At 39.3% G+C, this 72,089-nt stretch overlaps 1 protein-coding gene and 1 long non-coding RNA gene across 2 annotated transcripts; one reads left to right on the forward strand and one right to left on the reverse strand.

The window, feature by feature from the left end:
- Positions 1-19,752: 19,752 nt before the first annotated feature.
- On the reverse strand, positions 19,753-57,224 carry LOC118993986 (uncharacterized). Its single transcript, XR_005067976.1, has 3 exons — positions 57,051-57,224; positions 20,868-21,856; positions 19,753-20,638 (listed from the first exon to the last, which is right to left on the reverse strand). It is a non-coding gene; the product is annotated as an uncharacterized LOC118993986 (long non-coding RNA).
- On the forward strand, positions 25,765-28,866 carry TMEM229A (transmembrane protein 229A). The gene has a single exon (XM_037056488.1). It carries the CDS (start codon positions 25,948-25,950, stop codon positions 27,499-27,501), a length of 1,554 nt encoding a protein of 517 aa, XP_036912383.1. The 5' UTR covers positions 25,765-25,947; the 3' UTR covers positions 27,502-28,866.
- Positions 57,225-72,089: the final 14,865 nt, after the last annotated feature.

Below are 72,089 nucleotides of genomic sequence, written 5' to 3' on the forward strand. Positions count from 1 at the left end.
ACTTTTCCATTTCATCTGAAAAAATCTGAATTAATTTCAATGGTCAAAATGTGTGTTCTTATGATTTAGACCATATTTACCTACTTTATTAAGCAAAAAAAAATCTGAGACAGTGGCTTTGATTTTAACCAACAAAATATAAGTATCTGAGGATGTTTGAGAAGATGAATACAGCTTTGTAATCTTTCATCCAGGAATTATATCACTAGCCATGAAGTCAGGCAGCCCTAGAGACACAAATTACTTATCATTACCAACATACTGAGAATTTCAGCACCAGGAATTTTATACCAGAAATGTGTAGAAGGCAGCCCCGTGGCAGCTGAGTAACAGATGTTTATTGTGTGGGAGGACGGAGTCTCCCTGAATACCTGAAATTATACATACCCCATATATGCACAGCTCTGCCTTGCCGGGTACTTCCCATTCTGTAAACATGAGTAGAGACAAAACTGGGCCTTCAGTGACAGGCCCTCTATTCGTGGACAGCCCAGAGAGGGCTTGGGCTTTAACACTTCATTTAACCATCTAAGAAGATACACCTGCTCTTTCATCTTGCTCATTATCTTAGTAATGCTCTTTTGGGTGTAAATTAGTCTAAAACACACACACACACACACACACACACACACAACAGAGAGAGCAACAAAGTCACCCAATGATTCCAATAGTAGGGAAACAAAGGAAGGACAGAATGTCAAGAGACATTGAAAAGTTTCACTTGGCACACGTGCAAAAAGTTACTGTTCCAGTCAGGCCACCATATGCCTATAATGTGGCACAGCCATTCTTTGGGCATGAGTCCAGGACTCTGGTCTGCCACTCTCTAATTTGGATTAATAATTCATTGTGTTGTTTGAAAAGGTTGCATAATGTGGTTCACCTAGTCAGCTGAATCATAAAGACTAGCTCATCCCAAGTTACATACACAGTTTTCAATGTTACCCAGCAAAATAACTTCCCAATTTAATCTTCTAAAGGTAATATCAATTCACTCAAAGAGAGTGCAAAAAGAAGCATCTACTAAAGGTGATTTGGCAATGTATGTATCAAGGGAAGAGAGAAAATGAGGGAGGTAAAAGAAATCAATATGTGTTAGATGTCTGCCATGTGCTAAGCATTCTGGGAACATATAATCCTCATAACAGTTCTGTCAAGAAGGTAATAGTATTCCCATCAGAGATATGAGGAGATTAAGGTTTAGAAAAGGTGAGCAAATGCTCAGATTCATTCATCTATTTGGAAAGACTCCAAATTCTTTATAAAAATGATGAGCTGAGTGGGCAAAAAAAAGTACTTGAAAAAAGAAAACACACTAAAATATGTGGTACACGTGAAATACAGAAGTGCTGAAGACATTTCAAATATTATTAATCGAATAGTGATATAGCTGGTCAGAACACATCATGGAGATGAGGTTTGACATGGCTCCAAAGCTTCTCAACTTTTTAAACAATGGGTTGCTCTATGTTAAAATGCTGACCTAATTTCCAAAGCTGAGAAACATTAGATGAATGTCAAAGTTAAAAGCTCTTGAGTTTGAACAGGCAGAGATCCAGGCTGGCCCAAGTAAAAGGTTAAAGATAGCATCTTTTTCATGAGGAGAGAGGAAGAAAGCAGAGAAGACAGCTTCTTCCTCTTCTAGCAGAAACCTGTCTAGCTGGCTGATGGGTCACATCTGCAGCAACAGGCATCTTTTATGTCTGTACTAAATTCTCTCATGCACACGTACCATCATTGCCCATTGAAGAAAGTCGCTGGTACCAGAAAAGGGATTTTACTCCTGTCAAACCTTTCTCAGCTCTTTACTATATATTCTTCTTCATAAAATAAATAATTTTATTTATTTATTTACTTACTTATTTTTTACAAGCAAAAGTTTATTTAGAAAGTCACAGAGGTAGATGTGAGCTGTGGAAGAAGTGAGCCAGCTGGGCTGCATGGGCTCAGGAAATAAGTTACAGGCAAAACAAGGGCCCTTGGAGCATAGGAAAAAGAAAGGCAGAGAAAGCACACCTGGTGGAAGGAGAGGGGGAAAGGCACAGGCAGGAATGCACCTAGGAGGGAGACTACACCTTAAAATTCTAGAATTACTGACACACTGTTTAAAAAAAAAAAACTGGCTACCATGAAGTTCATGAATGAGACTCATTAGACACGTAAAACACAAGTCATTTTTACCCTGGCTGCCTTTTGAAAGCATTTCACTTTCAGTTATCATGAATTATCATTTATGGTAGAGAGATGGTAAGATGAACCACAGAAAATCCTTTGGCAACATGACATATTACACTGCTAAGCGTGACTGGGAAAGAGAACGCTTCCACTCTCTGCTCTCCAGTTTTCACATTCATAATTTGAGAGTTAGAGCTGATGATGGAGTTTGTTCGGTTGTTTGTTTTTCCCAGATGTAACACTCTATGGTTCTATAGAACAAGAAAGGGAAGAGCTGAGAAATATCCTTTGGATTGATTGAGTAGGCAGCTGATGGTTACTTAGTAGAAAGCCATCTGTGAAGGAATTTGGGGTAAGAGGTCAAAGTTAAGTGAGTAAGGGAGGGCCAAGCTGAGATGAAGTGCATTAAGGACTGAGGGTGACATGAGCAAGTGGAGACAGAGCAATTAGACATTTATCTTTGAGATAGCTTGGCCCTGAGGACAAGGAGACAGTGAAGAAGGACACAGAGAAGGATAGAAGGGAATAGCTATTTGGTGGCACAGAGGAAGCTCAGTGCTTGCTTGCATTTAATAATAGGAGAAATATAAGTACATTTAAATGTTTGTGGCAAAGACTTTCTATAAAGACAGAAGTAGAAAGTCTTTAACAAATGAGACTTTTGAAAATGTACCTAAGGGTTTCAAAGCAAAAGTGCGAAGCCTCACCTTGGAGAGAAGAAAGTGATAAAACTGTCCAGGAGAATGGTTAACTCCCCTGAGGAGAAATGAAAAAGAAAGAGATTGAAATACCGATTACGCTGGAAAATGCAGCTTTCTAGAACTTCAGAAATTCTGTCCCATGGATTTTTACTGTCCATGCATTCAGGCACTAAGTCAGGATCTGGGCATCTGTGTCACAGCTAAATGAATGTACAGGGTTAGGTTGAATCAAATTATGTTTAAATCTGAATTTAATGCCACATACCTTTGTTTAAGCTTTCCCTTCCCTATGTCACAATAATGCCTTCATGAACAACAATGTCAGAAAGAGATTCTAAAATTGGTCATTTACCCTCTTCTGTTTTATAATCACTTCCTTTGCATTTTTTAAATTAAAAATACACAGAGAATATTCTCTCAGGGAACTAATTAGTGTACATTTACTATACTATATTATTAGCGAACACATACTCACTTTAAACTGCCACTTCTGGCCTAGGTAACTTGGAACAAATCAGTAATAGATAGAATCCAGGCCTCGCTCTCCTCCTATGTAAGATGAGTAAGGGAGGGCCGAGTTGAGATAAAATGAATTAAGGACTGAACAGGACACAAGCAAGTGGAGATAGAGATTAGAGAATTGTGTAAGAATTGTATAAGAGTGTTCTCAGGTCTAAAACTTTTCTGACTCTAGAAGGACATTTTCCAAATAGTGAACAACCAGAAAAATAAATAAAATAAATGTTTCTCTTGGATTTTCACTTTGAAATTAGTGCTTAAACTTGAAAAAAGGGTTGATTGGTTTTCTTCTCCTTTTATTAAAATAACAACTAATAGTCAATTTATTTAAAAGGTTGATTTAAGCATCCTGGCTCAGTATCAGTGGAAGTAATTTGTTTAACAATCTCAGGACTGTGTGAATCAGTGAGTCACTGGTGAGTCTTCATGTGAAAAACAATCCCAAGTCTCAGAACTTCCTACGGGGAGCTTTTCTTATAGTGATTCTCCGTGTTGGTGAGCAGCCCAACCGGTCCTTTCACTGTGAGTCTCTGATCAAGTCGGCACAAACCTTTACCAAAGACTTTAGGTTGCAGCTGGTTTGATTCTAACGGGGTGAATTACACCTCTGGTTTGCTGTCTTTCCCGTATTTTTAGAAGCCCTGGCTGCTGTGTGGCTTCCTGGTAGAACAGTGGTGAGTCAGGACCCAGAGTGCAGGAAGGGAGCTCTAGCTCATCTGCCACCACCTCTTCCACAGAGAGAGAGATTTCTTTTTCAAAGACTATTAATATCATATGTGAAGTTCTTTTCTACTAATGTTTGTTTTTCTAGCTGAAGTACTAGTCAAATACCATTAATGTCACTTTGGTCCTTAACAAACAATACATCATACTGTGTTTTATTAAAATGATGTAATCAAATTAAAATTGTAAATTTTTGTGCATGTTGCACTCCTATATTATACTCAAAATCAATCTAAATATCCAGAGAAACAGTAAGTACTACAGATATTGATAAACTTAGCAGGATCACTGGTCTCTTTCAAAAGTCCTGATTTGAAAAAATGCTCAGGATATATAAAAGAAGAATTTGGTAAATACTGGTTTACATAATTTTTAATTCAAAAATAGAATTTAGTTTTCATCTACATGGGAAATGGTATGTACTTTTATCAAAATGTTGGCTAGAAAAAGCAGAAGCAAATTTTGTCTTTGTATGAATCTGTTATTTATTTTATCTGTTCTTGTTCTCCTTTCACTCCTCCTCCTCCTTGCCTCTATGTCTGTTTTGTATGCTTCCTGTATCCCTCTTTTTATTCCCAGAGGTTTATTTTTAAGAAGTTGGTAATGGTAATAGCAAGTCAGCAAATTAAATTTAAAAATTATGGAGAAATTAATTCAGTCTAGGCCATGACTATAAGAAGAAAATGTTTTGACTATAAGAATATAATCAGCAATTTTGCTGAAAGAAAGCAAGTGTTAATTTTATGAAATATGTATTATTTATTGCTTTTACTTGTATTTACTTTATTAGTTATTCAAATATCTCCCTATCAACAGTACATCTAGATATGTACAATAATAAATTCATTTATTTGAGATATTTTGCTAACTTTCAGTCACAATAAACTACAGGTTTACATTTTTAAAGATATTGTTATCAAGTTTGTCAGGTAGGACAGAGGATATTCCATTTAATAATTTGGTATCTTATCACTTTTACACATTTGGTCGTGCAGTAGGTATGTAAGTCGCCACTATACACTTGTGCCGTGTGCTGCTACAGATGATAGCAGGGGTGACCCTGCTTTGGGGACTGGCTTTTCCTTTGAGGTTTCTGTTGTCTTTTCAACACTACCCCTTTTTGGGGGCTTGGCATGATTTGAGTGGGTTTCAGTTGTCAGCACTAAAGAGTTTAAGGTAATTATAGTACCTTAAAAATTATTGATTCTATTTATCTCGTTAATGTCACAACAGGTCACACCTTTCACCTGAAACCTCTATGTAGTTTATGCTGAAAAGTTTCATTCACAGTATCCATGATTTCAGTGTCCACAACTAGACGACTTATACTAAAATCTGAGAAATATTTGATCAGAAAATAAATTCAGAAATATGTATTACCCAATCCATCCACCCACAGAAAAAACAATGTTTGAACTGAGTAAAAAATGCAGATTAAGCAAGTAGTAAAGACAACAATTGCCTGTTTGGGTTTTTTGGTTTTTGGGTTTTTTTGCTTTGTCTGTTGGTTGGTTTTTATTTCAGAAATAACTTGGTATAATTAATGTTAATTAGCTGTGCAATTAGTGTTAATATTGGCCTGGGCACCCTTTCTGTTTCTGACACTAACATCTGTTGGGCATTACTAAGCACTAGAGCTAGTCTGCAAGGCTCTGGTGCTATTAAAGTAAGACAAACAGAGCTCCTGCCTTGGAAGGACTCATCCTCTAATATGAGAACACATATATTTGCATATAACTAACTGGAAAATGCAACAAGCATCATACTGGCAGCATCATGTGCTATAAAGGGCTGAGAAGTGAGACCAAGTTTCTCCTGTTAGTGGAGAGGTGACATTTGACCTCTGCTTTCAAGGCTAAGCAGATTTCTTTTCCCAGACAGGGAAAGAGTGAAGGACCTCTCAGGCAGAGTTATGTAACAATAAGTCACTCAAGGGTTCACACATGGGTTCACGCATGGATAAGACAAGAAAATTTGAAATTCCAGCATAATAACTGTTACTATATTCCTTTCTTCTCCACTCAAGAAATTATAATACAATGAAAGCAAATGAGAAGGAGGTTATTATCAGCAATAATGTCATCACCCCTACCCCTAAAATAAGTAAATCACCTAGAAGGCAGTATGTTATCATTTGAAGGACATGAGGTGTGACTCTCGTATTTGAAAACACTTCCACCAACCAACCTATAAGATTTCTCCATCCTGTAATATTGAGATTCAGATAGAGAAAAATGTGCTGTTTGCATTATTACATAGTTCCCACTCCCAGTCACTCTCCCACACTCCTCTCTTTTTATGTGTCATGAAGATGTAACACAAACGATGGCAAGAAGCTCACCCGCAAAACAGGAAGGTCACAAGCCTACACTGTGACCCTTGTGACCTAAGACCTGAGAGCTTTGGTACATCAATGAACCACCATGATCTCTGCACCAAAAACTGAATTGTGTTACAATTCTCCAGGGTCTGCACCACGCCTGACAAAAGGAAAAACAAATTTTCTATTGTATGTGTGATGAATGGTATTTATTAACCACAAACTTGGCACCTGGCTAAGTGGACCCACTATTAAAATCTCAATACCAGTAAAGCCAACAAGTGATCCTAAAACAAGACACTTAGTTTCACCAGAGAGAAAGGACTCTCTGGCCACAGAGGCCCACCCAGCCTGATCTAGCTCGTACAAACCTTCGAAAGAAATGGAGGGAGAAAATACAAACAACTCCAAACTGCATGGTTCCACACCAGCAAGATGACTCAGAGGTTACACCAACAACCCAATGATTCATTCATGGTTTGAGTGAGAGAAGAAGTTAGCCAACTGTGGGGGTCCGCCAGGCCTTAAGGGGGCCAAGGACAGAGTTCTCCACTGTGAAAATGGTGGACGAACTTGGTTTCTGGTCCCTGGAGCCGGCGGGTACCTTGACACTTTCCTAACCTTTTAGTTCCCAGCCTTGAAGGACACAACAAGGCTCTGGCGCAGGTGTCATGTTCCCAGATGGTTATGAGAACTTCTTGCCCTTTTGATAGCTTAAGGGAGTGCACGAACTTTGAAAAACAACATTGTTTCTAGTTCCCTGTAGTCTTGCTTTAGGCATTAACAGTTTGTATATAAGGCAGCTGTTCCTTGAATAAAGTTGCCATATGCCAGCAGAGCTATGGTCCTCTCCATTTTTTTTTTAGTCCCTCGCCTCACCTCGTGATCACATCTGCTGCAGCGGGCTGCGGCAGCCAACCAGAATGTGTTTTGCATGGAGTAGGGAATCCTGGCAGCATTACCCCGAAGCTGGAGTGATTTCACAATTGCCATGTTCTCTTCCTGATCCCAAAGATAAAAGATTTTAAAAACTCAGTTTTTATAACATATTCATTAGTGGGGGAGTATGGAAAATAGTATAGTAATATGTTATTTCTTACAAAGCAGCTTTCTTATTTTCTTTTTTTCTAGAGAATATATTATTTATTTTCCTAATAACTGAAGATGAGATGAATCAGCAGTCTTCTTGGTACCTTTTCACAGCTAGCCACCACTGCCACATACTTGTCCCAGCTCAGCCTCATTGAGTTTCCCCAGGAAACATACTCTGGCAGGATTGATTCTGGAATTCTGTAATACAGAATGACACGACATATAACTTCAAATTAGCAGCAGCTGAAAACAGTCCTACAAACTGGGGCCAAAGGAACCAGAATTATTCTGTATTTTTCCACACTCTCATTCATCACACTCAGTCTCAAGTGAAAAAGAAAAAGCCAAAATACCCTGTTCGGAAGGAAAATTATACCAAGACAGATATGTACATACACACATGTCACATGATATGCCTACTTTTATATTTTATGTTACATTTCACCCCCAAATTTCCCCCTGGAGTTTGCTAAGGGATCCTCTTACAGAGATAGTTATACTGAACATGCAATCATTGTCTCACCAGGAACTGCTTTTTTAAAATTTTCATTGAACCATTCATTCCTTCCCCCTTCATTGAAATGTAGTCCAACTTCACTGACAATTACCTGTTCTATGTTTTTGTACTAAGATATCAGCTAGTTGATCATGCTATTTTCTCTCCAGTCTCCCTCCTGACCTTTGATTGTCTCCATTTCAAATTTAGATTTTGGTTCCCTGAGGCAGAAACTATAAAATAACTACAACTTGACATTTAGTAACAAACAGTGTACTTGCTCTGAAGATGTAGCTTTTTATCGGTATTATTTTTGTAACATTGATTATTTCATTTATTTCCAGGTATACTTTAACACCTTAACTTTTCAGAGTATTATACAAGTTGCATAGGCTGAACTAATTATTTTTTAAATTGTATGTATTTTTTACATTTTTAAATTAAAAAAGATATGTAATGAAATTAACCATCCTAATCAATTTAAACTGTACAGTTCAGTAACATTAACTACATTCACATTATCATGCAACGGAGCTTCAGAACTTTCATCTTGCAAAACTGAAACTCTGTAACCCATTAAACAACTCCCATTTTTCCCTTCTCCTAGTGGCCACCATTTTTTCTGTTGCTATAAATCTGACTACTTTAAATACCTAGCTCCTTATTTTTTAAATCTAGTGATCTTATTCTACTATTTTCTGAACCTTATCAACCACGGAACTCTTCTGCTTCAAAACCTTACCTTTCCATCTACTATTACACTCTCTGACTGCAGCCTCTAACTTCCTACCATGCGTTTACATAGCCACCCAACAAAACGTCATACTCAGTCTGTGTGACTGATCACGGATAAGAGCCTGAACTAAGATTGTGCCCAGGAACTGCTATAGCTGTGCACCTTATTGCTGACCTACTTGCCCGCCGCCTGACAAGGAGCAGCAGTAGGTCCGCAGCTATTCCAGCTCCCATCAAATCTCCTACTTCAGATCTTCTGAGTCCTAGTCCAGGCACACATGCAACAGTGTGAGAAGGGCACCACCTTCATCTTCAGGTCACCCCGTCGTCAGAGTCAGATGCCGTCAGAGTCACACAAGGTGTCCTTTGCCCATGTGAGATCTAGTTTGTCTTCTCAGGTTCCATCTTGTCCCCACTGGTTCCAGTCTACACTATCTTCCTCCAACTTCAGGTTCAGATTCCTTTCCTAAGTACTTGTCTTGCTGACCCACAGGGACTATGGAGGGATCCTCTAGAGGGTATTTCACTAGTTCCCCTTCATGATGACCAGTGACTTTCCTCTGATCTTCCTGAGTCTTTGTGTCTCCAGATTCCGCACAGCTTTGAGCAACCTAATCCATATAGTAAATCTATTCCATTCCAGCCATGGTGGTTCTCCTCTGAGGTCAAACAGTAACTGAGACACCAGATTTGAGGTCATTACACTAAGTTCTGAGAAGTTTCTGTAGAAAAATAAATGGTCTTAAAAAGCAAAAGAATCAGGATCAAGGAGATTTTGATAGATGCTGTTTAAAAGTCCTAACTGGACTAGAAGTGGGGGAAACAGCAGACCCCAAAAAAGAGTCATCTGTGTATTTTATCTTATTTTTAACAGTTTGTTTTTTATTATATTTTTACATTACCATTTATCCCCCTTATACCCTCTTTCACCTCTACCCACACCCATCCCCAACCCCACAGTCACCACACTGTTGTCAATGTCTGTGAGTTCATTTTCTTTTTTCTTCATCCCTATACCCTCAACCCACTTTCTACCCACCACTCCAGACTGTCATCTGCTCTCTATCTATGAGTCCATTTCTATTTTTCTGGTTAGTTCAGTTTGTTCATTACATCCAACATGAGTGAAATCACATGGTATTTGTCTTTCTCAGACGTGTTTATTTCATGTAGCAAAGGGTAAAATTTCCTTTTCCTTTTTTATTAAGGCCAAGTGGTTTTCCATTGTGTAAAAATATACTACAGTTGTTTTATCCACTCATATACTAATGGACACTTGGGTTGCTTCCAAATTTTGGCAATTGTAAATATCACTGTAATGAACATAGGGGTGCTAATATTCTTTCAAATTAGAATTCAGATAAATTCCTAGAATTGGAATCACTGTGTCATAAGGTAGTTCCATTTTTAATTTTTTGAGGTAACTCCATACTGCCTTCCACAGTGGCCATACCAGTCTGCATTCCCACCGACAGTGCCCGAGGGTTCCCTTTTCTCAGCATCTTTGCCAGCACTTGTTGTTTGTTGATTTATTGATTATAGCCATTCTCACAGGTGTGAGGTGAAAGTTCATTGTGGTTTTAGTTCACATTTCTCTGATGATTAGTGACATTGACCACCCTTTCATATGTCTATGGGCCATCAGTTTGTCCTCTTTCCAAAAGGGTTTGTTAGGTTCTTTGCCCTTTTCTAAACTGGATTGTTTGTTTTTCTGGTATTGAGTTGATAAGTTTTTTATAAATTTTGGGTATTAAGCCCTTATCAGATGTACTAGCAAATATGTTCTCCCATTCAGTGGGTTGTCTTTTCATTTTGTTGATGATTTCCTTTGTTGTGCAAGAACTTTTCAGTTTAATATCGTCCAATTTGTTGATTTTTTCTTTTTGTTTTCCTTGCCTGAGGAAATATGTCAGAAAAAATATTGCTATAAGCAATGCCTGAGATTTTACTGTCTATGTTTTCTTCTAAGTTTTTTATGATTTTGAGTCTAATATTTAAGTCATTAATTCTTGCTTAATTTATTCTTGTGTGTGGCATAAAAGGTGATCTAGTTTCATTTTTCTGTACCTATCTGTCCAATTTCCCAACACCATTTATTGAATAGACTACCTTCAGCCCATTGTATGTGCTTGCTTCCTCTGTCAAACATTAACTGACTGTTTAGGCATGGATTTATTTCTGGGCTCTCTATTCATTTTATTGATCCATCTTTCAGCTTTTATACCAGTACCATGCTGTTTTGAGTACTATGGCTTTATAGTATAGTTTGATGTTAGCATGATTTCTCCAACTTTGTTCTTCTTTCTCAAGATTGCTGTTGCTATTCAGGGTCTTTTGTGATTCCATATAAATTTTTGAAATATTTGGTTAAGTTCTCTGAAATATGTCACTCATATCTTGAATGGAATTGCATTGAATCCATAGATTGCTTTGGACATTTTAATGATGTTAACTCTTCCTATCTATGAGCATGATATATGCTTCCACTTATTTGTATCTTCTTCAATTTCTTTCTTCAGGATCTATAATTTTCCAAGTACAGGTATTTTTATATGCCAACAGATTGGACAACCTGGATAAAATGGATAAATTCTTAGAAATATAAAATTTTCCAAAACTAAATCAGGAAGAAACAGAGACTGTTGGGAACTGCCTTTCTGGCTTCAGAAGCTGTAACCCACCATGGCTAAGCCTGAGTGAGAGACCTTGGGACACCAAGCCACTAGGGAGACAAAGCTTATCTCCCTGGCAGAGGCACCCCTTTTACTCACCCTGCTTGGCCCTGAGCAGATGACCAGTTAGTCAATGATAGGTAAGATTCCTCAAAGGAGGGATGACCTAAGGCAGGCATGGTCACAAAGGAGCCCTCAGGGAAGGACATGGGAGGCAATAGAAAAAGGGGGTGATGGACCCTCGAACCTCGGCTTTGACATAGCCTAAGTCCTCGTTCTGTCTGTAAGAATTCTCCTAATCTCTTGGCTGCCTTACTTCCCCTGCATGATTTAAGCCTGAAACAATGACAGAGGGCAGTACAGCCCTGGGCAGGAATGGGCAATTCCCTGGGGGTGATCAGGCCTAAGAAAGAATACATAAAATCCTGTGAAACCCACTTTGCTAAGACTGCCCTGAATTTTATAAGGGTCCAAGGATGACATGAGTTTTATAGACCTTTAGCTAACTGACCTTGACTCAGAATAAGCCCTCATAGTTCTTTGTATGTTATCTATTGTTTGATCCTTACTGCCTGACAATGATTGATGAGTTTTACCTGTATTCCCATGCAAACTGAACCCAATAAAAGCCCATTGAGGAAAAGGCCCCTAGCCCTTCTCCTTTAAGAGATCAGCCACCTTTCCTCCCCAAGTCTTGGGAAGTCTTGGTAGACTTATTCTCATACGTGGTGGACAGGGGGAGGGAGGGCTCTGCCTGCAGAGCCCTCACAGGAGGCTCTGAATAGACAGATTATACCTAGTGAAACTGTAGCAGTAATCAAAAAATTCCCAACAAACAAAAAACCTGGACTGGATGGCTTCACAAGTGAATATTACCAAATATTCTAAGAAAATCTAACACCATCCTTCTCAAACTTTTCCAAAAAATTCAAGATGAGAGAATGCTCTCAAGCTTATTTTACAAGGCCAGCACTATCTTAATTCTAAAACTAGATAAAGACATTACCAAAAATTTATAGGCTAATATCCCTGATGAACATAGATGCTAAAATCATCGACAAAATACTGACAAACTAAATATAGCAATACACCAAAATAATCAGCAGTCAAAATGGAGGCATACGTAGATACCCTAAGCCTCCTCGCACAACCAAAAGAGGAAAAATAACAAATTTAAAAACAAAAAATAACCAGAACTGCATGGAATAAATAAATCTAACTGTATGGAAGTCTGACAACCAAGAAGTTAAAGACAAAACATTCATCCACATCGATAGGAGAGGTGGAGATAGGCAGTCTGGGTGGACAAGACTCACCACAAGGCAGTGGCTGGAGGACCAGGGTAGGTGAGTTGGCAACTGGTGGACTGGATGGTCCCACATTTGTGTTCAGATAAATCAGGAAGAACAACTGGGGAGCAAGGCAGACCATGAAACCCAGGGTTCCAGTGTGGGTAAATAACCCTCAAAACCTCTCACTGCAAAAACCTGTGGGGGTTGCAACAGTGGCAGAAACTCCCAGCCTCATGGTAGAATTTGTAAGAGAGACCCACAAGGTCCTAGAACACACACAAAACCCACCCACCTGGGAATCAGCACCAGAAGGACTCAATTTACTTGTGGGTAGCGGAGGAAATGACTGAAAACTGGCCAAGAGTCAAGAAAGTGGCATTGTTTCCTTTTGGACCCCTCCCCCAGATACAGCACTACAACACAGCAATGTGGGTTGTCCCACTTTGGCAAATACCTAAGGTTTCCCCCCTTACTGTGTAACAGTAAGCTCCAGATCAAAGATCCAGAAAAGCTACAACTAAGTGATGAAGAGATAGTCAACCTGTCAGATGCACAGTTCAAAACACTGGTAATCAAGATGCTCACAGAAATTATTGAGCATGGTAGCAAAACAGAGGAAAAAGTAAAGGCAATGAAAAGCAAAATAAAAGAAAATGCACAGGAGCAAACAGTGAAGGGAAGGAATCCTGGACTCGAATCAATGGTTTGGACCAGAGCAAGAAATAAACATTTAACCAGAACAGAATGAAGAAACAAGAATTCAAAAAAATGAGGAGAGGCTCATTTGAACCTCCAGGTTCAAAAGTTGAACCTCCAGAACAACTTTAAATGTTCCAAAACCCAAATCATAGGAGTGCTAGAAGGAGAAGAGGAAGAGCAAGAAATTGAAAACTTATCTGCATAAACAATGAAAGAGAACTTTCCTAATCTGGCAAAGGAAATAGACTTCCAGGAAATCCAGGAAGCTCCAAGAGTCCCAAACAAGTTGTACCCAAGGAAGCACCCACCAAGGCACATCATAATTACATAGCCAAGATTAAAGATAAGGAGAGAATCTTAAAAGCAGCAAGAGAAAGGGAGACAGTTACCTATAAAGGAGTTCCCATCAGACTATGAACTGATTTCTCAAAAGAGACCTTACAGGCAACAAAGGGCTGGAAAGAAGTATTCCAAGTCATGAAAACATGGAGCTACATCCAAGAATACTCCATCCAGCAAAGCTATCATTTAGAATGGAAGGGCAGATCAAGTGCTTTCCAGATAAGGTCAAGTTAAAGGAGTTCACCATCACCAAGCCCTTATTATATGAAATGTTAAAGGGACTTATCTAAGGAAAAGAAGATAAAAAATATGGACAGTAACTGACAACAAACTCACAACTATGAACAACCAAACCTAAAAAAAAAAGAAAAAAACTAAGCAAACAACTAGAACAGGAACAGAATCACAGATAAGGAGATCACATGGAGGGTTATCAGCAAGGGAGGAGAGTAGGGGAAAAGGTATGGAGACTAAGAAGCACAAATGGTAGGTACAAAATAGACAAGAAGGTTAAGCATAGTATAGGAAATGGAGAAGCCAAAGAACTTACATGTATGACCCATGGACATGAACTAAGTTGTTGGGCAACAGAGAATGCTTGCAGGAGGTGAGATACAGAGTGGAGGGGACCCCTGTAATAGTGTAATCAATAAAATATATTTTAAAAATATATATTAAAAAACACAATCATACTATGATCGACTGGGATGTATTCTGGGGTATGTACATTTGGTACAACATTCACAAATCAACAAATGTGATACACCACATAAACAAAATGAAGGATAAAAACCACATGATTTTACCAATAGATGCAAAAAGTATTTGATAAAATCTGGCACCAGTTTATGATTAACACTCTCAGCAAAGTGGAAAGAGAGGGGACACATCTAAACATAATAAAGGCCATTATGACAAACCCACGGCCAGCATCATGCTCAGGGGCTCAAAGCAGTCCCCTTAAAATCAGGAACAAGACTTGGAGTCTGCTTTTACCACTCTTATCCCCTATTCAGCACAGTACTGGAAGTCTTAGCCATAGAAATGAAACAAGAAGAATAAATAACAGGCATTCAAATTAGAAAGAAAGAAGGAAAACTGTCATTATTTACAGATGACATGATATTGTACATAGAAAACCCTAAAGATTCTACAAAAAAACTCTTAAAACTGATCAATTAATTTAGTAAAGCAGCAGCATACAAAATTAATATCCAGAAATCAGTTGCATTTCTATATGCCTACAATGAACTATCAGAAAGGGAGATTAGGAAAACATTCCCACTCATAGTTACTTCAAAAAGAATAAATATCATGTGTATTTTAGTGGCTTCAAATCTCTTAAGGATAGTATTTATATATGTTTTTATCCTGTCTGCTCTTTTCCCAATAAAGTCCAAGAGCCAGTGGTCTAAGACAATTAAAATAGGTGGGGAATGGAATTGACCATAATTTTTGACCCACTTCCCCTCACCAACTTCAATCAAACATTGTTTACTACATTTTTGTACAAAGTAACAAATTCATCCTCCTGTGGATGGCAATAAAATTGTGATAAAATATTGCCTAAAATACAAAAACACAATAATTAAAAGAAGGAACTAAGGACAATCCAAAAACAAGTATTTCAACGTGTATCTGGAATATGGACAGTGAGAAAGAATGCCATCTGCTAGAGCTATAGCTCAAAATGAGAGAGAAGGAGGCTTCTACAGATATGGAAAAGAGCTTGCCTAGCAGAAATCTAGCATGCTTCAAATTAGAGGCTGCAGGTAGAAGACAGAGCAGGAGAAAGAGCCCCAAAATAGGGGATCAATTGAAGACCTATATATGCAACAAATACCTGTCTTGTCACGCAGGATAACCTGTAGTCAGGCATTTCACACAGATGTCAAAAGGGCAAGGCCTCCTTTTTCTAATACTTGTCAGAAGAAAAGGCAGCTGGCTCACCTCTTTCTCACCGTCATGTAACACTTCAAGCAACAAATCTCTTCACATACATAACACATCATAATTCCCTCAGTCTTAAAGATAAATAGACAATAAATGATCACCAGAAAATTGAGGTTAGCCAGCAGTATAGCAGACAGAGACCAAAATAAATAAAAAATTGTCCCCTAAACAAAGAGAGAATATTCAGGAAACAGAAAAGAGCTTTTATTTTGTCTTTTATTGAAAAATAGATCTCAGCCCTGGCTGGTGCGGCTCATTGGACTGAGTGCCAGTCTGCAAACCAAAGGGTTGCCAGGTCAATTCCCAGTCAAGGAACAAAGGACCTGACCTGAGTTGCAGTCCAGATCCCTTGTAGGCGGTGCATGGGAGGCAACCACACATTGATGTTTTTCTCCCTCTCTCTCCCTTACCCTCTCTTTAGAAATAAAGGAATAAAATCTATTTGAAAAAAATTTTAAATATTTTTTCAGAGCGAGGGGAAGGGAAGAAGAATGAGAGGGTGAGCAACATCACCTGGTTGACTTTTTTAGTGCCCCAATTGAACCAGATACCTGTTGCTTTGACCTTGGTCTTTCATTTAGCAAGATAATGCCCAATCAAGTGAGCCACACTGGTCACAGCCAGAAGTGAGCTTTTAGTGTACTTAGGTAGAAAAATATTGTATACAAAAACAAATAACATGTTTTGGAAAAAATGCTCAGAATATAAGAGTTTGCTTTGAAAATTAATTAAATGATTTGCCAATAAAAATAATAATAATTAAAAGCTTGACAGATTAAAGCACAAGAACTCTCCAAGAGGTCAAAAACAAAAGTCACAAGAAGGAAAATATGAAAGAAAAGATCATCAAATTGAGAATCAACATAGGAAGTCCAATTATTAGGAATTCTAAGATAAGACAGGAAATTATAAAATAATTACATTAGGAAAATTCCTTAGAGAAGAAATGAAACACATGTCTTCAATCTGGAAGGGTTTACCTGCTACCAATAGGATGAATTTAAAAGGAATCACATCTGAGCACATTATTTATGAACCTCCAGAATTCCAAAGATTAAAAGATATTAAAATGTTCCAAAGAAGGCTTAGAAAGGAAAATTGTGTACACAGAAATTAGAATCAGAAGCATTGCTTGTTTTTTGTTTGTTTTATTATCAACTTCAAACAGTAGAGCAATGCCTTTGAGATTCTGTGGGAAGCTTTTTTAAGCTTCAAGTTCTCTACCCAGCCAAACCATTAATCAAGTGGGAGGGAATAATAAAGAGTTTTTCCATCTGAAAGCATTGACAAATTTACTTTTACGCACCCTTTCTTAGGAAGTTACATGAGTGATGACAGGTGTGAGAGCAGTGTGACGGAAGCCCTCGTCACTCACAGCAAGCCCTCATTAGACATTATTGAGATTGATCAATCAAGAACTAGAGCTGTATGTGATTGGCTTGTGAATATAAAGCTAACACCAGAATAACTAAAACCTGAAGTTGTTAAAGTATTAACTTCTACAAAATGATATCAGGTGGTAAGATAAACACACACTTCAATACCATTTTATTTTTTAACTATGCTCATATACTATTTTGAAGTAACTTTTAAATACACTACCAGAGAGCCAATTAAATTTTTTGTATAATGTTCTCTTCTTTCAGTTTCTGATTCTCTGTATATACAAACTACTTAACATCCACTTCCTCCCCCATCTAGGTGTTCTTTTGCATTATCTGCAGAACTCCTTGAATGAAATTACCTGTACCTGAAAAGAAAACTCCTGTACATTCCAGAATCCATTAAGTCAATATCTAATAGTGCAAAAGTTAGACAACAAACCCTGAAACTTACATTCCAGAGGAAAGAGATAATAAATAAAAATATTGATGTTGGTAAATGTCCTGAAAAATGAGTTATCAGGCATTCTAAAATATTCAGTAGGGGCACCATAAAATGATCTATGTTGTGTGGATCAGAAAATTGAAGTCATCTGGGTCTTAACATATCATCTTCAAAGCTACGCCCCACCCCACAGTTAGAAATAATTAGTATTCAATCTGACTCCCAAATTTCCAAAACATATGGGTCACAACTGACTTGCCCTCCTCATTGCCATATTCTGCCACTTTCTACTATGGAAATACTATGAATATGGTTCAGAGGAAATATTCTTTCCTTTTCATGAAAAAAAGTCTAAAATATTTAGGTTCAGTTCCTGTTAAGTATTTACATGAAATATATATATTTATAAATATATAAGATATATCCCTCAGTACATTATATTTAGCTGAATAACAAATAAAAAGAGCCCTTTCCTTATTTTTTATCATCGGACTGAATTCAGACCACTGGATGGTTAGGAGAGACGTGTGTTTAGGAATGGAAGCCATACAGGATAGAGCAATCAGGCAAGCTGGGACCTTGATACCAGGACCCTTGAGCACCACTCCAGCCCCAGATATCTCCCAGGAATTATTTATGAGAGAAAATAATTTGCCTCTTGTATAGACCACTAATGTTTAGATATTCAGCCTTTAAAAAAAAACAAATCATAACTAGGGCACATATCTTATCTCATCTAATTATCATAACAACACTGGTTGATGGATACTATTATTATTCCAGTTTTAGAAGTGAGAAACAAGGCTAGGAGAAACAAAGAGAGATGTTTGCCATGGTCATCCAAACAGGAAGCAAAGGAGCTAGGTTTTAGTCCAAGCAACCTGATGACAGAGGACACACCACTTCTCACTCTCTGACCATTCCAAAGTCATCTCACACAGATAAGAATCAATATTTTTTATTATTAAGCCATAATATGTATAGAGAAAAGTGCAGTTTTATTTTTAAGTAAGCATATTTAATCAAAGTGTTAACTTGTTTATAGCCTGTATTTTTACTCATGTTCAATGTGCTCCTTTTCTCGTATCCTTAGGCATAGACCCCTCCTGGGCACCACCTTTTCCATGTTTCTTTTATGACCCAGACACTCATTATTAAAGTACTCCAGAGACTTCTTTTTTGTAGGCTAAATAACCATGAGTGCTTATGCCTTTCTTTAGAGTCTCCCAATTCCCTAATTATTCCCTCTGTAAATCTTTGAACATTCTTTAATTCCTCACAGTCTTCAACCAAAGTGCTATTTGTGTTTGCAAATTTAGCAGCATATATGGCTTGAGAATGAGTTTTTCACAGCAATTCCTTTTCACCCAGCCAGGATTCACGCATTAGCCCACCCATCATATTGAGTACATTTAAATACTTGGTGTGTTAAGAGGTCCTTTCTGTATTTCAAAAACAAAGAGAGCTTTGTGTTATTTTTGAAAAGCCACATGAATAACTTGAAAACAAAGGGTTTGTCAATTACAATCTGTTCTTTATGTTTTCAGAATTTGTGTTTGGCTGAATATAATCCACTAAAAGTCATCAGTGGACAAGAAGGGCATGGGAAAGAGTGGTGCGATAGTTTCTTCCTGGGGGAGACCCAAAGTCCCAGGAGACAGGGAGGAGTACACCATCCTGAAGAAGTAAATTCAGAGCACAGCAGTTGCCATGGGTTAGGCATAAGGAGTGAGCACAGGGAGAACAGTTTGTTATCACATACACCTAAAAAAATCTGTGTGCCCAAAATGATTAATTCAAAAGAGAAATACTATGCTATTGTGAAATTCTAAAATTTAGAAGTTTAGGAGTTAATTAGTCTCCACTTGGGTAAAAAATAATTTTTTTTCAGAAAAGGAATACTCTTATCAGTCAAAATTATTATCAGTGGAATTTGGAAGATGTTTCAGAAATAAGCACTAGAGGGAAAGTGAAATTAATTCACATTATAACCTAATTACAAGGAAGAAATAACTTTATTGGGAAAGAAACAAAAGAAAGTATCCTACATGGAAATAGAGAAATAAGGCAAAAGACTTACAAGTTCTGAAGATACTATCATCAGAAATGATGTTTTGTTTATGTGTTTAATACGGTAGTGTGAACATGAAATGTAAACCCAAAGGTATGCTGTACCACACACACAAAAATTGAATTTCCCTAATTAAAGAAAAACTGCTGTTAATAAGTAAACAAACAAACAAAAAGATCATTAATTCAATGGAAAGGGATATTCACAGGTAGTTCACAGAAAATGAAAGACAAATAGTTCTATAGTTCACATGGACCCCCCGTGCTTTCATAATATAATCAGTGAAAACTAGACTGCAATGAGATACTGCTTTCACATATCAAATTGGCATCTAGCAAAAAGTGTAATAAATCTTCATTGGCATGATTGTATGGAAATAGACCCTTTCATAATTGCTAGTGGGAGTACAAATTTGGATAATTTCTTAGAATAATTTGGCAATACACAGGATGGGGTCAAAAGTAGGTTTACAATTGTTTGGATGGGAAATAATACAAAAATTAATAAATAATACAAGGATTAAGTCTGTGTTTCCCATCCTCATGACTGTAAACCACTTTTTTTCCCCACCCCTGAATGCCAAAATTAGAAATGTACACATCCTTTTTCCTAACAGCTTTGTCTATTGGAACTTATCCTTCACACATATACTCTTACATAAATAAAATGACTTATATATACAAAGCTTTTATACTGCAGTGTATTTTTACCATGACAAAAGATTTAAAACCACTTAAATGCCCATCTCCACTCCTCCTTACTTACCACTTACCTATTTACCTATCCCTTGATCAGAAGACAAGAAACTTGGATAAAAGTGCACAAACAATCATGCTCTGTCCTTCTCTGCACATCAAAGAAGTCACTGGTTGGCTGCTTAGTTGTGTGGGTGGGACCTGGCAGTCCACACAGGCTGGCAATGAACGGGATCCCCACAGAGCTCCATGCCTACTGTGCTGAACACATCTCTTTCTGTCTAGAATTTGCCATCTTGCTCACAATGATTAAAAATTAGCTGGACCTTGGCCCTGGCTGGTGTAGCTCAGTGGATTGAGCGCGGGCATGCGAACCAGACGATCACAGTTCGATTCCCAGTCAAGGCACATGCCTGGGTTGCAGGCCAGTTCTCGGCAGGGGCCAGTTCCCAACAGGGGATGCATGAGAAGCAACCATACATTGATGTTTCTCTTCCTCTCTCCTACCCTTCCCCTCTAAAGATAAATAAATAATTTTTAAAAAATTAGCTGGACCCTAAACTACAATCTCAGTAAGGATAAGATCCATGTGGTGCTCAGTTTTGCATCCTCACTTCACAGCAGAATACCTAAAATGCAGTAAGTGCTCAATAAATGTAAGCAGCAGGATGGGGCTCAAGAACTCATGAGACTTGATTTCCATTCTATAACTGGTGTTCTTTGACTGACTTGTTGGTGCAGCTGCCTTCATCTGCCTCCCATCACACCTCATTGCCAAAGTACACTTTGAAAATGTGGATAGTTTTTTCCACAAGGTATCCATACTAGCAAAGAATCCTGTTTAGTGACATATTTTTTCTGTTGAAAATATTAAAATATAATGCGCACATTGGTTTTGAAGATCCACCGGGTACAAGTGAACATTGTCAAATAAACAAACACACACAAATCTACTTGTTAAGTCACTGTACGAGCCAAGCCAAGGTTTTCAGGTTTTGGCAATCATGAATATGGATTTTCACAACTCGAACAAGGTGTGGTCTTGCCTAACTTCAATATACAGAAACATGTACTAACAGTCTCCAGCATATCTTTGCATATATTTCCTCCTGTCATCTAAACCTAATCTATTCTCACACCAGATGCCAATCCTTTCATTTAGCCACATTTATATAAGTAAATAGCCATTTTATAATATATAAAGAAACCCAATAGAAAAGGTAGGCTAAAAATAAGTGTACAGAAAAAAAAAGAATGTGAAATCACTGTATAGATTGATAATTAAAATAAAATGTATGATAAAAAGGGCAGAAATGACTGGGAAGGGTTTAGGGACTGATACTCACTAGAACCATAAACGTAATTGATCTCTCTTATTAAATCTTATTATTTATGACCCATTTAAAATAGTTTTAAAATGAGAACATAGGAGGTGACTGTGTAGTACTAATGAATTTTGGCATCAAAAATTCCTCCATAGCTTGTCCTTTGACTTACTGCTGAGACCTTGAGCAAGCAACTCTTCTGAGCCTCAGTTTCAGTATCTGTTTTAAAAAATAAGGGGACAGTGATGTTAATTACTAATAATATATGTGAAGTGCACAGCTGATAAGTAGGTGCTCAATAAGTAATATCCATGAACTGAGATAATCTCTCTTCACAAAGTCTCCAAGTTGCCAGCAAACTTTTAAACAATGAACTTAGACTATCATTACCCAAAATAAGCTACTTCCTTTGAAAACAGAATGGAATCAACTGGGGAGGTGAAATACAGTTGTTTCCCTGAAGCACTCATGATGAGTCAGGCAAAGATTTGAATGTTGCTCAAGGCGAAGTGTTATTTTTAAGGAAGCTTTTCCAAAACAACTTGTTACTCTTTTTATGTTTTATGAATTAAAAGAATTTACTCAGAGTATGTTCTTTAGGAGCCCCACTCAGTGAAATCCTAGGAAAAAATGCTTTAGCTCAGGCAATAATTCCTGCTGAAAATTAAGAGCTCCAAGAAATTCCAAGAACTGAAGAAATCACCTGACATTAAAATTAATAATATAAAAGCACATAAAAACAAAACAAAACACCAGGAAGAGGTACCAAAAGAAACTTTCCTGATATTGGTGTGACTCCCCATTAATCAGATTATTAGAAAGAAGAGTTAAAAGAGTATAGTTAAAAAGAGTTTTGTAAAATCATACAATAGGAACAACAGGCAGATTTCCAAGATGTTCCTCTAACAGGGTCATATTGAAGTCTGCACGCTCCTATTCAATGATCGTTCCACACCAGGCAACAAGCACTAACTGTCACCTTCTGCCTGTCCATTTACTGCTCTTGTTGTTTAAGCAACACATAGAAAGAATTGTTTAATTTGAAACTTTACAACAAAAAATTAAGAAAAAGTTATATAAAGTATAAGAAACTACAGATCTGTGCATGCAAATATTTTATACCTTTGAACTGTCAATCAACCTCCCTCCTTTCCTCTGCCTTCCACACCCACTGGGGGAGCACATTGTTTTAGCAAGACTCAGTGTCAGTCTTGCTTTCTCATTACCTTCACTTGTCCTTCCTTACACTAACAATTCCCCTCTTGGACTCCAAACTGGTCGTCACCATTAGATTATGCAAACCCAAGACCATTCACCCCCACAACTTACGGTCTACATGGTCATCCTTTTTTTATTTGGTTGTCTTTGTTGATGTGACTTTACTATCTCACTGTCTTCATCAGCACAACTTCACTATTCCAGCAAACTGTGGCCCAGGGAGATAAAAGATTACCATTTATTTCCAATACTTTTTGAAACCCTAATCTCAAAACCCCTGCCTAGCAACATCCACCAATCCTAAACCATTGTATCATAATTCATTACCCAATTCTAATCAAGCTTGAATAGTGAAAGGCCCATCAAAAACAAGAATACAAAAACCTCACAAATAGTGTAACATTGCCCACCCCTTGCAAGAAGCTATTAAAACTTTGTCAAGTTAGAGAGTTTCTTTCCAATGGTAAGTAACAGACTCAGCTTTAGGAAGCCAGCATTCTTGGATGGATGTCCTCCTTCTTAGTTAGGTGATTATTGTTTGTAAGAGATCTGTGTGTGTGTGTGTGTGTGTGTGTGTGTGCACTTGCAATTTGATCCATAATGAGAGAGGTTTGTATATCTACTGCTGATATGATTGCTCTCTTTTGTAGCTTTTCTATCATTGCATTCACACCTCATCCTATTGAACTTCTTGTAAGTTTTCTTCTGTATGCTGTGTTCTCCATGCACTTTCTATTTGTTCTTCTGGTGTGGTAAGGAAAGGTCCTACATTCCATGCATCTAAAAGACTACAACCTTGAGCCCTCAGCGGTGTGGCTCAGTTGGTTGGGCGTCATACTGCCAAGCAAAAGGTTGCCAAGTCCATTCCCAGTCAGGGCACATGCTCCACCCCACTCCCCATCAGGGCAAGTGCAAGAGGTGACCAGTAATGTTTCTCTCTCACATCAACATTTCCATCTCTCTGTTTCTCTCCCCTTCCTCTCTCTCTCTAAAAATACACGAATAAAATCTTTTAAAAATAAATAAATAAAAGACTACAACCTTAAACCTATGGACACTAGGCTAAAGATGATCACAATCCTCCAAAGGATCATTCTAATTCTCAAATCTCTCCCTGGTCACACTGGCTACTCTGGTTGCAAGAGTTCATATGGAAGCAAACTGGCTAGTCCAGCAAGGTCAATGTTGCCTCTGTGCGAACTGGGGCATCTCTACAGACACGTTACTCAGACAGCTTTGTTGTACCTGAGGTCCTTTTAAGGAGCCTCCCTGAGAAGAACTAGACTAGATAATAGATTTAGTTTACATTTAGTTTAAATTTTCCTTGCATGTTTAAAGAAAAGTTAGAATAATTAGAAGACTTAGGCCCTTGAAGTCTGATTTACTACTTGAAAACAATTCAACTTTCATCTTGCAAGTTACTGTGTACACATTGGAAGGGCTGTATTTATGCTGTGATCACAAAGTGCTTTCCCTTAACTGAAGAGCAATTGTGGACAAAGAGTACATTTGTTTTTAATACTGTATAAATCAGGCCCAAGATTGAGCTTATTTACTAAAATAATGGCTCAAAGAAATGTTTTATTTGGTATGTACTACTAGCTGATTATAGTTAATAATAATCATAAGTAGGTTTTACAGAAGTATGATAGATTATGATATCACCTAGTTATGTGCTTTAGAGAGTAAATCTTACAGCCATGTATTTTACCAATGCATACAGCATTTTGTATATAGTAGGTGCTCGAGAAAATGTTTGCCTTATCTCTCTTCACTGTACTTGCTCAGGCACTGAGGCAACTAACCTGTCTTTGTTTTGCAGCAAGTTTGGTGAGCCTGCAACCTGACACTTCTGCCCCTGGCATGGTAACACTTGCCCATTGACTTTTGACCACTGCCAAAGGCAGTCTTCAAATAAGCCACACACTAACACTGCTATAAAAAAAAAAATTGTTTTAAATACTTTCACCTTATACGAGGTGTCCATATCCCCTTAACAATTTTTCTTCTCACCATACTTGTTTCTCTCTCTTATCTACTTTACAGACAAACTAGCAGCCACAGATTGAACATAAGGGGTTGAAATAAATAACTGGAGAATGTTACTGTAGAAATACAGAAACTGTCAGAAAAATTATTCTCCAGAAGAAAATAATTTTCTTAGCCATCTACCAAGGGAACGTCTGATCTGCTTATCTAAGAACAGATTAGAACTGTTACCTAGTTTCTGTGTAGACCGGACTTCGATTTGGGGGCGGGGGAGCGGGTTAATCAGTATAACTGAACTCCTTTCCAGTTTTAAGCCTGAATTTAATATTGGAGAAAAAAAGTGGAGCCCAACACACCAAAATTCTGGATTTCCCGTCCTGCCCTCCACCCAACTCGAAAATAAAATCCTCATCCTCTATCTCACTTCTTATTTCTGGGGTGACCTAGTTCTGCAAGAAGGAAAGGCACCCTGTGGTGAGCCAGGCTGAGCATAGGTACTATTCTTGCAGTCCTGTGGCACCGCAGCCGGAACGGAGTCTGAGCCAACTAGCTTCAAATCATTGCGTTAATTCTGAGGGACTTCGATCTCTATCCTTGGCCAGGAGTATACTAACCTAGGAAAGCAGACTGGCCTTGCAGAGAGGTTGAAGAAGTGGATCAGGCCCTCTGGCAATATTTCAGATGCAGGGGAACGCTGGGGTAAGCAGGCTTGGAGTCTCCTGTTTATGTTCCGTGACTGGGACACAGCTGGCTTTAAATAAAGACATTAAATACACAGCACTTATAGTTTGGTCTCGGGCCCGGGCCCTGGTCTGTGGCATTGGCCACTGGTCTCCACCAGCCAGGGTCCTGGCTCTGGTGTTGGCTACCCAGGGAACAGCCCTTCAGCTAGTAGTCACACCTGTTCAGTGTTTCTCCACTCAGTGCCTCCGCCCCGGCGAACGCCACCCGCACCGCGGAGATCCTGTTGCAGAGCGGGGGAAGGAGGCAGAGAACTAGGGCCCGGCCTTCTCCAGCGGACCCCCGAGGGGCTGGCAGCACAGGGCTGGGGCAGGGAAGGGTGGCTGAGAAGGCGGGAGAGAACGAGACGAGCGGAGAGGGGCATGGGGAGGGCCGGCAGAAGGGGCGTCGCTGCTCGCGTTACGCTTCCAGAGCCTGCGGCAGAGGCGGCGAAGCTGAGCCGCGGAGAAGATGGGGCTCGTACCAGCCTCGGCGTTTCTCCTCGCAGCCCTGGCGCCGCCGCCCCTCGCAGGGCCTTGGCGCCTGTTAGGCCGCGCCCGGTGAGCGGCCAGCGGCACCTCGCCCCGGACTGGAGGGGAGGGTGCGGCGGGGCCGCGGCTGGGGGACTCCGAGAACCAGGCGGCTCGCGCCTCTCGGAAGGGCACCAGCTCCGGCTGCCGCCGGGCTGCGGCCGGGACGGAGCACCCCGCGAGCCCCCCAGGGGCCGGCAGCGGCTGGGAGGCGGCGCGGGGCTCGACCCTTCGGCTCCGCAGCTCCGCGCTCCGGGCGGCGGAGGCGTGGGGTCGCGCGCCGCGGTAGCCTCGGAGCCCATGGCGGGCAGCGACGCGGATGGCGAGGGTCTGGCGCGCAGAGGTGGTGCGCCGCGGCGGCCGGCGGCCTCCAGCGGGCGGGAAGGCGAGGCTGCCGCTGCCCGCCCCGAGCCGCTGTCCACTGCTGAAGCTCCGGCCGAGGGCGCGGAGCTGCCCCCTTGGATGCGTCTGTACTTCTACGGAATGCACGGGATCACCCTGGACGTGCTCCTGTCTTCCGCGCGGCTCTTCGTTCGCAGCCCCGACTTGCGAATGCTGGGCTTCTCCTCGCCCCTCCACTACCTCTTGCACTTGCTCACCCACTTCGCTCTGGAGAAGGTGTACCGGCTACAGCGGCACTGCCCCAGTACCTTCGTCTTCAATTTTCTTCTCTACCCCTCGGCGCACGTGGTTCTGCAGATCCTGGCGAGCCAGGCGCTGCTGCTCGGCCTGGGCGGCGGGCCGCGGGGCGCGGCGCCGGGGGCGCTGGACCTGGTGTTGCAGTACGTACTGGCGCTCTACCACTCGCAAGTGTTCCTGAAGCGCTTCCTACGCTTGCGGTACCGACGGCAGCTGCAGCAGCAGACACAGGGCGCGTCCCTCGCCACTCCTCGCACCCGCTCCCCCACGGCGGCAGGTGGTGGGCGGCGAAGAGCCCGTGGCCCCACGGGCACCGGAGGAGCCCCCAGCAAGGGGCTGCCAGACCTGCTCCGCTTTCTTTTTTACGGAATGCACGGCTTTTTGGATGAGATTTTCTTCACCTTCTTCTTTAACGTGCTGGGGCAGAGGGACAGGGCAACCAGTGGCCACACGTCACTCTGGTCATTCTTTATGTATGGCAGCTGCAGTTTCCTGGTGGAAAAGCTCTATTTCCACCTTCACTACAGTCGAGGCTGGAGCACCTGGAAGCGGATGCCCCTCTACGTGATCTTCATCTACGTGTGGGAGCTGTCCTGGGGTCTGGGACTCCGCACGTGGGGCGCTTGTTCCTGGGACTATTCTCACTACCCGCTCAATTTCATGGGCCTCATCACCCTGATGTATTTACCTGGTTGGATATTCCTTAGCGTGTATCAGGACCTACTTTCCAACGTGTTGTGGCGTGTGCAGTACATACCAATTGACTAAAATAGAAGCAAAAACAAAAATCTGGATTCCCACCAACCAATCTAATTTATTTTTAAACGTTTAAAACGGAGTAGGGTTTTTTTTTTAGCGTTTTAAATTTTATACGTTTTACTAAACTCTTCCAACATACGTATTTCATTCGATATTTTAGTTTTTCTATTTGGAACCTATACATAATTTACTATTTGAAATATTACTGGAAACACAACTCAAAGTACTAACTCGTCAATATTTTAAAAAACCTGACAAGCCCAAACAGCAGCAAAACAATTATCTCTTAACGTCAGAAAGTTGCAGGATTCACTCATTTGGGTATGGGGTTGGGGTAGGGGGCACAGCGATAGCTGCTATCTTCAAATCAGAGACCAGTGACTTTTACAAGATTTATTGAAATTTCCTGGTTTAATGGTGTGTTTACTTGCTTTTTAATCCCATTTCACTTTAATCCCTTGCCATATTTATCAATGACTGCTGAAACTCAGTGTCTTGTACTCCTGAAACTGCAGTTAATAATTCTTAAAGTGCCTCCCTCTAGCACACAAAGTGAAAAGAAACTGACAAATATAAAAACAATTTTTAAATAAATCTTTTCCAGCAGTTCCGACAGGTGACACTGTGTTACGTATTTGATCTCCGTCCTGGAGAGGATCGCTTTCCAGCGTGGGTTAGCCTTAAACGCCGAGTGTTAACTTGATCAGATGCTATGTTATCTATGGCTGTAAATGTTGATACTGTGTAATTATGTAAAATGTTTGCCTTACATGTCCAAGGGCCAAGCCAGATTATACCATCGTCAGTAGTGTTTTAACCCCAACAGACCCTTTCTACATGGAGCTTCGAGAGTAAAAACAGTTCCTTGGAATAAAAGGAACTTGAATGTTCACTCTAATTGCCTTAGGCCTAATTGTTTTCTGTGGATACAGGTATGTGTATTTTGTGTATTTCTGCCATGGCTCAATTATAAACATGTTTCTTTTGGGGCCCACAGAGAGTTCTTGGGCCAAGCCTGGTGTGTAATTCAAATTATAAATCATTGATAGCCCTTTAGTGACTCATTATTCATGTCTCAAAGCTCCAAAGTTAAATGAGATGATGCAAACCATTTTAAGAAATTATGTCTAATTAATTAATAATATACTTTAAGGTTGTTTGCTGTTTTTATGATATTTTTAAAAAGACGTAAAATTGAGTGTTGCTCCACAGAAGATGACTAATAACCTCTGTTTTCATTATAAAGGTAATTAGGAAAACTTACAACATGCACAAATGTATAGTTTCCTATTCAAATTGCTCACTTACCCATGCCATAAAAGGGAACTTCATTTTTTTCTAAAAAAATATTTGCTATGGCAATAAAAATAAATATGTCTTTAGATTTAAGTTGGATGTAATTGTGTGAATACTATTTTATTTTAAACCACTCCCTGAGGTTGTGAGCTAAATTATAAGGAATGCTATATAATCAACCCCACCTGTGAAATGGATCATGTCAAACTGATTTTTTTATCCAGTCAGACCCAGGTACAAACTGTTAATAGTAAGCTAAAATGTTTTCAGAGAGTAAAAGTGTTACTTCATGATACTTGGTCATGGGTAAGAGATTCCTATAAACCATGGGGAGAAACGAGTGTAAGTATAGCCACTAAGGTTAGGCAGATGCTGAACAAAATATTTGTGATTGTTCTGTGACATGTGGGTATGAATCTGAGTCAAGCCCAGCACCACCACTCCACACCAGATATCCCTGTGCATATGTACCCAGATCCCCAACTTCTGAAATATTGGTACACATGCCTGTTTGCACTCTGTCCTTCACTGCTGCTCTTCAGCCCTGCTCACCAGCATCCTCAGGATCAGGAATCTGTCAGAAGTGGAAAAGCCTGCTACTTTTTGCTGGTTTGTTTTACTTTTAGAGATAATATTATTTAAAGGGAAAGTCAAGGTTTTCATTCACTCAATTCATTCGATCGTTACTAAGCACCCATTCACTAGGCACATCTGCACCCATTCACTAGGCCTATACTCTGCAGATACAGTAGTGACCCAACACAGACAAAACCTCTGTCCTTATGAAGCTCACATTCTATTCTAGTGTTTTAATTCATATGAGATTATATTTATTTGGAAGGCTACTGTTTTAGTAATAGGCTGCGAGAGGCAGTTGTTAACGATGGCTTTTATCCCGTCAGGCTCTAGAATATCACTGTGAAGAAAAGTTGGTCCAGCCCCTCTGCAGGTTCTACAGAGAGCTCGATAAATGTATATTCAGGGAGTGACTATCCTGTCCGTTTTGGGTTTCTCATTCTGTGCTTACTCAACTTCTTACAAGTGATGTTTGGCTACAACTTCGAACCTTCAAAGACAAAGCAGAAAAAGAACCTTCAGATCAATCAATTTAGTTACTCATTAGTAATTCAGATATAGAAATGATAAGGTAGTATAATAATAGGTAATACATAGGTAGCACCACTCTCTGAGAACTGCTCTATAATATTATATATAAAATCTTAACAATATATTTATATATCCATGTATACCTTAAATGATCCTATATCAGATATATCTTAAGTAGAGGTATATAATCTTAAGTAAATATCTCTTAAGGTAATACATATATATGAATCTAAAGAGAAATACAACTTTTTAAAATTTTTCATGCTAACAATGCATACAGAAGTTCCCATGTTATTCAAAGACCCCAATAAGGTTAGCAACTCACTTCAATATTCCAGATATTTCAGTGACTCGGTATACTTAACTTTGAATATTTTATTATAAATATTTTATATTTTATATTTCAACTCAACAACACACAGTGCAGAAAAATGTGACCAGTCATTCCTTTGGTCTTTTGTTAGTTAAAAAAAATTCTAATTCTAATGTACACTAGCACACAGTTACTTAAACCTTTAACAAACTTTTTTTTTACAGATGAGGACAGTAAAACTGAAGTGCAAAGATGTTAAGTAACTTCCCACATCATACAGGTACTGAGCAAAACTGAGACTTGAATCCAAGTACCTGGACTCCAAGGTCCATTCTTTTCTCTTTTTAAAATTGTTGTTCAGACGTGGTTTTCTGCCATTTACACCCATCCCAGGCCACCCACCCCCAGCGTTCTGCACCTCCCTCCTGTTTCCACCCCACCCTGTTATTGTGCATGTGTCCTTTATACTTGTTCCTGCGAACCAAGGTCTATTCTTAATAGCAACACTGCTGTGCCTCTGTCTACTGACCACAGTGATCTGGGGTCTCCTATGGGTTTCACCTTATGCTCTATGTTGCTCTTCCCTCCCCCATCATAGATGTAAGGGTAGCTACAGAAAAGTCAAATGCTAGTAGCAAAAACACTCTTTCATGTTGCCTTTTATTCTATGGAAAATAACAAGGGAGCTAACACCAGGGTGCACAACTGACAATCAGCCCCTTTCTGATCTCCAGATCATAGTCTGCATTCACACAGTGCTCTGAAATAGAATTCCTCATTTGAAGTGAGATAGTCCTGAGTATAAGAATCACACACCAAAGTGTAAGACACCTCATATCACAAGCTAGGAAAAAATACATATAATTGTTTTCATTTCATGTAGTACTCAGAATAAGAATCACTGCAAGAGATAAACATCCCAGAAATTCAAATTAAATATTTTGCTGAAACATTTATTCTGAGTTTGATTAAACACCTAGAGTCTAAGAAAGTTCTTAATAGAAAACCATGAAAAAAAACAGTAACAAAATGATTTTTGCTTTATGTTTAACTTATACAATGCTGAAATGTCTTACTAGAAGTACTTTAAATTTTAAATAAACTTTATTTGAACTCCAAATCTAAAAAGAAATACAACCTTTTAAGTTTTTTATGTTAGCAATGACTATAGGAGTTCTTATGTTGTACAAAGACTCCGTAAGGTTGCTGACCCATTTTAATATTTCAGACATTTCAGTGACTCAGTGTACTTAATTCTGAATATTTTATTACAAATATTTGACCTTTCATATTTTAACTCGGCAAAGCACAGCTTAGAAAAATATGACCTGTCCTTTGTTACTTTATAAAACATTTCTAGTTGGTTAATTCTACTCTTTTGAAATAGTCTCTATGGACATAACGGACCTGGTCTGTTTAATAAGCATGGTGAAGAAGAATTTTGGAAGACTGCTTTAGTTCTTTTCCTACTTCCAAAATACTTAAAAAGATCAATATACTTGGAAAGGAAGTTATACTCATGATACAGGCTTGAACTGGTAAATAAATCATTGTATTGCAGTATCTGAAAGGATTTTAATAATTTTTGTTACATTAAAAGGCATTAAAACCCTTTACCTTTTTAATTAATTTTAAATATATTATCTTTAATATATGTTCCAACAGTGCTTGAAGGAAATAAGCTCTTTTACCAAGGGAAAGTAAGAAGAAACACCCTCCACCTCCTTCCATCACACACATGCCTCAGCTAATGTTGAAGGGAAAAATGGCAGCCAAAGATGGTTCTGTTGTGTTGCCAAGTTTTTTTCTACTCTTAGACTTGGTACCAGAAGAGCCAGCAGAAACAGCAATTGTCAGTGTGTACCTTTATTCTTTATTCACTGGAATTGGTTTCATTTTTATTTTTAACATTGAGGCATGAAACCACACAGGTCATGGCTTCAGTCACTAGCAACCCAAATTGCAATTAATCTGTGATGTGTACAGAAAAATGTTTTTCTTAGACATTTTTTCTCTCAGTAAAAGAGGAGGTAACTATAGAGAATATTTTATTTGATTTTAAAATTCTCTTTGCAGAAACGGCTAAACAAATTATCGGATGAGAAAGGAGACAGAGAGAGAGGAACAGAGAGAGAGATTGGCCTTTAACATACAGAAAGGTTTAATTTTCATCTTACCTCTTAACAATGCTATTAAAGCTCAAAAGTCACATGCACCAACTTTCCCATTTAGAAAAAAATATCTTTAAGGAGAATTAAGAGTTGAAAGAAACAGTGAAGCCTTCCACCAAAACAACAACAATTTGTTATATTTCTGACAGATGGTTTCTCAACTCAGCTTGGACTTTTCCAGACAATATTCATTGTATTTTTCATGCAAAGACTGAAGGGAAGACTGTCAATAACTGGGCCGATAGCCTGGCCAGGTGGCTCAGTTGGTTGGAGCATCAACCCTACACCAAAATGCTGCCAGTTCTATCCCTGGTTGGACACATACCTAGGTTTCATGTTCAAACACATGGTGTGGTACCGCCAGGAGACAACCAACTGGTCTATGTTTTTCTCTCTCTCTCTCTTCCTTCCTCTATAACTTTATTGGGTGAAGATTATAAAAATAAAAATTAAAAAGTAAAGCAACTGAGCTGACAAACCCCACTGTGTATTAGTGAAAGAAGAAAGCTTTTCAAAGGTTTCAGGAGTTAATATATAGCATTCATCCTGCTTGTGTATAGCCATGAAACATTTTCTAAGACATTCTTTTCTCTTGATTAAAAATAAATCAATATTTCATTCTTTTACCATGATACTTATGTTCTACATGTATCTTTTCAAATGATGTTTCATTCACTGAGTCTAAGCAGCAGGGTTTTAAGAAAGCCTTGCAAGTAATTAAAAAGCAAGAAAGAAATGTCTGCAGGTGTAGAAGTAAAGATTAAATGGTAGGAACCCTGCTTGGGCCATGGGAGTCTTAACCTGGTTCAATCCAGGAAAAAGCCTTCGGGCCCTACTCAGGTCCATTAACAGAATAACAGCCAGGGGATTTTCCTGGTAGTTTGCCCTGGCAAACCTGCATCAAGAAAGACACTGAGCCCTGGCTGGCATAGCTCAGTGGATTGAGCATGGGCCTGTGAAGCAAAAGGTCGCCGGTTTGATTCCCAGTCGGGCCACATGCCTGGGTTGCAGGCCAGGTCCCCAGTAGGGGACACATGAGAGGCAACCACACATTGATGTTTCTCTCCCACTCTTTCTCCTTCCCTTCCCCTCTCTCTAAAAATAAATAAATGAAATATTTTTTTAAAAAGACACTGAGAGGTGACAGTTGCTTGTAAAACAAGTAGCTAGCCAGAAAGGATAAACTATGCCACAAATCAACATTCCCACCCCTCAAAATAAAATAAAATTATATTTATGAGATTAAGAAGAAAGCCAGTCATACTTTTGATGGAATTCACAAAGACATTTGTATTACATACATGATATTTTATTAACATATTATTAATCTGCATGATAAAAATAAAGCAGTCTCACAAGCTCTTAAATATAAAATTTTAAATATTTGAATAGTCATTGGGAGAATATAACATTGAAAGGAACATGTAGAAAATTTATATCATATCATTTTGATTATCTACTTCCTTTTAAGAACAAAAACCAAATTAAATATGCTCTTGTACAATTCTGAAGGAGGACTATTTTAACCTCAACCCTTTATTAGAAACAATGAAAGATAGGAAGTAAAAATAAATAAAAGAGTTTCTTGGAGTACATCAGAACAAGCACTCAGATTCCAAGTACTTAAAAGCAAAAGTTTAATAAAACTTATTGTTCTACTTACTTATAATGATAATATTTTTAGCAAATAAAAAATAGAACCAAAAGAATAATAAAGGCAGAAATAAGATCCAGTAAAAGGAATAGTATTCAACAGCCTTAGAGAAACCATGTGTTATTTTTCTATGGATAAAATAATTAAGATTTATGAATATTATGCTAGGTGCTTATACCATGTACTATTTAAATCACAATGCAAACTTGAGATTCATGATGTACTGTACACTATAAATTTGGTTGGGTACCAAAATGTATACTTTATTGTGTTGATATTAATTTAGTGAAATTTCTGAGTTTATTTTTTACATAACAATGTTATTAGACATGTTAAAAAAGTTTTACTACTTTGTCATTGAAATGTCTACCCAATGTGCAGGAAAACAGTCTGATATTTATCAAAATCTAATATTATGGGACTTTGGAGCTTGCGTAAATAACCAAGGGTCATCCAATTCCCCTCCCAGCCAATTGAATAATTCCTTCCAGATCATTTTTGACAGGTGTGTCTGTTCATCATCTTCATGATCACTGCCAGTGATAGAGATCATTGTGCTTACTCAGAGCACCAGACCAACCTATTTGTTTGTTCTATAACTTTGGTTGCTAGGAAGTTCTTAACAGTAAGACCGTATCTGTAGCTTTCACTCACTTTTGCATGTTTTTCATCCACTAAACAGAAGACCAAAGGTTTGAAGAAAGTTTCCAGATATGTCTTAATTGTCTCACTTCAAGCTAAATACCCACGATCTTTCAGCAATATATAATAAAGTACACAATGGTAAAACTATACCTACTTTGATCCAGACACTTTATTTCTGCAAATGGAGAACAGCATTAAGCATTATCAGCTTTTATAGCAGCTCAGTCAGATCATTGTTTCAATTGAATTTTCATTTATTGAAACACTCTGTCTACCAATGAGCTGCCATTAAGCCAGTGATCCTCTTTATGCCACAGGACACATCAAATAAAAATAGTTAGCATAAATCTGTGCTATTCCCTTCCTCCATGATCAGTCCTGAAAACGGCGGCAAGTAGAGTGAAGAACAGAAATATTGTTATTGATTCATCCTTCATTTCTTTTGTTCCTCCTGTTTTTCTACTTTCTTCTATTGGGAGGAGATATATGTCAGTCCGTGTTTTTTCCACATTTAGCAAAGAAGTTGCACAAAGCGAGTGCTCAAAAAATTATTTGCTGATGAACTTATTTGAATTCTCACTTCAGACATAATTCAGTAGAGGAAGCAAGAATGTTGCCAAGTGGCAAGATGTGATTTCAACAGATATTTATTTATGAAACATAAACAAGACCCAATATGTGCCCAGGAAAAAGGTGAGAATTACTTAATCCTCTTAGACTCTTCTCTCCTTTGCTCAGAAACTTCATTTTCCAGGCACAGAACTCAGGTTGTTCTCTAAGAGAATTTAACTGCATTACAGTTGTTGTTGCTGTTTTTAGTTTGTAGGCTACTTGGAGAACTATTCTTTACAACATTATTTCTGAAATATAAATTTTTTAAAAACCCAATGTTTACATGTAGTAGTTGCAGGGTATGTATTTTTCCCCTAAAGACTAACTTGCCTGTGCGCAGCTTGTTATGCTTTTTGATTTGCATCAGTTTTTTGCTGATGACATTCTGGATCTTGGCAACTTTTGGACTGAGAAATAAAATTCAAAATTACTTAAATTTAGAAGATTGCTGCTAGTTGCAAGGGGTGCATAGTTATTATCTATAAACTTGATAGGTTTTTGTTATATTCCTAACCCCAAATACTATTGTAAGATTTTATTAGTTAGGGTTTTCCAGAGAAAACAGATGAATAAGAGATGATAGATAGATATGTAGATGATAGATGGATAGATGATAGATAGATAGATAGAGATTTTACACATATGATTATGGAGGCTGATAAGTCCTAATATCCTCAGGGTGAGTCTGCAAGCTGGAGATCCAGAAGAACCAAGGGTATAGTTCTAGTTCAAAGACCTGCATGCTCCAATTCCAGGAAGAATTGATGTTTTGGTTTGAGTCTGAAGAAAAGAAGAAAAAAACAAAAACAAAAACCTGTTTCAGTTCAAGGAAGAAGGAATTCCTTCTTTCACAGAGAAAGTCATTTTTGTTGTTGTTGTTGTTGTTCTACTCAGGCCTTCAGCTAAGTGGATGAGGCCTCCCTATGTAAAGAAGGAAAATCTGCTTACTCCATCTATTGATTTAAATAGTAAACTTATCCAAAATATATTCTTTAAAATATTCAAACATCTGGGCAGCCCAGTTAGGTTGGCACTTACCATTAGTCATTATACAGAGCAAAGCATTTGAACTAAAGGAACAAAAATAAGCAGAAGTTAAATTGAGGAGCATTCTTTTATTCATTTATTCAACAGATATTTAAATGTATACTGTGCATTTGAAGGCAAATAAGACATAGACAATTTTTTCCATGTATCAAGTTGGCCAAAAAGTTCATATGGTTTCTCCTATAAAAGACATATTTTTCATTTTTAGCAATAACTATTGATTTGGATATTTTGACTCTGTTGGCTATCTCTCATGTGGTATAACATTGATTGTTCTCAGCTAGTCTCTCGATTTGATTGTTACCAATTTCAACTCATTCACCCAATCATGGAGCATCATCCAGTGGAAAATCTCCAGCACAAAACTTCGCAAACCACTTTTGACATGTTCAATCAGTCACAGCACCTTCTCCATACACTGCACAAATCTTTTTTTGTGTTTCAGTTGTGTTTTTACCTTTCTTAAAATAATAAAGCATAATATGCTAAAATGTTGCATATTTTCTTCCATTTTAATATTAAAATGACTATACAAAAATTCACCAATTTTGATTTTTTTAATGTATGCTGATATGACAGCTGTCACAATATAATCTAACAAAATGTTTTCAAATGAAGTTAAACACAGCTAAGTACTACTAGAACCATCTTATAGGGAAAAAATAAACTTTTGAGCCAAACCAATATATAATGTATAGAACATGTCATATAATATATATTATATATACTATAATAAGAAGAAAGAGAAAAGTGATCCGTGGGAAAATAATATGAACTAGGAATTTACAATAGGTGATTCAAGAAAGGTTAAGAAGTTCAGCTTCACTGATAATCAGGAAAAGGCACATTTAAAAAGTGAGAAGGGTGAAGAGACTGAGCAAAGAAAGAAGAAAAGAAAACAAAGGAAAGAGAAAGACTCATGGACACAGATAATAGGATGCAGGTTTTAAAACAACAGAAAGATGCTATTATAGGAGATATTGGAGCAGCCACCTAGACTAAAGAACATGCTAGGAAAGTTCTAGATGGAGGGTCTAGCATGCTCAAAGTTCTGCCAAAAGTATCAAAGCATTAAGAAACTCAAAGCCCATTGTGCCTTGCTCAGGAGAGTGATGGAATAATGAGTGAGACTGGAAGCCAGAGAAGTAGGCAAGAGACAGGTCTTAAAGCCTTATGGGAAGGCCACATTTGCTGAGGGAGTTGGCAAGTTCTATATATATATAGGAGGTATAAGCAGGCAAAAAAAACTGGTCCAAATTGCATTGTTTAAAAGAAAACTGAGGTCAGAGAGAACAAGATTAGAGGTAGAGAAAATCCAGTTATGAGGCTGTTATACAAAATGATGAAAGATGATGGTGAACTCAACCAGGATTGAGAAAATGGAGATGGGGTAAAATACATAGATTTGAGATATATTTAATAGAATGTGTATGGTGATAGGATGTTTGTGCAAGAGAAGCAGGTGCAATTGGTGGAGAATTGAATGAAGATTCAGAGCCTTGGGGACCTAAGAAAGTAAGTAAAGGGGAAGCTGAAAGAGATGCAGAGAATAAATGGTCAGATAGTCAGGAGATCCAGAGAATGTGGTATCTCTGATAACAGAAGAGTGGAAGAGAGGGAGTATATGTTCTGCATCATCAAATTCAGCTTAACATTAAATCAAATTAAGAACAGAATGAGTGATTATTGTATTTTAAAGTATTTGGGAAGGGGAAGTGTATGCAAGATGGGAGGTGCTAGGTTAGAAGAGATTGAGGAGTGCAACCCAGAAAATGATGACAATGGTATAAATAACTTGTTTGAAGAATAGCTATAAAGTAGGGGGAAAAAGGCTGGCCTGTAGCAAAAAGGGAGTAACGGGTCAAGAAAGAATTTTTTCATCATCTTAAGTGGGAGATTTGTGCATATAAAAATGTTGGTGAAAAAGAGCCAGTATAGAGGTTGAAGGTTCAGACAGAAGAGGAAAGAGATATAAGGTCACAAGTTAAAGTGCGATCAGGAATAATTGGTATTAACCTTGATGAGAGCTCAACATTTGTTTTCTAAGCATGACATGTACCAGTTTGTTTGATTCCCACAGTGACCTGATGAAGTTGGCACTATTATTATCTCCATTTTTACATATACTATTACTGGTTCACAAGAGAGTTAACCATCTTGCCCAAAGCCACAAGCAGCAGAGCCAGAAGTTGGGTCTGGGCAATCTAGATCCCCAGCTCCATCCTATAAGCACCCGTACAGACAGCTGGGGTAAAGAAAAAGGATAGAGGGGGAGGGGGAAGCCTGGGATTGATAATGCCCTGAGCTTACTTACATGCTGCCTAACATTCACAATCCAGTAAGGAACCCAGAGAAAGCTTCTGAAGTCAGCTTCACTCAAAGAGAATTTAACTCCATATGCAATGATTAACTTTTGTATTGCTGACTGATTCATTCAGTAAAGATTATTGAGGACTTACTGTATAACAGGCACTGAAAATGCCCTGGGATTAAAACATGAACAAGTCTAACATGGACCCGTTGGTACTCTGTTCTGCTAGTCAGCTCGGGCTGCTGTAGCAAAAAGTCATAGGCTGACGGACTTAAGCAACAGAAACTTACGTTCTCACTTAAAGACCAACTCAAGGTCTATCAGGATCAGTTTCTGGTGAGAGCTCTCTTTCTGGCCTGCAGATGGAGGTCGGCTTTGTTGCTGTTTCCCTCGCATGGAAGAAAGAGGGCAACCTCCCCGTCATCTGATAAGGCCCTCCCCTTATGACCTTGTTTTACCTTAACTCCCCTGAAGTTCTATCTCCAAACACAAAGACAGTCACATATGAATTTTGAGAGAGCACAATTCAATCTATAGCACCTATACTTTTAAATCCGACCATGCTCCTGTATGGTTATTACAGTGGTTGTTATCACTATCTACAGCTCATAAACGAAATCAATGAAATGCATCCGACACACAGTTGGTAAAAGACATGAATGAGACTCCATTTCAGCCTTCTTTTTAGGCAACTTAATCTGTCTTTCAGAAAGGTCAGGGTTGTATCATTAGACAAGGAAGAACAATAATCAAAAAAGAAAGAACAGGCAAACTCTTACTTTTATCTTCTTAATGCTACATAATCTAATCATCATTGGTTTTTTTATTCTCTCTAGGGATGAGCATTGTGTTGTCCATCCCTAATTTTTTTTTAGTGCTTGTACAGATTTTTAGGTGAACCCATCCCCATTTTATTTGTTTCTTCAGATTCTGTCTCCTTATCTCCCAGAACATTAGCTCTCTGGAAACACTGATTGCAGACACTGTGTCTCCAGGACTCCCTGAGAGCTGAGACAGAGGGTCTAGAGGACAACTATACTCAGAGTCAATTCACTTAATTTCATAGAAATATTTTGAGATTAGTGTTTAAAATATTTGTCCAGTGGTACTCAAGATGACAAAATCAATTTTAATGTATTATAACTATTATTGGGTAACCACATTTACATTAATTTTACGGGGTGTTTACTTCCATTTCAGAGACATGAATTCTTAATATTATTTCTAGGTGATCTATAAATAACTCCAGATTGCTTATCAAATGATGTTTTCTTTTGGCAGCAAAATAGAAAACATAGATAACAAGGTATTTCACATTTAAAAAAAGATTTTATTTATTTATTTTTAGACAGAGGGGAGGGGAAGGAGAAAGAGAGGGATAGAAACATCAATGTGTGGTTGCCTCTCAAGCACCTCCTACTTGGGACCTGGCTGGCAACCCAGGTATATGTCTTGACTGGGAATTGAACCGGTGACCCTTTGGTTTGCAGGGCAGCACTCAATCTACTAAGCCACACCAGCCAGGGTGGTATTTCATTTTCTTGGTCCAGAAAGTCACATATTACTTTGGAAGCTGCATACACACCTCATGTCGTCCCTGGTGTTAGACACCATCCGCCTTCCAAACACATGAAAAATAGTCTGAGCAAATGCTTCTTGTTAAAGCAGCTAAGTGGACTTTTTTAGAATAAGTATATTGAAGACTTTAAATTTTACCACACAAATTATGTCTTTAGGATAATATGGTTACCTTAGTGGTAAAAATTTTGTTAGGGGGCAACTTGCTGCCCCCAAATAGTTTAAGGAGGTTAATAAAATCGTCTCAAAATGGAAAAGGTCAGTGATCAAAGTTACCTATTATAAAATGGCCTTTCTACAAAACAGGTTTCTTTTCCAATGCCAAATTTTCTCTAACAAGCCTTTTCACTAAACCAGTTAAATGCTAAGAAATAATTTGAAATCAACCTTACCCTATACCAGTGCTGTCCACTAGAACATTCTGCAAACATTCCACGTCTGCAAGGTCCAATATGATAGTCATTAACAGCATATAACTGAACTTCTGCCAAGATGGAGGCGTAGGTGGAAACACTGGGCCTTCTCCCACAACCAAGTTTGAATACAACAACGGTTTAGTAAACAAAGATGCAGCCAAAGAACAGAAAAACTGAACTATATGGAAGTCTGACAACAAAAAACCGTTCAACCAGGACTGGTAAGAGGGGTGGAGCCAGCAGTGGAGCAGGGTCGGGCAGGAAGGATCCCCTGACCCAGGCGACCCAGGAGACCCAGGTGCACATGCAACCAGGGTAGCATCTCGAACCCAGTGAGGGTATGGGGCGGGCTGAGTGCGGTCACACATTCGCACACAGGTAACCCAGCAAAGCAGTGAGCAATGAGACAGACTGAGAGGCCCCAGCAGCGGGAGGAGGCAGAGGGGACCGCCATTGATTTCCTTTGACCCCGCCCCCACATACAGCGTCACAACCCAGCAACTGGGTCACCCAGCCCTGGTGAACACCTAGGGCTCTGCTCCTCATATGTAACAGGCGCGGACAGTCCAAAATATGGCTCAAGAAGAACTCAAAGCCCCAGAGCCAATAACTCTAAGCAACCGAGAAACAGCGAACCTCTCAGATGCACAGTTCAAAATACTGGTCATCAGGATGCTCACAGAAATGCTTGATTATAGTCACAAATTAGAGGAACATATGAAGGCTAAACTAATTAAAATGAAGGGAAATGCAAAGGAAACCAATAGTGATGGAAAGGAAACTGGGACTCAAATCAAGGGAGTGGACCAGAAGGAAGAATGAAGCATGAAACCAGAAAAGAATAAAGAAACAAGAATTCAAAAAAAAATGAGGAGAGGCTTAGGAACCTCCAGGACATCTTTAAACGTTCCAACATCTGAATTATAGGGGTACCAGAAGGGGAAAAGAAAGAGCCACGAATGGAAAACATATTTGAACAAATAATAAAGGAGGACTTCCCCAGTCTGGCAAAGGAAATAGACTTCCAGGAAATCCAGGAAGCTCAGAGAGTGCCAAAGAAGTTGGACCCAAGAAGGAACACACCAAGGCACATCATAATTACATTGCCCAAGATTACAATGAAGGAGAGAATCCTAGAAGCAGCAAGAGATAAGGAGACAGTCACCTACAAAGAAGTTCCCATCAGGCTGTCAGCGGATTTCTCAAAAGAGACCTTACAAGCCAGAAAGGGTGGAAAGAAGTATGCCAAGTCATGAAATCCAAAGACCTACGTCCACGATTGCTTTATCCAGCAAATCTCATTTAGAATGGAAGGGCAGATAAAGTACTTCTCAGGTAAGATCAAATTCAAGGAGTTCATCATCACCAAGCCCTTATTATATGAAATGTTAGAGGGACCTATCTAAGAAAAAGAAGACTAAAAAATATGAACAGTGACAGGACAGCAAACTTACAGTTATTAACAACCACACCTAAAACAAAAGCAAACTAAGAGGACAGCTAGATCAGGAGTGGAACTATAGAAATGAAGATCACATGGAAGGTTAGCAACAGGGGAGTGGGAGGAGGAGAAGGGGGGAGAAGGTACAGAGAATAAGTAGCATAGATGGTAGGTAGAAAATAGATAGGGGGAGGGCAAGAATAGTATAGGAAATATAGAATCTAAAGAACTTGAGACACGTGGACATAAACTAAAGCAGGGGGAATGGTGGGGGAGGGAGTGTGCAGGGTGGAGGGTGATGAAGGGAGGAAATAGGACAACTGTAATGGCATAATCAATAAAATATTTTTTAAAAGAAAAATAATAAAAATAATAAAAACCAGCCTGTAAGGCAAAAGAAAGGGGATGCCTCCATGGTCAGAGGGTGTGAGTTAGGGTCTAGGAACTGATCGGGAAACATCAGGGATGCAGCTCGATGCATTGCATACCTCTCAGGAAACTTACTACATACAGGCAACAGAGGCAGCTAGCTGTATTGTTTTGACAGCTGGTCTTTTTCAATGAGTTAGTTCACATATTTAAATATTTATTAAGCATTGAATATATGCTAGACCCACTGATTATCTGAAGAAATGATGACAGATACAGGGTAGAATTTAATAGTAAACTGTAGGGTTTGGTGACTAATTAGATGGGGCTGATGAGAAAGAAGAGGCGGAGGAGACTTCTCAGGTTCTGTAAACCATAGAAAGCACTAGTTTGGGAGGAAAAATGAGATTTTAGTTTTGGGTGCACTGCACTTGAAAGACCATTAGATAGGATTTTAAAAAATCTTTTGAAGATGACTATTAATGGGGAAAAGGAGGCAGAAAGCTACCGTTGGCTCTTTGAGAGAAATTGGAAGGTGAGAAAATTTTGTGCTTGCCTCTGTTAAGAGAGGAAAAAAATACGTCTCCTTTAAATGGCAAGGAAATGGAAGTAGCGATAAACCTAAATTTGGCCATATGAATCTTTGAAATGCAATGCAATTTGAGGGTACATTCCCTTGGAACTTATTTGAATAATGGAGTTCAGACCACAGTTGTGGGAGAAAAGAAAACTATGACAATTTGTAATAGAGATGGTGGAGTGGGGAGAAGGGGGCAAGATGTATAGATGTTAAAATTCAGTCATTAGCCTATGACCAGCACAATGTGAAATAGGAATCACCTCTCCCCTTCTAAAGAATGCACTTCTCTTAACACAACTAACTTTATCTTATTGTAACCAACAATGAATAACATAGCACACTACTAATTTACATGAGATTCTCAAATAAAATGAAGAACACATGGAGGGTTAGCAACAGGGGAGTGGGAGGAGGAGAAGGGGGGAGAAGGTACAGAAAATAGCATAGACCGTAGGTAGAAAATAGATAGGGGGAGGGCAAGAATAGTAGGGGAAATACAGAATCTAATGAACTTGAGACACGTGGTCATAAACTAAAGGGGGGAGTGGTGGGGGAGGGGGTGTGCATGGTGGAGGAGAATGAAGGGGGGGAATAGAACAACAACTGTAATGGTATAATCAATAAAAAATATATTAAAAAAATAAAATAAAATAAAATCATTGAAATACTAAAAAAGCAGCATATAACTAATGAACAGCTGAAGAATGTAGCTAACATATCTGAAGAACTAAATTTTAAATTATGTTGCATTTTATATAATTTAAGTTAAACACACCCAAGTGGCTAGTCGCTACTGTTGAGGAGCACACCTCTATACCACATGCATTAGTGTCTTAGTGCTGTCATTCAAAATACCACAAACTGGCAGCCTGTTTGTTGTCTCACAGTTGTGGAGGCCAGACGTCTGACATCAAGATGTTGACAAGGGTGTGCCCCCCGCCAATATCTGTAGGGGAGAATTCTTTCTTGCCTCTTCTAGTGTACGGTGTTGGCCAGCAGTCTTTGGCATTCCTGGGCTTGTTGAGGCATCACTTCACTCTCTGCCTCCATCACGACACGACCAGTCTCTGTGTCTCTGTGTCCAAAATTCCCTTTTTGCAGAAGCAGTTAATAGTAGTTAGCTGCTATTAACTAACTGTTCATTGAATGCCTAAGATTGTCCATTATTGCTTTATCAACCCTTGGCTTGTCCTGGAGTTGGAATAGAACACAGGCAATGCCAGACACCCGTTTGTGTTCCCAAGTGCAGTAATGACTGAAGTAGATAACCAACCAAAGTAGATTTCATTAACACCAAATGCTGAATTTATCTTCATGGGAAGAAAATAACATAGTTATAGTTATCTAGTACCATCTCATTAAAATTGGCTTTTGTGATTACTCAGATTTGACTCTCCTCAGGGAACAACAAAAATAAAAGATTCTCAAAGGCATTAATACTAGCAAATTATAGAAATACCTTTATGTGAACAAGTGGATAGAAACAGACAAATAGAGGACAATATTGAGAGCTGCATCTTCCGATACTAGACCCAATATTTGTAATTGACTTTCAGCAAAGAAACATCATCGGTTATATTACATTCACAGTTTATTTCTGATGTTATTGCTTTATGGTTTGCTTGATACAAATCTAATGTATAGATTTGTTTCAAAATATAGTTGTGTAAGAGCTATAAATGAAAGGTTTTGAGAAAGGATAGTGAGAAATTGGGGAAATTCCTCAGGGAGCAGCACAGAGAAACTGAAACTGGTAGCTGAACACAGTGGCTACACAATATATAGCCAGATGCAGTTGGTCACCAGGGTGGAAGGCCTGAGTGCCTGGCAAAGGGAAAAAATGAAAAACAAAAACCTCACCCCCAGAGTAACCTTTCTTCCTCTGACCTTTCCTCTCTGGAGATAACATCTCAGGGATAACATCTAGGCCTCAGTTGTGTTTCAGCTCCACGCACAGAAAAGCAGCAAAACCAAGTGGGCAGCACCAGGACAAACTGCAATTAGTGACCGCCCCTTGCCCTGGCACTGACCAGTCATGGAGACCATGACCCTAAAACGACATGCCTGGAGAACTGATGAATATTCTACCAAAACTCTCCCCTAAGACCTCCCCTAAGAGTCCTGCCTTTGAGAAAGAGATAAAAGTCTTAGGACAAAGGACACATGGGTATGTGCTCTCCCTCTGAGGAGTAGCCAGCCCCATTTTCCTTTCCTTTCTTCTCCCCCCACCCCTCGACTTCTTTTTTCACATGCATGTGCCTCCTAAACTCTAAATCAATGGGCATTTGGCAGATTGTCCCAAGTTAATCCCCAGAACCTGTCACCAAAGCCCCCTTTTCTCTGACTTCCCAGTGAGCTAAGGCAGCCCAGCCTAAGCTCCGCTGCTGCTTCCTCTATGCTAAGCCTTCCTTGTTTCATTGTCTTCAGCTTTAATAAATGTAACCTCATAGCCACCTAGACTGGTATTGTGAAATCTTTCCTACATGAGGCCAAGAACCCACACACTATAGCTGACTCTAGGCAAACCCAGTCAGGGCCAGACCCCTGTCTGGTAACAATTAAATCACTGGTTTTGTTTCTGCATTATTTAAGCTGCTTCATAATAAAAACCACATTCAGGATAATTTTTTTCTTTAGTGGGGGTATGTCATATATGTTTCAGAGAAAGAGTTCAGTTCTGTAACTTTCAGATTTGAGATGACCTGTTTTGTGGAAGTGTAACAGGGTGCAGCCAAGAGGCGGGGGGGACCCAAAAGGGATTTGGGATGGGGTCTAGAACTCAAGGTGTCCAGGAAATATTAGAAAGACATATAGAATATCCACACCCCACCACCACAGACATGAGTTGGGGGAAGGGACACATGGAGCAGGAACCTGCAGAGCTGTTTTGTATAGCAACAGCTTTGCAGCTAACCTCTGGCATGGTCATTTAACATATCTATAACCTTAAACTGGTTGCATAGATGTTAAATAGCTGTGGTCAGGCTCTAACCAAGGGAATGGAAGGTGACTTCCACCCAAGATGTAACTGGGGGCATGTCCCCCAGGTAACAGTGCCTGCATGAGAGCTTGGACAAGATTGGCTCCATGCCATGGGGCCATGCCTGCCCAGACTTACTATGGCAGCACAGTAAGGCTGGAAGGATAGGGAGTGCTGGCAAGTGTAGAGGAGTCGGAAATGAGCCTGCAGAGGAAGACTGGCACAAGGATGGAAACCCAGACTCAGCGGCCACTAAGAAAGGGCCATGTGCAACTTTGGTAGGAGAGAGGATCACCAGGCTGTGGCAGTGCAGGGGAAGAGAGCCACGTGCTTCTGGTGGAATACAGACTCCCACAGCCATGTGAGGAGAGGGAGCTCTGTGCATCTTTGGTAGAAGAGGACCATGTGGCTTCGAGGTGCTCCCTTTGGCCTCTTGGCCTGGGAAGCAGGAGAGACTTTGCCTGGAAGAAGGGTAAAAGAACTCTTGCCAGTAGGCCATGAGAAGGTGCCATGTGGCTTTGTATTAAGTAGAGATTCTTCCTGGACAGTGACACAGCTGACAGTGCCAGTGGCCCGAAACACAGATATTTACTTCTTTCCAGAGTTACGGTACCCCGAATAATGGCAAGGAGATAAGGAAGCACTGTGGGCATCTATGGGTATCCAAAAATGACTTTGATATTTTAATGAAGACATTAGGTCACTACTTTAAATCTGTATAGGTTTAAATAAACATTTCCTTTCCTTTTTACAAATCTCTGGCATTAAGAGATGTCTTTCCTGAGGCAGTGGACATAATGAACCTAGCAGGGGTTCCTTTTGGTAAATAGTGTATAGTGACCCACCCACCCCCCACCCCCGCCCTTGGTTCCTTGTTCTGTTACAGAAGAGCTTGATCTCTCAAGCTGTGGCTTTATCTAAATAAAATTTTCAAACAAAACACTGAATGGGTTTCAGATGGATATTCATCTGCACGTCTGGTGTTCACTTAACACTATCGAATGCTCTTCTTAACACCACTGCATTTCTTGCTCTCCTTATGAACCTGGAGAGAAATTGGAAAAATGAAGAGTAAAAGAATGAAAAATATAACTGACTGTAAATTTAAAATAAAGCAGATTCCTGTTTCGGCTAATTATCAAGTGCTTAGGAGACCAAAACTTCGTGATTCAAACGTAAGATTTTTTGTATTTGAAGGAAGTGAGTGTAAGTACAGGTTTTACATACCACCTGCTACGAGGATAGGAGTGAGAGAGGAGGTATGAAGAAAGCCTACATTGTTCAGAAACAATAGGATGTTTTTCCTACATCTGATGCTGCTTTTTAGAGTCTCATTGTCTCTTTCATCTTTTTTTTGTTTTTATAGGGACTGTCCTCTGCTGTTGGTCTTCTACTCTACCTGCTCCTCCTTGGTTCCCTCGGTGGAATTTACTCACCTAGACACAGAACCAAACCCTGGGGCCCCCACCGTGATCAGTTACTGTGTGATAAATAAATGACCCTCCTATGGGATCAGTCCTTGTTGGCATCTCTATGAATTTAGATTTAAAATAACTTTATCTTTTTGTGTTCATCTCTCTTTGCATTTTTATTGACCAAATATATGAGGGAACAAGATTTTCACACAAAGATCAAACAGGTAAGTTTAAAATGGAGTATGCAAATATGTAAACTGACTCTTCAACTTGCTTTCCATTAAAAATTGGCTTCAACTTAGAGAGGAAGGCTTAGTTATGATTTTGGGGTGATAAAAAATTATCCCATACTCCACATTAATTAATGACATTAGCCTTTGCTGTGTGTTTTTTTCTGTTGTATATGATACTGCCCTTTCCTCCTTCCTTCCCATGCACCCAATGCACCAGATATAACTTAAGTACCAGGAGGAACTTCTATTAAGAAACTTAATATGCTTTACTTCCAAAGTAATTGATAAGAGTAGATATTAAGCTATTAAATGCCCCTTTTCTGTAACTACCAGGGAATAGTTAACTCCATTCTTCATAAGCAAACTCTATCCATACCGAAGGATAAACACCTGGGATGATGATGGAGAGCAGAGAAAGCACTTCAGGCAGAAGCAGGGGCTGAGAAAATCAAGTAGGAGTAGCTGTACAATGAGACTAGAATAGGGGTCAGGTTCTGAAATGATGTGTATTCTTCGCCAACATTGGATTTATCTTGTGGTTGTTGGGTGTTCATTAAAACCAGAGAGTAAGCCATCATAAGCAGGTATGGATTTTAGAAAGATTATTCTGATTAGCAGGGGGGACAAGTAAATGACTGAGAAACTGGACAGTTATGATAGTTCGAGTAAGGAATGCTGAGGCTGAGAGTCTGAGTGAAACTGTGGCAAACAGGATAGGAGAACATTATTTGGAAAGTAGGTGCTGGTGACTCACTGGATACTGCAAAACAGGGGTAGGAGGGGCTCACGCTCCAAGATTTTTAGTGATAAGTGTGTGACATGACACACTTCTTCATCCTCATCCTCATCCTTTTTCTTTTTCTCTCTTTCTCTGTTTCTTTGTTTCTTTATGTGTTTGTCTAACATTTTTTACTTAAAATGTATGAGTACCAATACATATAGACTTGCAACATGTAAAAATTTCTCATGATTTTACTGTATTCTATATAAATATTAGATAGCTAGCATAACTCATTTTTTTGTATTTAATTTTAATAAATATACACTTTGCCAGATGCTGGCTTGCCCCCTCTTTTGTTTTTTTGTTATTATGTTTTATTAATTATGCTGTTATAGTGTTCCAAAGTCCTGATTTTTCCTCTTTGCCCCCCTCCACCCAGCACTCCCCACTCCCTCAGGCAATCCCCACACATGTCCATGGGTCATGCATGTAAGTTCTTTGGCTACTCCGTTTCCTAAATGGTGCTTTACATCCCCATGACTATTCTGTCACTCCCTATTTGTACATCTTAATCCCCTCACTTCTTCACCCATTGTCCCCCTTCCCTCTCCCATCTGGCAGCTATCTGGTAACTAACTTCTCTTGCTGCTTTTTAAGATCTCTCTTTATCTTTAACTTTTGGCCTTTTATTTAGGATGTGTCTTGGAGTGGGTCTATTTGCATCCATCATAATTGGGACTTCGCACTTACTGGGCTTGCATGTCTATTTCCTTCACCAAATTAGGAAAGTTTTCTTTCACTATTTTTTTAGATCAATTTCCAATTTCTTGCTCTTTCTCTTCTCCTTCTGGCACCCCTGGGATGCAAATGTGGTACATCATGAAGTTGTCCCAGAGGCTGCTTATACTATCTTTTTTTTTTGGATTATTATTTCTTCTTGTTCTGCATGGTTGTTTTTTTCTTCCTTATGGTCCAAATCATTGATTTGATTCTCAGCTTCATCCACCCTATTGATGTTTCCCTGTAAATTGTTCTTTATTTCAAGTAGTGTATTCTTTGTATCTGATTAGGTCTTTTTTGTGTTGCTGAGATCCTCACTAAGTTCCTTCAGCATCCTTTTAACAGTGATTTGAACTCTGCATCTGGTAGATTGCTTATCTCCATGTTATTTAGCTCTTTTTCTGGAGCATGATCTGTTCTTTTATTTCGGTCATGTGTCTTTGTCTCATCTTCCTTTGTCTCTTTGTTTTGGCAACCTCCATATGTTTGTTTCTATCTATTAGATAGAGCTGCTTTGACTCCATGTGTTGGTAGTGTGGCCTAATGTAGTAGCTGTCCTGTAGGGTCCAGTGGCACAACCTCCCCTATCACCCAAGCTGGGTACTCGAGATGTGCCCTTCATGTGGGCTGAGTACATCCTCCTCCTGTAGTTGAGCTTTGGCTGCTGTTGGCTGATCAATGGGAGGGATTTACCCAGGGCTGTCAGCTGCAAGGACTGGCTGTGACCATTGACCACCAACCTCCACCATCTGTGGAGTATCAGCTATGTGGGGCCATGGTGGTAGTGGTCCTATGTGGTCTATAGCTGTCCACTGTGTGTGCTAGCCCTGGGGTTTCCTAGATGGTGTAGGCCAAGGTCATTCCCCACCTGTGTTTTGCCTGGGACACACTGCCTGATCCTTAAAGCAATCTGAGATGACCTTTACTTGTGCTGGGCTTGGAGATTCCCAGGTGATGCCAAGCTGTGAATCTAATCTTGCTGCTGCTAGGGCTCACTGAAGCCAGCTATTTCTTGTTTGATAGGATTTAGGACCAGCCATTCTTATGGAAAAGCAGCTTAAGTGGGGTTATAAAATGAAACTCTGTGGAACTCTAAAGCAGATCAAAGAGTGTTAGCCAGGTTTATGGAGTCTCAGATAGGACACAAGCTTGCTGGCTCTGTGGCTTGACAGGGGTGGGGGATGGGGGAAGGTTCAGGAAAAGGCGGAGGTGGGGGGGGGCAGTTAACAAAGGGACAATGGCCTCTGCTACCCTTGATTCCAGACATTTCAGTGTCTCCCTGTATACTACCAGTGCCTTTCAAGCTGCTACCTTGGTGGTGGAACTCAGAGGGAGTGAGTCTGAGTGACTTCATGCATGGGTTCTTTAAGAGAAACTGCTTAGGGCTCCAGCACTTTTTTTCTACTGACTCAATCTCTGCTGTTTTTTGTAGCCAGAAGTTGTGGGGACTTATCTTCCTGGTACTTGAATCTTGGACTGGGGGTCCTTATGTGGGTCTGGGACTCCTTGCTCCCAAGACATCCCTTCTGAATTTATATCATTGTGGTTGTAGTACCAGTCTGTTCTGCATCTGCATCCCTCCAACCAGTCTGGATGGAATGCGGTTTCTTTAATTCCATAGTTGTCAAACTTCCATTTAACTCAATTTCATAGTTGCCAGCTTTCCATTTAACTCAATTTCTGACATTCCTGAGTGATTACTGTTCTATATTTTAATTGCAATTTTGATGTGATTGTGCAGAGAGGCAAGCCATGTCTGCTTATGCTGCCATTTTGACCAGAAGTCCATTGCTTCCTCTTTTAAAGGGATATGTATATATAAATATATATATTTATATACACATATAAATATGTATATATATTATATATCACACACATATATATAGTGTGTGTGTGATATTTAAAGATGAAAGGTCTTTAATGTAGAAGAAGAAAAATGTTTTATCTCTCCCTTATAGGTTCTTGGCTGTGACTCCTATCCAAAAATAAAAAGACAGATAAACAGGAGAAAAACAAATAGAAGTTTAATAACACATACACCTCCAGTATATATGGTAGATACTGACAGGTAGAAGAGTTTGCTAACCTAAAACATGCTTTTTGGGATATTGACTATGTTAAGCTGGTTATTTTTAAGAAATGAAAAATTCAGAAAAATTCTTTAAACTTCCCCTTAACTGCATTTAGATAAAGGACCTGTTCCAAGATGGCAGCATCATCATAGGTAACTGTAGTTTAATACGAATTAGGTATGATAGACAGGGGACAAGCAAGGCACATTTGTTCAGAGTCCTCTCTGTGTCACATTGTTAAAAATCGCCAGAAAACATTGACCAAACATTTGCTTTTCCACCTCTTTGTGAAATGCCTTTTCCTCCTTTGAAGTCACAAACCACATAACCCACCCACCTTAAGTCCAGAATGGCATATAAGCCTCAACTGCCCAATGTGTCTTTGGGTCTCATATTCTTATGGTACTCCCACATGTACATCCATAGTAAATTTAATTACTTTTTTCCATTCAGCTACCTCATGTTAATTCGATTATTCTACAATCAGAAGAAAGTAGAAAGGTAGGAGGAAAAAATATTTTCTACCCCAACAATACGAAGAAAAACCAAGTAATCCTAAAATGGTCCAAGCCATCACTTAAATATCAACTGCAGCTAAAGACAAAAGATTTGGGAGGTTGGGAGAGGAGGCCAGTTATGGGAAGTTACCAGGAAAAGCGCAGCAAACAAGGATAAGTTTGTTGTGCATATTTAAAGCCCTGCCTTTTCCAAAGCTAAGAGTTTCTAGAGATTTAGAGTCATCCTCTTTCTGATATGGAGAGGGAGACACCCCTGCAAATGAGTATTTTCTTTATAAATGTAAATGTCTCTTACAAAAGGGTAACTTCTCAGCTTTCAGAGCTTCTGCTGTGTCTGCTGTTTCTTAAAAATAACTAGCTCAAAATGAACAATATGCCAAAGAGGCATAATTTGTGGTGGTATTTTTTTTGCTCTGCTTAACAACAACTTTAGAAGGTAGTGGTTCAGGGTGAGGAGAAGATGGAAGCTCCCCGGTTTCTGTGAATGGAACCTAAGTAACCTTGGGTCACTGGAGATCACAGACCTGTTCACTAGAACAGGGGACTTTCCTTAGACCACCGTTTGGAAAGTGCAGGTGCCCAAGGATATTTTAATTAACACAATAATCTTAATATTTTCAAATCAATTGAGGGCACAATGTAACTATTGGCAATTTCAAATTCAGTGACTTTAGAAGTAATCTAACCACAATGGCAGGTCTGGGCAATTTCTAGAGGTTCCCTGGAGGAAATAACAGAATTTTAGTATTGGTTCTGGCAAGTTCCAGGGCTTGAGGTCAGAAAATAATGGCTAGTGGCGTTTTGAAAAATGCCCAGTCTGTTTGTCCCCCACCCCCTGTTACCCTCCCTCAGGCTGCTGCAGGACAGTTTCAGAGCATATATTTTTAGCAGGAGAAGTAAGATAGCCTTCTAACTGCAGCTTCCAGGAAAACTCTGTGACTCTGTTAAGGACGTTTTTCAAGGAGGACACACCTGTGCTAGATGAAGCCCCAAGTTTCACGGCTGAGCACATTTAGTGGATTCTTATTTTTGTGCTCCAGAGAGTATATGGATGATTGGAGCCTGTTATAGACCGTAAGACTGTTACAAACAGACCTGTACTACAATGGACTGACCTTCATGACGTTCTAACAAGGAAGAGTTGGGTACCCAACCTATTTCCATGTTGTCCAAACAAAAAGTGAGAAATCCATTTAGTCATAGGCTAAAAAGTGTAAATAAGAGAGGATTTACTAGCAGAATATTGCCTGCTGGATTTATATAACCCTTTTCTTTCTCTAATTCTCTCTCTTATCTGTTATCTCAGAGTTAAAAGACATCATTCATGTTAAGACAAAAGTACCGTCACAGAAAAAAAAGGGACAGTATGTGATGATAATATTACCAAATATTTGATAAATATAAATAAATATAAGAATATATTAATGACTTTCTTGTATTAGCCCAAGGGATTCTTTTGGTTACATTGCACAGTATATTAAGTGATTTATACAGCTGAACTCTTAATACATTTTATAATAGTCAAGCATATCTTAAAGTAATTTGCTTAAAATTTTCAAACAGAAATTTGCAAGTCTTTCATCTTTTAAAATGTCTTTGCTTTCTTCTGGGATGTATTCTTTAGTCAATGACCCCTAAGGAATGGTTACATTAGCATGTTTATAGCTGCATATTTTAAAAATATGCCCTGTTATAAATTTGACAAGATATGGTTTAACTTTAGAAATATTAATTATGAATAAAATAGACTTGCTTATTTTTGTCAATCGAATATCAGTGAAGTCTAAGAGCAAGATATTTTAATGCTTTGGTTGAACATTCAAATAAGTTAAATTTATTTTTTATAACATTTCATTTTTGAAATGGGTACAACCATTTATATGTCATAAAATTTAAAAAACTACAAAAGAGAATGAGAAGAAAGCAAAAAATCTAAATCACATAGAAATACTTAATATATTCAGCATTACATTGAAATATGATTTTAATGCTTACATATTTTCTTTAAGAGTTCATGTTTAGGACTGAGGAAATTGTGCTTTAGTTAAAAACAACTAATTGAGATTCTCAGGGTTAGTTGATTTTTATATATTAATCATTAGACATTTTGATATTCCTCTGTCATTCATAGGTCTTACTAGTTTGTCAACATGGTAGATTCAATTATCATGAATAAATATTCACTCAGTCTTCTCACTCCTCCATACACATGGGTAGACTGAACTTTCTTGTCCCTTGACTTTGGGTTTGGCCATGGGTATGACTTGCTTTAATCCCTGGGACATTAGGAGGATGCCATGACCAAAGGCTGAAAAGTGTTTGTAAAATTGAGTTTTGTTAAAAAGAAAACCATGGGCCCAAAATGATATCACTTATGCTAAAAGCCCAGAATACCAAACCTAGATTTAATATTTTATCTAATTCCAGTTTGAACTCTCCCAGAAATATAATCTTAACCAGCCAGTCCAGAATTTTCTGGTCAAGCACAAGTAAAGTAATCTGTCACTCGAGCCTTCTCAATCCACTTTAGGAAGAAGCAGTCTTCATGATGGAATGCTTGCAGTTCCCTTCTCCCCGAACGAATGTGTTCTGATCTACAAATAATTCTATCTTTTCTTTGGCTAATACTCTCCTGCCATTCTTCCTATAAAAACCTTCCATTTTGTACAACCCCTGTTACCTACACAAATCAAAGCCCAATCAAAGGCAAACAGGAGTTTGCAGCCAAAAAACGTAAGGGTTTGTTATTTGAGAAAATAGTGTTTGTTAGGGTGACTATCGATGCAGGCTGTGAAAGAATGCACAAAGAGGAAAGTGCAAAGAGCAAAGTTTTATTCACTTTACAAGAGAGGAAAGGGGCTAGATGCAGAGGAATGCACCAGTGACAAAAGGTTGGGACTTGGAGCTTTTACTGTCTTATAAAGGGTGGAAGTGGAGTGCTGTAGTGTGGCTGCTGGGATGTTAGGGGCTTTGCAACACAGGAGGTTTTGGTTGGTTTTGAGTAAGCTGCAGTTGGCTCCAATGTTACCTTTTACCTGCGGCCGTGGGGAACATTTTTTTTACCTTGTTTTTGCTTCCCAGTAATTTCTCAGTCTTGGGAACATTAGCTCAGAAGAGTAAAATGGCAGTCATGCTTAACAAGGTCACAGGCCTGCTTGGCAAATGGAGCCATCCATGATGGCAATTTGTGATGGCTTTTTCCTGTCGGTGTCAAGCCTGGAGTCCCAGATAAACCAGTTAGTGTTCAAAGACCTGGCTTCTCAGTGGCTTCTAGGAGATGTACTACATAGGGGAAAAATCATTAATCGTGATGATTAAAAAAGTTGGAGTCATGGGCTCTGCTGATTGGTTGTGTGGAAGAAAAGAGGCCCCATATTAACCTGACAAGCTCAGGGGAGGATTGTGAGGCAGCCTCACAAACTCAGTGACCTAAAGTAACCACAAAGGATGCTCTGAAATTAAAACTTATTAACTAAAAGTAATTCACGGCAGGTAGTCATGTCCTAGGTTTGTATTTTTCCCTAACAAAGGTCAGCCTTTACCTGACCTGAACCTGTCTTTTGTCTTTTTGCATCTGTGATAACATACTTTTGTAATGTCAAGGTAACTTCCACCCCACCCCCACCCCCACCCCTGTCTCTTGGGCACAACCACTGCACCAGAGTTGAGACCACAAATCTCCTCATTGTTATTATGTTAATTTTTGACTGTTAACTATCCTTTAATCACCTATGTAAAAGTATGTGTCGACCATTTTACCTTTTATCCAATCCCAAAGTTTTCCCCACTTTGCTTTTTCCTGCCTCCTTAATCTATCACCAACAGATTTCATGTAACTTCCGTCTCCTCCTATGATTGTGATATATAAAATAAAGTGCTACCCTGGCTGGTGTAGCTCAGTGGATTGAGCGCGGGCCTGTGAACCACACAATTGTGGTTTGATTCCCAGTCAGGGCACATGCCTGGGTTGCAGGCCAGTTCCCCAGTGGAGGGCACATGGGAGGCAACCACACATTGATGTTTCTCTCCCTCTCTTTCTCCCCTCCCCTCTGTCTAAAAATAAATAAACAAAATCTTTAAAAAAATAAAAATAAAATAAAGTGCTAAACTGCCATTCTCCAGACCATTTATAAATCCATTGAGTTTTTGCTTCCCGGCAATTGAGACTTTTGTACATTTGTACATGCTCCTATTCTTAAGAGTAAACATCTGTGTTCCAATGTAACATCAACTCCTCCATTTGTGCACTGTATCTAATCACTGCAAGCTCAAGGATTGTGCTCCTACAGTAATCTGATTACCTCCTGTATCATCAAGTTTTCTCTCTTGGTTAGTTTAGTCAGCTGACAAATATAATAAAAATGAAGTTTTAAAACGCAGTAAAACCTCTCCCAACTTCCCTCTGCTCTTCCTCAGAGCAAAAATTCAACGAAAAGATTCCATACTTGCAGTCTCTACTTTCTCACTGTTGATTCTCTCATGAAGGCATTCTCACGATTTTATCTCACTCTCTCTTGGAAACTGGGCTTCCAGTTGCCAAATGGGTGACCCACAAATCTCGTCTTCCCTGACTTCCCCACACAGGGTCGGCAGCAGCACCAGCACTGCATTCATCCCATTCCTCATCTGTGCAGCTTTGCGACAGCCTGTCCTTGACTCTCCTAGAACATCCTGTACATCTCCCTCTCCAATATGTCCTCAAAAGACTCCAGGGTTGTTGTTTTTTTAATATGAAAGATACCCCTTACTCAAGCACAACTGATAGAAACCCCATGAACATACTTTGTTTATACTGATGTTATGAAATTTATTCCATTTTATTATGACTAATACATATACTGTATATATATTATATTAGTATATAAACACTTACATATGAATATATTCATATATATACTTGTTTCTATAGCAGATTGAAACATTCCCCAAAATGAGAACCATATCATGACTTTTATATCTTACAGCTTTGCACAATTGTAAGGGGATTCCCTAATGCAATGAAATGAAAGCTACACAATGCAAGCGATTGACATGAGTTCTTCATGGGAGAAATTTCTGATCTGTAAATTCAACTTGTCTATGGAAAGTCACATTCCGCCTTTGGATATTCTACTTGTTATTGTTTTGATGTCACTGGTGAAAGTGGGGTCCTTGTGGTGTTGTGGGGAAGGAATTCCAGAAGACCCACAAAGGAGATCTAGTGATAAGATTTATTTGTGGCACCAGATGCAAATTCAAAGGAATTCCACCGAGTTTCCAGTGTCCTACCTCTGTCCTACCATGAAAAGTTCGATCTCACCTTCAACAGACCCAGAAATAAGGCCAGTATCCAGACGCTCCGTGCCATGTCAAGGCTAGACCAGTCCATCCTTTGGCACCATCCAGCTAGCTTATCTTGTTTACAGGCTGCATCTCAGCCAGGCCCACATTCAGAGCTCACAGGCCTCCAGGACCACAGGTGGCTCCCACATGGATGCTGTGGAGAGAGAATGCAGAAATGAACAGGATAGTACCTACCCTGACCTGGTGAGAGAAAAAAGGCTTTGTCTCTGTTAAGCTGATTGTATTATCTCACACTTGGAAAGGACCAGGTGCACTTTTCAAACTAACCAGTCAACTTCCCAAGCTTTTGTGGGCTTCTGATAGGTCCACTCCCTAAACAATTCATTCCACAGACCCTCTAAGATTGTGTCTCTTATCTAATTTTGTCTCTTCTCCAGGCTAGACTGACTGCCCTCTATGGTTGCCATTTTGGCTCCTATTGTGCTTCTCCTTACCTCCCCCTTTATTGTTCTATCCCTTCTCTCAGTGATCTGGGAAACTGTCAGGTGGTTTTCTGAGGTGTATGTAGAGCTGTAACTTCCTAGGGAAACAACCAGATTTATGCTCCCTAGCTGATTATGCTTAATAATACCTGATTTCCTTTGTTCTCTTCCTTTATTAATATCTGGCTATCTATGCTAACAATGTTATCCTCACAGTGAGGGTGTATCATTCTCTCTGGTTTCATATAAACCATGGTTTCTCCTCTTAACACAAGTGAAATGAGGCAAAGATATTTAAACAACACTTTGTAAAAGATTAACAAAAAAATCACAAAATAACTTAAAACTCTTCAATTTGAGATTCAAGGTATTACTTCCTTTCAGTCTTCAAGGCCTTGTTTCCACAGGAAGGGGCTGACTGTGGCTAGTCCTAAGAGAAAAAAGATGAAGCGTGGAGAAAGAAATTCCTCCCTCCAACCTAAGACCAGCCTTCCTAGTTCCATTTCACTGCCTAAACCTTTGTCTCTTCTTCGGGAATTGAAACTAAAATCATTCACCCACTTCAAAGGAGACTCCACCCCTTGAGCAGAGTGTGTGACCTTAAGTACACTGAGTCTTCAGCAGGGTGTCCAGGTCAGAAGAGAAGCATGGTAGGGTAGGGCCAATTCTGGGATGAAATCTGCACTCTGCCAAATACCAGCTAAATGGTATTTGGGGAGGTTACTAAACTTCTCTGTGCTTCTATGCCCTACTTTATGATATGGGAATGCTAGGACTAACTTCATGGTCTCAGTGTAGGAATGAAGTGAGATAATAGATATCAAACACTATCAACAATGTATGGGACATAGCAAGGGCTCATAATGTAAACCAGCAGTAATGCATCGTTTGCCTACCACCCATACAAAGGACACATAGGTAATCAAGAACAACGTGTTCTTGCAAGAATACTGACTATGGAAGGCCTAAGCAGAATATATTCAAACCAAAGAGGAAAATGAAACTAGAGTATGGCAGAACTTTGGCCACTAGATGAAACAGTCCCCTCACAGGGCTGCAAATGCTCATTTAGGAATGATGATTTCCAGTTGCCTCATACCAAGTATCCTTACCTCATCCCCATTAAGAAGTCAAAGCCATTGACCTCTCTTTTACCAGAATCTTTTTTAAAAATATATGTTTATTTATTTTTAGAGAGAGAGGGAGGGAAGGAGAAAGAGTTGGAGAGAAACATCAATGTTTGGTTGCCTCTCATGTGTCCCTTACCAGGGACCTGGCCTGCAACCCAGGCATGTGCCCTGCCTGGGAATCGAATCAGCAACCCTTTGCTTCACAAGCCCGTGCTCAATCCACTGAGCTACACCAGCCAGGGCTACCAGGATCTTTTGAAGCACAAATTTTACTCTAATCTTTAGTGGAGCTTCAGGGCCTCAGTAATTCATCTGTTCCTTTCTTATGCCACAGTGTTTCTGATCAAACAGAATTTGAGGAGAAGATAGAATTCTTTCTGTCAAACAGTAAACAAAGAATCTCTCATAATAGCCCAGTGTCTCACATGACCTGGAGGCTCAGGTGTCCGGAAATGCTCCAGATCTGCAAAAAGGCACTCAACTATCTTGAATATAGAAAAGGGACAGTACAGTGAAAGGATGAGTTTGGCTGTTAAATGTACCTTTGCCTTAAAAAGTTGTGATTATACTGATTGTTAATTTTTTTAATGCTCTAATAGTATAACCTGGTAGAGGGGTCAGCAAATTATTTATCAAAGACTAGCAATAAATATTTTAGGCTTTTTGGGCCACACGATCTCTGCTTCAACTACTCAACACTGCCAGTGCAAGAGAAGGCAGGCAAAGGCAATAATAAGCCATAAGGTATGGCTGTGTTCCAAAAATACATTATTTACAAAAGCAGGTGGTAAGCTGGATTTAGTCCAAGGTCCATAATTTGCCAAAAACTGACTTAGTTTGTTTCTCAAACTTGAGTCATGTTCACACCACTTTCATAATTTTTGTCTAAATCTAAGCATGTCCATAATCATGTTGATTATAAATTATTACAGTTTATTCATTTTGTAAAATTTTGTTTCCTTTTACTTTTTAATTGAGATTATTGAGGTAACATTAGTAAATAAAATTATACAGGTTTCAGGTGTACAATTCTGTAATAAACCACCCATATGTACTGTTGTGTTCACCACCCCAAGTCAAGTCTTCTTTCATCACCATTTATCCCTCTTCTACCCTCTCTACCTCCCCCAACTGCCATTTTCTTCTTTAATCGCCATACTGTTGTATGTTGTATTTTTCTCTGCTGAAATTCTTCACCTTTTGTATCCAAATCCAAGCCCTATTCCTCTCTGACAGCTATGACTCTGTTCTGTGTATCCACGAACCAGTTTCTATTTTGTTCATTTTTTTTCACTCATTAGCTTCCACGTATATGTGAAATTATATAGTCCGTGCCTTTATCTGGCTTATTTCACTTGGGATAATATTTTCTAGGTCCATCCATGCTGTCGCAAAAGGTAACATTTTCTTCTTTTTTGCAGCTGAGTAGTACTTCATTATATAAATGTGCCACATCTTTTTTTATCCACTGATAGGAACTGTGTTGCTTCTGAATCTTGGCTATTGTAAATAACATTGTAATGAACATACAATGAACAAAAAACACACATTCTTTCAAATTAGTGTTTTGGGTTTCTTTGGATATATTCCCAAAAGTGTATTACCTGGGTCAAGAGGCAGTTTCATTTTTGGTAACTTGAGGTAACTCCATTCTGCTTTCTTTAGTGGCCGCACCAATCTACATTCCCATCAACAGTGCACAAGTGTTCCCTTTTCTCCACATCCTGGCCAACACTTGTTAATTTATTGGTGATAGCCATTCTGACAGGAATGAGGTGACATCTCATGGTGGTTTTAATTTGCATTTCTCTGATGATTAATGACATTGAGCATCTTTTCATATGTCTCTTGGCCATCTGTATGTCCTCTTTGGAGAAGTGTCTATTCAGGTCCTTTGCCCTTTCTTTTTTGTTTTATTTATTTATTTTAATTGTTGTTCAAGTGCAGTTTTCTGCCCTTTGCCCCCATCCCAGCCAAACCCCAGCCCTCCCTACTTCCCTCTCATCTCCACCCCCCCTTTGTTATTGTCCATGTGTCCTTTATACTAGTTTCTTCAAACCCATCCATCTTTCCCCTGAAATTCCCTCTCCTCTCCCCTCTGGTCACTGTCAGCCTGTTCTCAATTTTAGTGTCTTTGATTATATTTTGCCCATTTGTTTGTTTTGTTGATTAGATTCCTGTTAAAGGTGTGATTGTATGGTATTTATCTTTCACTGCCTGGCTTTTTTTGCTTAGCATGATGCTTTCCAGTTCCATCCATGCTGTCACAGAGGGTAGGAGCTCCTTCTTTCTTTATGCTGTGTAGTATTCCATTATGTAAAGGTACCATAGTTTCTTGATCCATTCATTTACTGATATCCTTTGCCCTTTCCTAATCGGGTTGTTCGGTTTTTATGGTGTTGAGTTTTATAAGTCAATTTATCCTTATAAATTTTGGATATTAAGCCATTATCAGGTGTATCAGCAAATATGTTCTCCCACCCAGTGGGTTGTCTTTTTATTTTGTTGATGATTTCCTTTCCTTTTTATTATGGTGAGGAACGTTCTTTATATTCTCACATTGCTAAGATTTTTTTTAATAAATGGGTGCTAGATTTTATCAAATGATTTTTCTGCATATATTAATGTATCATGTGATTTTTATCCTTCATTTTCTTTATGTGGTGTATAAAATTATTGATTTGTGGATATTGTACTATCTTTGCGTCCCTGAAATAAATCCCACTTGGCCATGATAAGTGATTGTTGGGGACCATTCTGCCTGGTTTCAGGAATTGTAACTACCTCCCATGGCTAAGGATGAGTGAGTGACCTCCAGAATACGAGCTACAGGAGACAAAGCTTGTCTCTGATAGCAAATACTGGCTCTGGGACTTCCGCCAAGATGGAGGCATAGGTGGAAACACTGTGCCTTCTCCCACAACCAAGTTTGAATACAACAAAGGTTTGGAGAACACGGACACAGCCAAAAAAACAGAAAATTGAATTATACGGAAGTCCGACAACCACTAACCGTTCAACGGGGACGGTAAGAGGGGCAGAGCCAGCAGCAGAGCAGGGTCGGGCAGGAAAGATACTCAGACCTAGGTGCACAAGTGGCCCAGACCCAGTCAGGGTGTGGGGCAGACTGACCTCGGTCGCACATTCGTACACAGTGAGACGGACCACACAGGCCCCAGGGGGTGATGGCTGACGGCGGTGGCACACTCGCATGCAGTGGGACGAAACACGGGGGCCCGGTGACAGTGGCAGCTGCCGCACCTGTAGGGGTCGCAGCAGGAGATGGCAGATGGGACGCCATTGTTCCTCTTTGACCTTGCCCCCACATACAGCGTCACAACCCAGCAACTGAGTTGCCCTGCTCTGGTGAAAACCTGGGGCTCCGATCCTGCTATGTAACGGGCACAAACAGCCCAAAAGATGGCGCAAGAAGAACTCAAAGTCCCAGAGCTGATAACTCTCAGCGACAGAGAAATTGCCAGCCTCTCAGAAGCACAATTCAAGACACTGTTTATCAGGATGCTCACAGAACTGGTTGATTATAGTCACAAATTAGAGGAACATATGAAGGCTAAACTAATTGAAATGAAGGGAGATGTCCAGGAAACCAATAGCGATGGAAAGGAAACTGGGACTCAAATCAATGGAATGGACCAGAAGGAAGAACGAAACATCCGACCAGAAAGGAATGAAGAAATGAGAATTCAAAAAAATGAGGAGAGGCTTAGGAACCTCCAGGACATCTTTAAATGTTCCAACATCCGGATTATAGGGGTACCAGAAGGGGGAAAGAAACAGCCACGAGTGGAAAACTTATTTGAACAAATAATAAAGGAGAACTTCCCCAGTCTGGCAAAGGAAATAGACTTCCAGGAAATCCAGGAAGCTCAGAGAGTCCCAAAGAAGTTGGACCCAAGAAGGAACACACCAAGGCACATCATAATTACATTAGCCAAGACTAAAATGAAGGAGAGAATCCTAGAAGCAGCAAGGGATAAGGGGACAGTCACCTACAAAGGAGTACCCATCAGACTGTCAGCGGATTTCTCAAAAGAGACCTTACAGGCAAGAAGGGGCTGGAAAGAAGTATTCCAAGTCATGAAATCCAAAGACCTACAGCCAAGATTGCTTTATCCAGCAAAACTTTCATTTAGAATGGAAGGACAGATAAAGTGCTTCTCAGATAAGGTCAAGTTCAAGGAGTTCATCATCACCAAGCCCTTATTATATGAAATGCTAAAGGGACTTATATAAGAAAAAGAAGATGAAAAATATGAACAGTGAAAGGACAGCAAACTCACAGCTATTAACCACCACACCTAAAACAAAAGCAAACCTAAAGGACAGCTAGATCAGGAGTGGAACCATAGAAATGAAGAACGCATGGAAGGTTAGCAACAGGGGAGTGGGAGGAGGAGAAGGGGGGAGAAGGTACAGAAAATAGCATAGATGGTAGGTAGAAAATAGATAAGGGGGAGGGCAAGAATAGTGGGGGAAATATAGAATCTAGAGAACTTGAGACACGTGGTTGTAAACTAAGGGGGGAGAAGGGTCGGGGAGGGAGTGCGCGGGTGGAGGGGAATGAAGGGGGGGAATAGAACAACTGTAATGGTATAATCAATAAAATATATTTTTAAAAAAACAAAAACAAAAAAAACAAATACTGGCTCTGTTTCCTCCCTGCCCCCAAAGCATTGTTGGCAGTCCATGACAGGTAAGTCTTCTCAGGGGCAACCTAAGCCAGACTGGATCACTTGGGAGGCCATCATGGAAGGACTCGGGGGGCTGCAACAAAGAGCGAGCAGTGGACCCTTGCCCCCTGGCTATGTGGCATAGCCCGAGTCCCCATGTCCTCTGGGAGAAGTGCTTCCTGGCTCTAATCCCCTTAAGCCTGAAAACCTGATGGGGAGGGGTACAGGTCCTTGCCTTGCCAGAGCAGATCCCAGGAAAAAATCTGGCATCACAAAGAATTCCTGAAAAACCTCTGAAATATGCTCTGCTAAGAGTGCTTTCAATCATAAGTTAAAGGTCCAAGCAGGAAACCCTAAAGTTTCTGCAAAACTCCCTTCCTGACAGACTCTGACTCAGACTAAGCCCTCAGATTTCTTTGAACTGTTATCTACTGTTTGATCCTTGCCGCCCTGTGTTCCTGTGTATTACAACCCAATGAAAGCGCCTGGAGGAAGGGGCTCAAGGCTTCTTTTTCCCCTGAGAAACTGGCCACTACTCAAGGCCTTGTTTCCTTGAAGAAACTGGCTGCCTCTCCTCTCCGAGCATATCATGTCTTGGTAGTGTTTACTTTCATTCATGGTGGACAGGGGAACTTGTGGGAAAAGTTGCCCCCACAAATAATCTTTTAGTGTATTGCCAGATCCAGTTTGCTAATATTTATTGGGGATTTTAGTATCTATTTTCATCAGCAATATTGGCCTATAATTATCTTTCTTTGTAGGTTCTTTATCTGGCTTTGGTATTAGGATAATTCTGGGCTTATAAAATGAGCTCAGGAGACTTCATAATATTCTCTCCTCTTGAATATTATGAAGCAGTTTAAGAAGAAAAGGTGGTAGCTCTTTTTTGAATGTTTATCTAAATTCACCTTTGAAACCATCTTGTCCAGAACATTTGTTTGTTGGGAGATTTTTTTTATGACTGCTTCAGTTTCACTAGTTGTAATATGTATATTCAGATTCTGTGATTCTTCCTGATTCAGTTTGGAAGATTGTATGTTTCTAGGAATTTGTCCATTTCTTCCAAATTGCCCAATTTGTTGGCATATTATTGTTCATAACATATTCTTATAATCCTTTTTATTTCTGTGGTGTCAGTGGTTCTTCTATTTCATTTCTGATTTTATTATTTATTGATTTGTTTGTTTGTTTTCTCTCTTTTCTTGTAGAGTCTGGTTAAAGGTTCATCAATCCTGCTTATCTTTTCAAAGAACCAGCTCTTGTTTTCATCGATCTTTTGTATTGTGTTTTTAGACTATTTCATTTATTTCTGCACTGATCTTAATTATTTTCTTCCCTCTACTCACTTCGGGCTTTGTCTGTTGTTCTTTCCCTTTTTCCTGATTAGAATAGTTACTACACTTGATGTTAGCCAGAAGACCAAGAAGTGGTCTTTTTCCAGTTCCTTTAAGTGTAAACTTAGAATTCTGTTTGACATTTATCTCACCTCTTGAGATAGGCCTGTAGTGCTATGAATTTCCTTCTTAGCACAGCTTCCACCGAGGGTTGATCCCACAAACAAACTGGCCAATGGCAACCAATCGTCAATTACAACAGGAGGGCCCACATAACCTAAAAAGGACATTCCTAGAACACCTAGATCAGAGATCAAGGAGACACATCGCTGGGTCCCACAGTACACCTACTATATAAGGCCACTCCACAAAAACTGGGAGTCACAGCAAATTTATCTAATACATAGAAACAAACACAAAGAAGAAACCAAAGTGGGGAGACAAAGAAACAATCTTCAAAAGAAAGAATAGGAGAACCCTTCAGAAAAAGATCTAATGAAATGGAGGCAAGCAATTTAACAGATACAGAGTTCAAAGTAATTGTTATAAAAATGTTCAAGGAACTTAATGAGAACCACAACAGCATGAAAAAGACACAGAAGCCATAAAAAAGAACCACACAGTAATAAAAAATACATCTGATCTCAAGAATACACTGAATAGAATAAACAGTAGGTTGGATGAGGCAAAAGATTGAGTCAACAATTTGAAAGAGTAGGCAGGAAAATAAACCACTTAATCAGAGGAAAAAGAAAAATGAATAAATAAAAAAGATGATTATAGGCTATGGTCAGGGGATTCACTCGGGTGAGAGTGTTGTCCCTTACACCAAATGACTGTGGGATTGATCCCCCATCAGGTCACATACTTAGATAGTGGTTTCAATCTTTGGTCAGGGTGCATACAGAAGGCAACTAAGCAATGTTTCTCTCTCATGTGACTATTTCTCTTTTTTTCTCTGTCTCCCTCCCTCCCTCCATTCCTCCCTTCCTCTCTCTATAAAACCAATTAAATTTTTAAAAAACCCTTGGGTGAGGATTTAAAAAAAGAATGAGGATATTTTAAGGGAACTTTGGACAACATAAAGCATAATAATATTTGCATTATAGCAGTTCCAGAAGGAGAAGAGAGAGAGCAAGGTACTGAGAAAATATTTGAAGAAATAATGACCTAAATCTTCCCTAACCTAGTGAAAAAAAAAAAGAAGAATCACAAGTCCAAGAAGTAAAGAAAGTCCCAAAAAGATGAACTCAAAGAGGTTCACACCAAGACAAGTCATAATTAAAATGGCAAAGCTTAAAGACAAGGAAAGAATCTTAGAGCCACAAGAAAAAAAAAAAACAATTAGTTATCCACAAAGGAGCTACCATAAGACTATCAGCTGATTTCTCAACATAAACATTTTAGGCCAGAAGGGATTGGCCTAAAATATTCAAAGTAATATAAAGCATGGACCTACCACCAACATTACTTTACCAAGCAAGGCTATCATTTAAAATTGAAGGAGAAAAGAGAGCTTCTCAGACCAGAAGAATATAAAAGAATTTGTTACTATCAAACCAGTTTTAAAAGAAATGTCAAAGGGCCAAAGAAGAAGGAGGAGGAGGAGGAGGAGGAGGAGGAAGGGAGAGGAAGAAGATGGGAGAGGAGGAGGAGAAGAAAAGAAACAGAAGAACATACTTAAAAGAAAAAAATAGCATAAATATTTACCTATCAATAATCACTTTAAATGTGAATGGCTTAAATACTCCAATCAAAAGACATAGTGTATCTGAATAGATAAGAAAACAAAACCCATATATATACTGTCTACAAGAGACCCAGCAAAAGATACACACACACTAAAAGTAAAAGAATGAAAAAAGATATTTCATCAAATGAAAATGAAAAAAGGGTGGGTAGCAATACTTATATCTGACAAAATAGACTGTAAAACAAAGGCTATAGTAGGAGACAAGGAAAGACACTGCATGAAAATAAAGGGAGCAATCCAAAAAGAGACTATAACCCTTATAAACTTTTATGCACACAACATAAGAGCACCCAAATATGTAAAGCAAATCCTGATGGATATGAAGGAAGATTGACAGCAATACAGTCAGAGTAAAAGATTTTAAAACTCAATTGACATCAATAGTTAGGATCTTCCAGACAGAAAGTCAACTGGGAAATGGCAGCCCTAAATGCACACTAAATCAGATATATTTAATTGGTATCTTCAAAGCATTTCATCCCAAAGCAGCAGAATATACACATGCTCATGAAATATTTTCTAGGATGGACCACATGTTAGGACACAAAACAAGTCTCAGTAAATTTAAAAAGATTAAAATCATATCAAGTATCTTCTCAGCTCATAAGGGTATGAAATTACAAATCAATCACAAGAGGACTCCCAGCCAAGATGGAGGCGTAGGTAGACACACTGTGCCTCCTCACATAACCAAAAGAAAATAAACAATAATTTCAAAACAAACAAACAAAAAAAACAACCAGAAGTGACAGAAAATTGAACTGTATGGAAGTCCGACAACCAAGGAGTTAAAAAAGAAACATGCATCCAGACCAGTAAGAGAGGTGGAGATGGGCAGTCAGGCAGAGAGGACTTTTGGCAAAGCAGAGGTGGAGGACTAGGCAGGCAAGGCAGCGGCTGATGGATCCAGGGAAGCAGTGGGTTGTGGAGCGAGGTGGGCAAGGCTGCAGCTGGCCAGCAAGGCTGCAGCTGGCCAGCAAGGCTGCAGCTGGTGGACTGGCAAGGCAGCAATGGGTGGGGCAGGCAGTCCTACATTCATGTGCAAATTAACTGGGAGGAACACCTGGGGAGCAAGACAGACCTGGCAACCCAGAGTCCCAGCACAGGGAAATAAAGCCTCAAACCACCAATCGAAAACACCTGTGGGGGTTGAGGAGGCACCAGGAGAAATTCCCAGCCTCACACGAGAGTTTGTTGGAGAGACCCACAGGGTCCTAGAACATACACAAGCCAACCCACCTGGGGATCAGCACCAGAAGGGCCCACTCTGCTTATGGATGAAGGGGGGAGTAACTGAAATGCGGCAGAGAGCAGAGCAAGTGCCATTGTTCACTCTGGACCCCTTCCCCACATATAACACCACAAAGCAGCGATGTGGGTTGCCTTGCCCTGGTGAACACCTAAGGATCCGTCCCTTATATTTAGCAGGTATGCCAAGACAAAAAAAAAAAAAAATTGGCCCAAATGAAAGAACAGATCAAAGCTCCAGAAAAAATAGAACTAAGCAATGAAGAGATAGCCAACCAATCAGTTGCACAGTTCAAAACACTGGTAATCAGGATGTTCATAGGATTGGTTGAATTTGGTAACAAGTTGGATGAAAAAAATGAAGGCTATGCCAAGTGAAATAAAGGATAATGTACAGGGAACCAATATTGATGGGAAGGAAACTGGAACTCTAATCAACAGTGTGGACCAGAAGGAAGAAAGGAATATTCAACCAAAACAGAATGAAGAAACAAGAATTTTTAAAAATGAGGAGAGGCTGAGGAACCTCCAAGACATCTTTACACATTCCAACATCCAAATTATAGGGGTGCCGGAAGGAGAAGAGAAAGAGCAACAAATTGAAAACTTTTTTGAAAACATAATGAAGGAGAACTTCTCTAATCTGGCAAAGAAAATAGAATTCCAGGAAGTCCAGGAAGCTCAGAGAGTCCCAAAGAAGTTGGACCCAAGGAGGGATACAGCAAGGCACATCATAATTACATTAGCCAAGATGAAAATGAAGGAGAGAATCCTAGAAGCAGCAAGAGCTAAGGAGACAATTACCTACAAAGGAGTTCCCGTCAGACTGTCAGCTGATTTCTCAAAAGAGACCTTACAGACAAGAAGGGGCTAAAAAGTATTCCAAGTTCTTAAAGGCAAGGACCTGCATCCAAGATTTCTCTATCCAGCAAAGCTTTCATTTAGAATGGAAGTACTTTAGTACTTCTCAGATAAGGTCAAGTTCAAGGAGTTCATCATCACTAAGCCCTTATTATATAAAATGTTAAAGGGACTTATCTAAGAAAAAGAAGATAAAAATATGAACAGTAAAATGATAGCAAACTCACACTTATTAACAACCACACCTAAAACAAAAACAAAAGCAAACTAAGCAAATAACTAGAACAGAAACAGAACCACACAAATGGAGATCACATGGAAAGTTATTACCAGGGTAGTTGGGGGTGAGCGAGGGGGAGGAAGGAGAGTTATCAGCAAGGAGGTGGAGTAGGGAGAATGGGGTAAAGGTACAGGGAATAAGAAGCATAAATGGTAGGTAGAAAATAGACAAGGGGAGGTTAAGAATAGTATAGGAAATGAAGAAGCCAAAGAACTTATATGTATGACCCCTGGGCATGAGCTAAAGAGGGGAAATGTGGGTAGGAGGGGGTGTGCAGGACAGAGGGGAATAAAGGTGGGGAGAATGGGACAGCTGTAATAGTATAATCAATAAAATATATTTTAAAAAAAGAAACCAATCACAAGAAAAAAAAACTGAAACACACAAAGACATGTTAACCAGCATATTACTGAAAAAATATATGGGTCAACAATGAGATCACAGAAGAAATCAAAAGATACCTTCAAATGAGATACCTTGAAAATAAGAACACAACAACCCAAAGTCCATTCATTTTTAAATAAATTAATTGTAAAATAAAAATATTACTACTGTAATAGGAAAACTAGTATTACTTGTACTAAAATGGTAATCTTAAAAAATAACTACAGTTACCATATTGCAATAAAAATGCTAATTGAAATATAGAGAAATAAAATTTACTGCTAAATGCAAAGCTTCTTAATAGTACTAGTCTGTGTTGGATCTTGCTGGCTCCTACTACTCTCTCAACCTTAGCCACAGTGCCCTTCTTTTAGTCCCTCTGCCTTGGTTGTCCCTATTACCAAAGTACATGTGCACCTCCTAGTCTTCTGGCCTGGAATGCTTGTCCCTTTCTCTTTACTGGTTAATGCCACCCATCAGGGAAGACTTTCCACTGAATAAGGCGACCCTCCTGTTTTGTTATAGCTGTTTGGAGACCAGCAGGACATTCCTTGAAATGTATAAGTCACAAATGTTTTTGTTATTAAAGATTTTACTTACTTGTTTTTAGAGACAGGGGCAGGGAATGAAATATCAATGTGTGGTTGCCTCTCACAACCCTGTACTGGGGACCTGGCCCAGGCATGTGCCCCAACTGGGAATCGAACCAAACCCTTTGGTTCACAGGCCCATGCTCACTCCACTGAGCTACATCAGCCAGAGCTACAAATGTCATTTTATATTGGCTGGGAAATTAGTGGGTTAGTTTCTGACTCACCTGCTATCTCATCTTCTTGACATCGAGGGACCAAGATCTAACACGGTGCCTTAGCACAGCAATTAATGGTAGATAGTTACTGCACTGACTTAATAAATAAAAAAACTAAGGTTTTAAAAAATATAGTTTAGCCAATTTTTTCCACAGTTTAAATCTGCATTTTATCCCTGAGACCTTATAAATTCGTATTCTCATAACTAGTCCAGATAAATATTTCTTAAGGGAAATATTTTGCTGTTTTCAGAAAAGTCAGGGGTTGGGATTACTTTCTCAAGATGTGGAAAAAAGGATGTGAGTGATTCTGGGTCCTTTTGTGGTTTAGCTTTCTCTGCATTTTTTCAGATACAACCATCCCAAATGTCAAGATCATCTTCTTTTGATCAGTGCCCTCACATCTCACAAGACGTAATGAGAATGTAAATTTAATGATCTAAAGCAAACACACAATTTTTAAAATAAAAAATTGCTTATGCCTTTGTCATCCAAAATGATCTTGTATTTTACAACTGTGCTGTATATGCTTGAGAACCATAGGAAGTTAAGCAACAAAATTTTTAATTGAAACCCACATGGATTTGAATCTTAGGTCTGGCATTTACTAACTTCTGTAATCTGTGTCTCCTTATCTGTGACACAGTGATAGTGTTACCAAATTGGTTCAGGTGCCCCATCCTTTGAGAAGCCAAAACTCAAAAAGTCAGAGTTTGGAGTAAGGAAAGGTTCACTGATGGAGAAGGCAACAATTAAGAAAAAGAGACCAAGCAGTATCAAGTTCATCTTGTTCTCTGGACTTGGTTGGTGTTTTTAAGAGGTTAGTGGGAACACAGTGCAGAAGTGCTGATAGGGTGAGTTTCAATAGGAGGGCCTCAGAACTTGACCATTCATGGTGAGGAGCATCAGCACTCGGTCTTCCTGGACAGATGACCCTTTGCTTCTGACAGAGTGATGGTGGTCCAACTCAGGTTATGTCTGGGGAGGAGGAGCCGGGGAGGTGGGAGGGATTTGGTCCCAGTGCAGCTGAAGGTCACAGTTCTCTTTTCTGAACCTGCTTCCACTGCATGGCTTGAGGTTTTGGTATTTTATCTCTGAAAATCAACTCAGTATCCTGTTAAACAGGATGGGACCATTTGGAGTTGGTCCTGTGGTTACAATAACAGGAACTCCCTCACGAGATTTTTCTAAGGATTTTGTTGAGATAATAATGTAAATACTAACCCCAAGATCTGACTAATTTATGATAAGCACTAAATAACTATTCATTATTGCTATTAGTACTGTTTGTAATAGATATTACCTTCTCTTATGAAGATGAAAAAATTGCTGTGCATATCAGGAAGCTTTTCTTTAATCAGAACGAAAAAGGTTATCCAATATACCTTTCCTGATTTAAAATAGAGCATTATTTCTTCAATATTTGCTTTTACCTTCATTTAGTACAAAAATGAAAAATTCAGAAAACAATTATATAATAATAAACTCAATTTCATTTTTAAGCATAACACATGCAGCTAAAAACAGAAATGCAGAAACCGCAAACTCATTTTTCTAGGGTTAATAACAGAAAGGGCTGGGTGCAGAGACATTTGTGATATTCTAATTATTTTTTAAAAGTGTTGCTTTAGTGAAAAGCATGTTAAGGTTTTTGTTATTGTTAAATGAAAACTCCTTCACCAATTTTAATCTTTACTCAAACATTGTGCCTCCGTGAGTCCTGCCCACACCCTCCTGGGGAAGTCCTGACCCTCCTCCCTTATCCTACTTTATTTTTCCTCTTTTAGTAAAACTTACTACCTTCTAGCATTCTACTTCATTTGTTTATTTAATATAGTTTGGTTTTTATCTCTCCATTAGAATCTCTACAAGTTTTGTCTCTTTTCTTCACAGATGAACCCCCACTTTCTAGAACAGCGCCTGGCCCACACTGGAGCTCAATGAGTACATTGTGAATATAAGAGTAACAATGACTTTGACTACCAAATGCCTTTTTATAGAAGAGTTATATTCTGCAAACATTTAATAAAATCCTGAGCAAAAGCAGGAGGAAATAACAATGGATAAAAAAATTACCTTAAGAT

This window comes from Sturnira hondurensis, unplaced genomic scaffold, assembly GCF_014824575.4.
Source record: "Sturnira hondurensis isolate 20B ecotype Veracruz unplaced genomic scaffold, ASM1482457v3 Scaffold0008992, whole genome shotgun sequence".
Lineage (NCBI taxonomy): Eukaryota > Metazoa > Chordata > Mammalia > Chiroptera > Phyllostomidae > Sturnira > Sturnira hondurensis.

Bases quoted from the DNA above. Each gene is read 5' to 3' on its own strand.
- TMEM229A (XM_037056488.1), top strand. From the start codon at position 25,948: ATGGGGAGGGCCGGCAGAAGGGGCGTCGCTGCTCGCGTTACGCTTCCA.